The 54,017-nt window shown below is 47.0% G+C and overlaps 1 protein-coding gene across 2 annotated transcripts; it reads left to right on the top strand.

Moving 5' to 3' along the window:
- The first annotated feature begins 14,954 nt into the window (after positions 1 to 14,954).
- Positions 14,955 to 47,902, top strand: ARRB2 (arrestin beta 2). Of its 2 annotated transcripts, none has more exons than XM_056552916.1 (15): positions 14,955 to 15,091; positions 25,895 to 25,925; positions 26,323 to 26,383; positions 27,156 to 27,200; positions 27,513 to 27,709; positions 27,999 to 28,058; positions 29,446 to 29,513; positions 33,611 to 33,746; positions 37,253 to 37,337; positions 42,940 to 43,012; positions 43,102 to 43,239; positions 43,322 to 43,405; positions 43,480 to 43,553; positions 44,928 to 44,982; positions 47,256 to 47,902. In XM_056552916.1, the coding sequence occupies exons 1-15, from the start codon at positions 15,069 to 15,071 to the stop codon at positions 47,350 to 47,352; spliced, it is 1,227 nt and encodes a 408-aa protein (XP_056408891.1). In that variant the 5' UTR covers positions 14,955 to 15,068; the 3' UTR covers positions 47,353 to 47,902. The 2 variants fall into 2 exon arrangements, with proteins under 2 accessions (XP_056408891.1, XP_056408890.1); XM_056552915.1 differs by lacking the exon at positions 14,955 to 15,091 and adding an exon at positions 24,432 to 24,472.
- The last annotated feature ends 6,115 nt before the right edge of the window (positions 47,903 to 54,017 follow it).

Raw genomic sequence — 54,017 nt, 5'->3', positions numbered from 1 at the left:
GACGTGTCGGAAACCCACTGTCACGATTCGGCTTCCAGGTAGTGGATCCTCTGTGCCAGAGAGGGATTGGCGTGGACCGTGCTAGTGGACCGGTTCTAAGCCACTACTGGTTTTCACCAGAGCCCGCCGCAAAGCGGGATGGTCTTGCTGCGGCGGTAGTGACCAGGTCGTATCCACTAGCAACGGCTCACCTCTCTGGCTGCTGAAGATAGGCGCGGTACAAGGGAGTAGGCAGAAGCAAGGTCAGACGTAGCAGAAGGTCGGGGGCAGGCGGCAAGGTTCGTAGTCAGGATGGGTAGCAGAAGTTCAGGTACACAGGCTTTGGACACACTAAACGCTTTCACTGGCACAAGGCAACAAGATCCGGCAAGGGAGTGCAAGGGAGGAGACTAGATAAAGGCAGGGAGCAGGTGGGAGCCAATTAAGCTAATTGGGCCAGGCACCAATCATTGGTGCACTGGCCCTTTAAGTCTCAGAGAGCTGGCGCGCGCGCGCCCTAGAGAGCGGAGCCGCGCGCGCCAGCACATGACAGCAGGGGACCGGGACGGGTAAGTGACCTGGGATGCGACTCGCGAGCGGGCGCGTCCCGCTGTGCGAATCGCATCCCCAACGGCCAAAACAGTGCAGCGCTCCCGGTCAGCGGGACTGACCGGGGCGCTGCAGGGAGAAAGACGCCGTGAGCGCTCCGGGGAGGAGCGGGGACCCGGAGCGCTAGGCGTAACAGTACCCCCCCCCTTAGGTCTCCCCTTCTCTTTGTCCGGTAACTGCCTCCCCTGGGATGAGGACACCGGGAAAGAATGGAGGGTTTCCTCAACGGCAGGCAGTACAGCAGGAGTGGGAATGGGGAGGGAGGGCAGAGGGCGAGGCCTGGCACGGGGCAGTGTGACACCAGGACGGGGGCCATGGGGAGGCACAGAGGCTTGCCTGATGGGACTGGGAGGGGGGGAGAGGCACTTCCTGTGGCAGGCAGAGTCCCAGTTCCTGATCTCCCCGGTGGTCCAATCAATGGTGGGGGAATGAAGCCGGAGCCAAGGCAGACCGAGGAGGACCTCAGAGGTACAGTTGGGGAGAATGAAGAACTCAATCCTTTCGTGGTGGGGTCCGATAGACATCAGGAGGGGTTCTGTGCGGTAACGCACGGTGCAGTCCAATCTGGCTCCGTTGACCGCGGAAATGTAGAGCGGTTTGACGAGACGGGTCACCGGGATGCTGAATCTATTAACAAAGGACTCCAACATAAAATTCCCGGAGGCACCAGAGTCCAAGCAGGCCACGGCTGAGATGGAGGAGTTGGCTGTAGGGGAAATCCGCACGGGCACCGTGAGACGTGGAGAAGAAGACTTAGAAGCAAAAGATGCCACACCCACGTGAGCTGGGTGCGTGCGTGCGTTTCCCAGGCGTGGAGGACGGATAGGGCAATCCACCAAGAAATGCTCAGTACTGGCACAGTACAGACAGAGATTTTCTTCTCTACGGCGATTCCTCTCTTCCTGGGTCAGGCGAGACCGATCCACTTGCATGGCCTCCTCGGCGGGAGGCCCAGGCGAAGACTGCAAAGGATGCTGTGGGAGAGGTGCCCAGAGATCTAAGTCTTTTTCCTGGCGGAGCTCTTGGTGTCGCTCAGAAAAACGCATGTCAATGCGGGTAGCCAAATGGATGAGTTCTTGGAGGTTGGCAGGAATCTCTCGTGCGGCCAGCACATCCTTGATGCGACTGGATAGGCCTTTTTTAAAGGTCGCGCAGAGAGCCTCATTATTCCAGGATAGTTCAGAAGCAAAAGTACGGAATTGTATGGCGTACTCGCCAACGGAAGAATTACCCTGGACCAGGTTCAGCAAGGCAGTCTCAGCAGAAGAGGCTCGGGCAGGTTCCTCAAAGACACTTCGGACTTCAGCAAAGAAGGACTGGACTGTGGCTGTGGCAGGATCATTGCGGTCCCAGAGCGGTGTGGCCCAAGACAAGGCCTTTCCTGAAAGAAGACTTACTACGAACGCCACCTTAGACCGTTCTGTAGGAAACAAGTCTGACAACATCTCCATATGCAGGGAACACTGAGACAAAAATCCACGGCAGAGTCTGGAGTCCCCATCAAATTTGTCCGGCAGGGACAAGCGGAGGTTAGGAGCGGCCACTCGCTGCGGAGGAGGTGCAGGAGCTGGCGGAGGAGATGGTTGCTGCTGTAGCAGAGGCAGAATTTGCTGTAACATGGCGGTCAACTGCGACAGCTGCTGTCCTTGTTGGGCAATCTGCTGCGATTGCTGAGCGACCACCGTGGGAAGATCAGCGAGACTTGGCAGCGGCACCTCAGCGGGATCCATGGCCGGATCTACTGTCACGATTCGGCTTCCAGGTAGTGGATCCTCTGTGCCAGAGAGGGATTGGCGTGGACCGTGCTAGTGGACCGGTTCTAAGCCACTACTGGTTTTCACCAGAGCCCGCCGCAAAGCGGGATGGTCTTGCTGCGGCGGTAGTGACCAGGTCGTATCCACTAGCAACGGCTCACCTCTCTGGCTGCTGAAGATAGGCGCGGTACAAGGGAGTAGGCAGAAGCAAGGTCAGACGTAGCAGAAGGTCGGGGGCAGGCGGCAAGGTTCGTAGTCAGGATGGGTAGCAGAAGTTCAGGTACACAGGCTTTGGACACACTAAACGCTTTCACTGGCACAAGGCAACAAGATCCGGCAAGGGAGTGCAAGGGAGGAGACTAGATAAAGGCAGGGAGCAGGTGGGAGCCAATTAAGCTAATTGGGCCAGGCACCAATCATTGGTGCACTGGCCCTTTAAGTCTCAGAGAGCTGGCGCGCGCGCGCCCTAGAGAGCGGAGCCGCGCGCGCCAGCACATGACAGCAGGGGACCGGGACGGGTAAGTGACCTGGGATGCGACTCGCGAGCGGGCGCGTCCCGCTGTGCGAATCGCATCCCCAACGGCCAAAACAGTGCAGCGCTCCCGGTCAGCGGGACTGACCGGGGCGCTGCAGGGAGAAAGACGCCGTGAGCGCTCCGGGGAGGAGCGGGGACCCGGAGCGCTAGGCGTAACACCCACCCATATTTGTTCACTAATTAAACTAACATAATAAATAGTTTTTTCAATTATTCCTTCATTAATCCCTACTAATCTATTCAGTTATGTCTCTGTACACATTGTGTTGCGGTTTACATGCGTTTTCCGCAGTGTTGGGGAGGACGCAGAAGCTCATAGCGATGTGTGCATTGACATCGGCGAGAGTCTTATGTATGGTATTTAGACTACTAATTCTCGAAATCATCACCTCTAGAACCTTATTACTTTATATTAATACTCCGCACGATATACAACAGTATGTGCGCATGCGTCGAACCGGCTGGCTGAAGCCGGTGAAGCCCATGTGACGTGTGTGATCAGGTGATGATCACATGACTGCTGGATACCGATGCGGAAGTGAACAACGCCGTTATGGCATCTATGGGCATTCAGGAGTATGTGGATCTGTCTCAAGGTAGAATTCATGTTTTTAATTGTTTTTAATTCACTGCCGATTTGGCGCACCTGTGGACTTTGACCTAGGGATATCGATATACACTTATTTTATATATTTTGTATTTAATATATATTTATGTCATGATTGAATTGGTTTGTCACTCATATGTTTTATATTCTGTATACACTCTATCCTTATGATTGTATGTTTGATCACTTTTTATAACACTTTTTATACTTGATTGTTTGTTAATTACACACCTGATATAATGTGGATGTTGTAACCTGTGTATCATGCTTGAAAAAGATGGCGGGATGCCGTCGAAACGTCGCATTTGATATGGGTCAATAAATCCCAATTTTTGCACTTTACTACTGGGTGTGCTGCTACATTTTCTGCATCTTGTATAGATAAGTAGATAGATGTATAGATAGATGTATAGATAGATGTATAGATAGATAGGTAGATAGATGTATAGATGTATAGATAAGTAGATAGATGTATAGATGTATAGATAAGTAGATAGATGTATAGATAGGTAGTTAGATGTATAGATAGGTAGATAGATGTATAGATAGATGTATATATAGATAGACGTTCCCCTGTGACGGACCCCGCACTGACAGAGATTGTGGCTCTGGGTTCTGTTTCGGTGATTTTCTGCCATGTTATATATCATATAATCCGCAGAGGAAAAGTAAACATAAAACCACAGACCTGAACATCTCCATCCACTGCTGTCAGCTGAGCACTGAGCACCCCTCACACCCCCTGTATCTAAGCCTGTCCTGTGTGATACACCCTGCTCAGCTACCCAGTCCACTGCTGACAACAGCTCACACCTGCGGTATCTAAGCCTGTCCTGTGTGATACACTGGTGACCACACATCAGATCTGTAGTTTAGGGCCATATTTCATGGGCTGATCATGGGCAGTAATAAGAAGTGAATGGCGGCCATGATGGAAGTACGGGGCCACATGAAGGATTGTCAGGCCATAATATAGGATGACACTGTTATGGGGGCACTGTAGATGTCACTGTTATGGGGCACTGTGGATGTCACTGTTATGGGGGCACTGTAGATGTCACTGTTATGGGGCACTGTGGATGTCACTGTTATGGGGGCACTGTAGATGTCACTGTTATGAGGGCACTGTGGATGTCAGTGTTATGGGAGCACTGTGGATGTCACTGTTATGGGGCACTGTGGATGTCACTGTTATGGGGGCACTGTAGATGTCACTGTTATGGGGGCACTGTGGATGTCAGTGTTATGGGAGCACTGTGGATGTCACTGTTATGGGGCACTGTGGATGTCACTGTTATGGGGGCACTGTGGATGTCACTGTTATGAGGGCACTGTGGATGTCAGTGTTATGGGAGCACTGTGGATGTCACTGTTATGAGGGCACTGTGGATGTCAGTGTTATGGGAGCACTGTGGATGTCACTGTTATGGGGCACTGTGGATGTCACTGTTATGGGGGCACTGTGGATGTCATTGTTATGGGAGCACTGTGGATGTCACTGTTATGGGGCACTGTGGATGTCACTGTTATGGGGCACTGTGGATGTCACTGTTATGGGGCACTGTGGATGTCACTGTTATGGGGCACTGTGGATGTCACTGTTATGGGACACTGTGGATGTCACTGTTATGGGAGCACTGTGGATGTCACTGTTATGGGAGCACTGTGGATGTCATTGTTATGGGAGCACTGTGGATGTCACTGTTATGGGGGCACTGTGGATGTCACTGTTATGGGGGCACTGTGGATGTCACTGTTATGGGGCACTGTGGATGTCACTGTTATGGGAGCACTGTAGATGTCACTGTTATGGGAGCACTGTAGATGTCACTGTTATGGGGGCACTGTGGATGTCACTGTTATGGGGGCACTGTGGATGTCACTGTTATGGGGGCACTGTGGATGTCACTGTTATGGAGCAAGCACTGTGGATGTCACTGTTATGGGAGCACTGTGGATGTCACTGTTATGGGGGCACTGTGGATGTCACTGTTATGAGGGCACTGTGGATGTCACTGTTATGGGGGTACTGTGGATGTCACTGTTATGGGGGCACTGTAGATGTCACTGTTATGGGGCACTGTGGATGTCATTGTTATGGGAGCACTGTAGATGTCACTGATATGAGGGCACTGTGGATGTCAGTGTTATGGGAGCACTGTAGATGTCACTGTTATGAGGGCACTGTGGATGTCAGTGTTATGGGAGCACTGTAGATGTCACTGTTATGGGGGCACTGTAGATGTCACTGTTATGAGGGCACTGTGGATGTCAGTGTTATGGGAGCACTGTGGATGTCACTGTTATGGGGCACTGTGGATGTCACTGTTATGGGGCACTGTGGATGTCACTGTTATGGGGCACTGTGGATGTCACTGTTATGGGGCACTGTGGATGTCACTGTTATGGGGGTACTGTGGATGTCACTGTTATGGGGGCACTGTGGATGTCACTGTTATGGGAGCACTGTGGATGTCACTGTTATGGGGGCACTGTAGATGTCACTGTTATGGGGGCACTGTAGATGTCACTGTTATGGGAGCACTGTAGATGTCACTGTTATGGGGGCACTGTAGATGTCACTGTTATGGGGGCACTGTGGATGTCACTGTTATGGGAGCACTGTAGATGTCACTGTTATGGGGGCACTGTGGATGTCACTGTTATGGGAGCACTGTGGATGTCACTGTTATGGGGGCACTGTGGATGTCACTGTTATGGGAGCACTGTGGATGTCACTGTTATGGGGGTACTGTGGATGTCACTGTTATGGGGGTACTGTGGATGTCACTGTTATGGAGGCACTGTGGATGTCACTGTTATGGGGGCACTGTGGATGTCACTGTTATGGGGGTACTGTGGATGTCACTGTTATGGGGGCACTGTGGATGTCACTGTTATGGAGCAAGCACTGTGGATGTCACTGTTATGGGAGCACTGTGGATGTCACTGTTATGGGGGCACTGTGGATGTCACTGTTATGAGGGCACTGTGGATGTCACTGTTATGGGGGTACTGTGGATGTCACTGTTATGGGGCACTGTGGATGTCACTGTTATGGGAGCACTGTGGATGTCACTGTTATGGGAGCACTGTAGATGTCACTGTTATGGGGGCACTGTAGATGTCACTGTTATGGGGGCACTGTAGATGTCACTGTTATGGGAGCACTGTATATGTCACTGTTATGGGGGCACTGTAGATGTCACTGTTATGGGGGCACTGTGGATGTCACTGTTATGGGAGCACTGTAGATGTCACTGTTATGGGGGCACTGTGGATGTCACTGTTATGGGAGCACTGTGGATGTCACTGTTATGGGGGCACTGTGGATGTCACTGTTATGGGAGCACTGTGGATGTCACTTATGGGGGTACTGTGGATGTCACTGTTATGGGGGTACTGTGGATGTCACTATTATGGAGGCACTGTGGATGTCACTGTTATGGGGGCACTGTGGATGTCACTGTTATGGGGGTACTGTGGATGTCACTGTTATGGGGGCACTGTGGATGTCACTGTTATGGAGCAAGCACTGTGGATGTCACTGTTATGGGAGCACTGTGGATGTCACTGTTATGGGGGCACTGTGGATGTCACTGTTATGAGGGCACTGTGGATGTCACTGTTATGGGGGTACTGTGGATGTCACTGTTATGGGAGCACTGTGGATGTCACTGTTATGGGGGCACTGTGGATCTCACTGTTATGGGGGTACTGTGGATGTCACTGTTATGGGGGTACTGTGGATGTCACTGTTATGGGGGTACTGTGGATGTCACTGTTATGGGGGTACTGTGGATGTCACTGTTATGGGGGCACTGTGGATGTCACTGTTATGGGAGCACTGTGGATGTCACTGTTATGAGGGCACTGTGGATGTCACTGTTATGGGAGCACTGTGGATGTCACTGTTATGGGGCACTGTGGATGTCACTGTTATGGGGGTACTGTGGATGTCACTGTTATGGGGGCACTGTGGATGTCACTGTTATGGGAGCACTGTGGATGTCACTGTTATGGGAGCACTGTGGATGTCACTGTTATGGGGGCACTGTGGATGTCACTGTTATGGGAGCACTGTGGATGTCACTGTTATGGGGCACTGTGGATGTCACTGTTATGGGGGCACTGTGGAGCTCTTATTCGGCGGCACTGTGGATGTCACTGTTATGGGGGCACTGTGGATGTCACTGTTATGGGGGCACTGTGGATGTCACTGTTATGGGGCACTGTGGATGTCACTGTTATGGGGGCACTGTGGATGTCACTGTTATGGGGCACTGTGGATGTCACTGTTATGGGGGCACTGTGGATGTCACTGTTATGGGGGCACTGTGGATGTCACTGTTATGGGGGCACTGTGGATGTCACTGTTATGGGGGCACTGTGGATGTCACTGTTATGGGAGCACTGTGGAGCTCTTATTCGGCGGCACTGTGGATGTCACTGTTCTGGGAGCACTGTGGATGTCACTGTTATGGGGGCACTGTGGATGTCACTGTTATGGGGGCACTGTGGATGTCACTGTTATGGGGGCACTGTGGATGTCACTGTTATGGGAGCACTGTGGATGTCACTGTTATGGGGGCACTGTGGATGTCACTGTTATGGGGGCACTGTGGATGTCACTGTTATGGGGGCACTGTGGATGTCACTGTTATGGAAGCACTGTGGATGTCACTGTTATGGGGGTACTGTGGATGTCACTGTTATGGGGGTACTGTGGATGTCACTGTTATGGGGGTACTGTGGATGTCACTGTTATTGGGGCACTGTGGATGTCACTGTTATGGGGGCACTGTGGATGTCACTGTTATGGGGGCACTGTGGATGTCACTGTTATGGGAGCACTGTGGATGTCACTGTTATGAGGGCACTGTGGATGTCACTGTTATGGGGGCACTGTGGATGTCACTGTTATGGGGGCACTGTGGATGTCACTGTTATGGGGGCACTGTGGATGTCACTGTTATGGGGGTACTGTGGATGTCACTGTTATGAGGGCACTGTGGATGTCACTGTTATGGGAGCACTGTGGATGTCACTGTTATGGGGGTACTGTGGATGTCACTGTTATGGGGTACTGTGGATGTCACTGTTATGGGGGCACTGTGGATGTCACTGTTATGGGGGCACTGTGGATGTCACTGTTATGGGGGCACTGTGGATGTCACTGTTATGGGAGCACTGTGGATGTCACTGTTATGGGGGCACTGTGGATGTCACTGTTATGGGAGCACTGTGGAGCTCTTATTCGGCGGCACTGTGGATGTCACTGTTCTGGGAGCACTGTGGATGTCACTGTTATGGGGGCACTGTGGATGTCACTGTTATGGGGGCACTGTGGATGTCACTGTTATGGGGGCACTGTGGATGTCACTGTTATGGGAGCACTGTGGATGTCACTGTTATGGGGGCACTGTGGATGTCACTGTTATGGGGGCACTGTGGATGTCACTGTTATGGGGGCACTGTGGATGTCACTGTTATGGAAGCACTGTGGATGTCACTGTTATGGGGGTACTGTGGATGTCACTGTTATGGGGGTACTGTGGATGTCACTGTTAATGGGCACTGTGGATGTCACTGTTATGGGGGCACTGTGGATGTCACTGTTATGGGGGCACTGTGGATGTCACTGTTATGGGAGCACTGTGGATGTTACTGTTATGAGGGCACTGTGGATGTCACTGTTATGGGGGCACTGTGGATGTCACTGTTATGGGGGCACTGTGGATGTCACTGTTATGGGGGCACTGTGGATGTCACTGTTATGGGGGTACTGTGGATGTCACTGTTATGAGGGCACTGTGGATGTCACTGTTATGGGAGCACTGTGGATGTCACTGTTATGGGGGCACTGTGGATGTCACTGTTATGGGGGCACTGTGGATGTCACTGTTATGGGGGCACTGTGGATGTCACTGTTATGGGGGCACTGTGGATGTCACTGTTATGGGGGCTCTGTGGATGTCACTGTTATGGGAGCACTGTGGATGTCACTGTTATGGGGGCACTGTGGATGTCACTGTTATGGGGCACTGTGGATGTCACTGTTATGGGAGCACTGTGGATGTCACTGTTATGGGGGTACTGTGGATGTCACTGTTATGAGGGCACTGTGGATGTCACTGTTATGGGAGCACTGTGGATGTCACTGTTATGGGGGCACTGTGGATGTCACTGTTATGGGGGCACTGTGGATGTCACTGTTATGGGAGCACTGTGGATGTCACTTTTATGAGGGCACTGTGGATGTCACTGTTATGGGAGCACTGTGGATGTCACTGTTATGGGAGCACTGTGGATGTCACTGTTATGGGGGCACTGTGGATGTCACTGTTATGGGGGCACTGTGGATGTCACTGTTATGGGAGCACTGTGGATGTCACTTTTATGAGGGCACTGTGGATGTCACTGTTATGGGAGCACTGTGGATGTCACTTTTATGAGGGCACTGTGGATGTCACTGTTATGGGAGCACTGTGGATGTCACTGTTATGGGAGCACTGTGGATGTCACTGTTATGGAGGCACTGTGGATGTCAGTGTTATGGGGCACTGTGGATGTCACTGTTATGGGAGCACTGTAGATGTCACTGTTATGGGAGCACTGTAGATGTCACTGTTATGGGAGCACTGTAGATGTCACTGTTATGGGGGCACTGTGGATGTCACTGTTATGGGGCACTGTGGATGTCACTGTTATGAGGGCACTGTGGATGTCACTGTTATGGGAGCACTGTGGATGTCACTGTTATGGGAGCACTGTGGATGTCACTGTTATGGGGCACTGTGGATGTCACTGTTATGGGGGCACTGTGGATGTCACTGTTATGGGGCACTGTGGATGTCACTGTTATGGGAGCACTGTGGATGTCACTGTTATGGGGGCACTGTGGATGTCACTGTTATGGGGGCACTGTAGATGTCACTGTTATGGGGCACTGTGGATGTCACTGTTATGGGGGCACTGTGGAGCTCTTATTCGGCGGCACTGTGGATGTCACTGTTATGGGGGCACTGTGGATGTCACTGTTATGGGAGCACTGTGGATGCCACTGTTATGGGGCACTGTGGATGTCACTGTTATGGGGGCACTGTGGATGTCACTGTTATGAGGGCACTGTGGATGTCACTGTTATGGGGGTACTGTGGATGTCACTGTTATGGGAGCACTGTGGATGTCACTGTTATGGGGGCACTGTGGATCTCTGTGGATCGTCACTGTTATGGGGCTACTGTGGATCGTCACTGTTATGGGAGCGTACTGTGGATGTCACTGTTATGGGGGTCACTGTGGATGTCACTGTTATGGGGGTACTGTGGATGTCACTGTTATGGGGGACTGTGGATGTCACTGTTATGGGGCTACTGTGGATGTCACTGTTATGGGGGCACTGTGGATGTCACTGTTATGGGTGGTACTGTGGATGTCACTGTTATGGGAGGCACTGTGGATGTCACTGTTATGGGAGCACTGTGGATGTCACTGTTATGGAGGCACTGTGGATGTCACTGTTATGGGGGCACTGTGGAGCTCTTGATGGACTGTGGGCACTGTGGATGTCACTGTTATGGGGGCACTGTGGATGTCACTGTTATGGGGGCACTGTGGATGTCACTGTTATGGGGGCACTGTGGATGTCACTGTTATGGGGGCACTGTGGATGTCACTGTTATGGGGGCACTGTGGATGTCACTGTTATGGGGGGCACTGTGGATGTCACTGGTTATGGGGGCACTGTGGATGTCACTGTTATGGGGGCACTGTGGATGTCACTGTTATGGGAGCACTGTGGAGCTCTTATTCGGCGGCACTGTGGATGTCACTGTTCTGGGAGCACTGTGGATGTCACTGTTATGGGGGCACTGTGGATGTCACTGTTATGGGGGCACTGTGGATGTCACTGTTATGGGGGCACTGTGGATGTCACTGTTATGGGAGCACTGTGGATGTCACTGTTATGGGGGCACTGTGGATGTCACTGTTATGGGGGCACTGTGGATGTCACTGTTATGGGGGCACTGTGGATGTCACTGTTATGGAAGCACTGTGGATGTCACTGTTATGGGGGTCACTGTGGATGTCACTGTTATGGGGGTACTGTGGATGTCACTGTTATGGGGGCTACTGTGGATGTCACTGTTATGGGGCACTGTGGATGTCACTGTTATGGGGGCACTGTGGATGTCACTGTTATGGGGGCACTGTGGATGTCACTGTTATGGGAGCACTGTGGATGTCACTGTTATGAGGGCACTGTGGATGTCACTGTTATGGGGGCACTGTGGATGTCACTGTTATGGGGGCACTGTGGATGTCACTGTTATGGGGGCACTGTGGATGTCACTGTTATGGGGGTACTGTGGATGTCACTGTTATGAGGGCACTGTGGATGTCACTGTTATGGGAGCACTGTGGATGTCACTGTTATGGGGGTTACTGTGGATGTCACTGTTATGGGGTACTGTGGATGTCACTGTTATGGGGGCACTGTGATGTCACTGTTATGGGGGCACTGTGGATGTCACTGTTATGGGGGCACTGTGGATGTCACTGTTATGGGAGGCACTGTGGATGTCACTGTTATGGGGGGCACTGTGGATGTCACTGTTATGGGAGCACTGTGGAGCTCTTATTCGGCGGCACTGTGGATGTCACTGTTCTGGGAGCACTGTGGATGTCACTGTTATGGGGGCACTGTGGATGTCACTGTTATGGGGGCACTGTGGATGTCACTGTTATGGGGGCACTGTGGATGTCACTGTTATGGGAGCACTGTGGATGTCACTGTTATGGGGGCACTGTGGATGTCACTGTTATGGGGGCACTGTGGATGTCACTGTTATGGGGGCACTGTGGATGTCACTGTTATGGAAGCACTGTGGATGTCACTGTTATGGGGGTACTGTGGATGTCACTGTTATGGGGGTACTGTGGATGTCACTGTTAATGGGCACTGTGGATGTCACTGTTATGGGGGCACTGTGGATGTCACTGTTATGGGGGCACTGTGGATGTCACTGTTATGGGAGCACTGTGGATGTTACTGTTATGAGGGCACTGTGGATGTCACTGTTATGGGGCACTGTGGATGTCACTGTTATGGGGGCACTGTGGATGTCACTGTTATGGGGGCACTGTGGATGTCACTGTTATGGGGGTACTGTGGATGTCACTGTTATGAGGGCACTGTGGATGTCACTGTTATGGGAGCACTGTGGATGTCACTGTTATGGGGGCACTGTGGATGTCACTGTTATGGGGGCACTGTGGATGTCACTGTTATGGGGGCACTGTGGATGTCACTGTTATGGGGGCACTGTGGATGTCACTGTTATGGGGGCACTGTGGATGTCACTGTTATGGGAGCACTGTGGATGTCACTGTTATGGGGGCACTGTGGATGTCACTGTTATGGGGCACTGTGGATGTCACTGTTATGGGAGCACTGTGGATGTCACTGTTATGGGGGTACTGTGGATGTCACTGTTATGAGGGCACTGTGGATGTCACTGTTATGGAGCACTGTGGATGTCACTGTTATGGGGGCACTGTGGATGTCACTGTTATGGGGGCACTGTGGATGTCACTGTTATGGGAGCACTGTGGATGTCACTTTTATGAGGGCACTGTGGATGTCACTGTTATGGGAGCACTGTGGATGTCACTGTTATGGGAGCACTGTGGATGTCACTGTTATGGGGGCACTGTGGATGTCACTGTTATGGGGGCACTGTGGATGTCACTGTTATGGGAGCACTGTGGATGTCACTTTTATGAGGGCACTGTGGATGTCACTGTTATGGGAGCACTGTTGGATGTCACTTTTATGAGGGCACTGTGGATGTCACTGTTATGGGAGCACTGTGGATGTCACTGTTATGGAGGCACTGTGGATGTCAGTGTTATGGGGCACTGTGGATGTCACTGTTATGGGAGCACTGTAGATGTCACTGTTATGGGAGCACTGTAGATGTCACTGTTATGGGAGCACTGTAGATGTCACTGTTATGGGGGCACTGTGGATGTCACTGTTATGGGGCACTGTGGATGTCACTGTTATGAGGGCACTGTGGATGTCACTGTTATGGGAGCACTGTGGATGTCACTGTTATGGGAGCACTGTGGATGTCACTGTTATGGGGCACTGTGGATGTCACTGTTATGGGGGCACTGTGGATGTCACTGTTATGGGGCACTGTGGATGTCACTGTTATGGGAGCACTGTGGATGTCACTGTTATGGGGGCACTGTGGATGTCACTGTTATGGGGGCACTGTAGATGTCACTGTTATGGGGCACTGTGGATGTCACTGTTATGGGGGCACTGTGGAGCTCTTATTCGGCGGCACTGTGGATGTCACTGTTATGGGGGCACTGTGGATGTCACTGTTATGGGAGCACTGTGGATGCCACTGTTATGGGGCACTGTGGATGTCACTGTTATGGGAGCACTGTGGATCTCACTGTTATGTGGGCACTGTGGATGTCACTGTTATGGGGCACTGTGGATGTCATTGTTATGGGGGCACTGTGGATGTCACTGTTATGGGGTACTGTGGATGTCACTGTTATGGAGCACTGTGGATGTCACTGTTACGGGAGCACTGTGGATGTCACTGTTATGGGGGCACTGTGGATGTCACTGTTATGGGAGCACTGTGGATGTCACTGTTATGGGAGCACTGTGGATGTCACTGTTATGGGGGGCACTGTGGATGTCACTGTTATGGGAGCACTGTGGATGTCACTGTTATGGGAGCACTGTGGATGTCACTGTTATGGGGGCACTGTGGATGTCATTGCTATGGGGGTACTGTGGATGTCACTGTTATGGGGGGCACTGTGGATGTCACTGTTACGGGAGCACTGTGGATGTCACTGTTATGGGGGCACTGTGGATGTCACTGTTATGGGGGCACTGTGGATGTCACTGTTATGGGGCACTGTGGATGTCACTGTTATGGGGGCACTGTGGATGTCACTGTTATGGGGGCACTGCGGATGTCACTGTTATGGGAGCACTGTGGATGTCACTGTTATGGGGGCACTGTAGATGTCACTGTTATGGGGCACTGTAGATGTCACTGTTATGGGGGCACTGTGGAGCTCTTATTCGGCGGCACTGTGGATATCACTGTTCTGGAGGGACTCTGGAGGTCACTGTTACGGGGGATGTAGCTGTTCCCCGGTGTCCCCACAACTAGTACAATCAGTAGCTGTGCGGTTGGGTGAACGTGATTTGTAGATCTGTGTTTGTCTCAGCGTCCACCAATCAGAACAGGAGCTCAGTGACCTGATTTACATATCCGCACGCGCACCCTCATCAGCTAATCACATCGTCCCTCCCTTAATTCCCCTCCCACTGAGATGCCATTAGTCCTCGCACGCCATGACGTCACTACACACCTTCATGGGGCGGGGTCACTGCCGTATGAAACGCTCTGGTCCAATTAGAGTTCACGGCGCCCCTTGGACGTATTCGGGGTCCCGCCCTTTATTATACCGTGCGCGTCCATGTGTGGGAGGAGGGTGGAGAGCGCGCGCCCGTGTACTGGCGGAGGATCCGGGGACGATGGGGGAGAGAGCGGGAACACGGTGAGTGCTGCCCGGTGTGTGCGGAGACCTGTCATGGCAGCCAGGGGGTGTGTGACAGCGCCGCTGTGCGGTGTACAGAGGAGTGGTGTCTACTGCCCCCTGGGGGGTATATACACTGTACTGATGCCTACTGCCCTCCTGGGGGGGGGTATAAACACTGTACTGGTGTCTACTGCCCCCCTGGGGGGGTATATACACTGTACTGGTGTCTACTGCCTCCCTGGGGGGGGGGGGGGGGGGGGTATATACACTGTACTGGTGTCTACTGCCCCCCTGGGGGGGTATATACACTGTACTGGTGTCTACTGCCTCCCTGGGGGGGGGGGGGGGGGGGGGTATATACACTGTACTGGTGTCTACTGCCCCCTGCGGGGTATATACACTGTACTGGTGTCTACTGCCTCCCTGGGGGGGGTATATACACTGTACTGGTGTCTACTGCCTCCCTGGGGGGGGTATATACACTGTACTGGTGTCTACTGCCTCCCTGGGGGGGGGGGGGGGGGGGGTATATACACTGTACTGGTGTCTACTGCCCCCTGGGGGGTATATACACTGTACTGGTGTCTACTGCCCCCCTTGGGGGGGGTATATACACTGTACTGGTGTCTACTGCCCCCCCTGGGGGGGGTATATACACTGTACTGGTGTCTACTGCCTCCCCTGGGGGGGGGGGGGGGGTATATACAACTGTACTGGTGTCTACTGCCTCCCTGGGGGGGGTATATACACTGTACTGGTGTCTACTACTGCCCCCCCTGGGGGGGGTATATACACTGTACTGGTGTCTACTGCCTCCCTGGGGGGGGGTATATACACTGTACTGGTGTCTACTGCCCCCCTGGGGGGGGTATATACACTGTACTGGTTGTCTACTGCCCCCCCTGGGGGGGGTATATACACTGTACTGGTGTCTACTGCCTCCCTGGGGGGGGGGGTATATACACTGTACTGGTGTCTACTGCCCCCCTGGGGGGGGGGGGTAGGTATATACACTGTACTGGTGTCTACTGCCCCCCTGGGGGGGGGGGGGGGGTAGGTATATACACTGTACTGGTGTCTACTGCCCCCCTGGGGGGGGGGGGGGGTAGGTATATACACTGTACTGGTGTCTACTGCCCCCCTGGGGGGGGGGGGGGTAGGTATATACACTGTACTGGTGTCCTACTGCCCCCCTGGGGGGGTATTATACACTGTACTGGTGTCTACTGCCCCCCCTGGGGGGGTATATACACTGTACTGGTGTCTACTGCCCCCCTGGGGGGGGTATATACACTGTACTGGTGTCTACTGCCCCCCTGGGGGGGTATATACACTGTACTGGTGTCTACTGCCTCCCTGGGGGGGGTATATACACTGTACTGGTGTCTACTGCCTCCCTGGGGGGGTATATACACTGTACTGGTGTCTACTGCCTCCCTGGGGGGGGGTATATACACTGTACTGGTGTCTACTGCCTCCCTGGGGGGGTTATATACACTGTACTGGTGTCTACTGCCTCCCTGGGGGGGGTATATACACTGTACTGGTGTCTACTGCCTCCCTGGGGGGGTATATACACTGTACTGGTGTCTACCAGTGTCTGGACATTTCACAAGTAACAGGAGGATCAGGATGAGCAGAGGCATCATGTAATTTCAGGAGGAGAGCAGACTAAACTGAAAAATGTAGACTTGTCACCTAACCAACTGGCTGTCTGGCATGCTGGGAGTTGTAGTTCTGCAATACCTGGAGGTCCACAGTTTGTTGGCCGCTGATCTAGACGATGTTGCAGGGTATTTCACAAGAAGCAGGAGGATCTGGATGAGCAGAGAAATCAGGGCCATTATGAACAACAGCAAAATGAGCATGAGCAGAGATGTCGGGACACAGATCAATGTTTTGACTGCTCATCCTGATCCTCCTGTTTCTTGTGACATTTCCTGACTTCTCTGGTTCTCCATAGTAGTCTCCACAATCTATGCCAGTGTTTTCCAACCAGGGTGCCTCCAGCTGTGGCAAAACTGCAACTCCCAGCATGCCCGGACAGCCACCGTTATATACATGCTTCACATCATGTCTGACAATCTGGATTATAGGAAACGTGGTCTAGTGTCCTCCTATCTCCTCTCATCCCCAAGAATAGAAAAACAGCGCCACACCTGTCCTCAGGTAATGTGTGGTATTACAGCGTGACTCCATTCACTTCAGTGGAGCTGAGCTGCAATACTGCACCCAACCTGAGGACTGGGCTGGACCCCCCCCCCCCCTCCCCCCCTATCTTGGATAACCCCTGGGGATATATCCAGGATTAGAAAAAAAACAGATTTATTTATTTTTTAACCTGCCACCTCTGTCCTCAGGTTGTGTGTGGTATTGCAGCTTTTTCACTGAAGTAAAGAGAGCAGAGGTGTAATTCCACACATAACCTGAGGACAAGTGTGGCACTGTTTGTTTTATTTTTTTAAATATTTTTCTTTTGTGTTTGTTTTTTGGGGAGAAGAAATTGGCTCTGTTTTTCGTAAAAAAAAAATATATATTTTTTTTTCTTTTTTAAATGGCCTCTAAGCTGGAGGGAAGACATTACACGCACCAGACCCCTCCTATAAAGCCATAAATCCAGACTACCATTGGTAAAGTGCCAAACTAATCAACTTGAGTGATAGATAGGTGTATGTATGTGTGTGTATATATATATATATATATATATATATATATTATATATAAAATTTTTTTTTTTACACACTCTCTCTCCTATCTATCACTTAAGTTGATTGATTTATATGTGACCCCCCGATCCCGCTGCGGCGTCTCTTGGGTAACAACTGCCCCAACCACTTGTCCATCAGTTTCCCCTTTCTCTTCCTTCCTCCTTCGTTTCTCCACCGCGTCGCTCTCCACTTCTGTTCTCGCGTCCTATTCGCCGATTAACTTCCCGTGTTTTGCTTGCAGTTCCTTTTTTCGCGTAGACATAAGCAAATCTATAGCGTAGTTGGAGTTCCCCTTTTTAATGGAGTTCTCCGGTGGAAAACATTTTATAGATTTTTTTTTTTTTTTTTTTGAAATAAACTGGTGCCAGAAAGTAACAGATTTGTAAATTACTTCTATTTAAAAAAAAATCTTAATCCTTCCAGTACTTATTAGCAGCTGTATGCTACAGAGGAAATTCTTTTCTTCTTGCATTTCATTTTCTGTCCGTGTCAGGAACTGTCCAGAGCAGGAGAAAATCCCCTTAGCAAACCTCTCCTGCTCTGGACAGTTCCTGACACGGGCAGAGAGCTCTGTGGACAAGACAAAAAAAGAAATTCAAAAAGAAAAGAATTTTCTCTGTAGCATACCGCTGCTTATAAGTACTGGAAGGATTAAGATTTTTTATTTTTTTTTAAATAGAAGTAATTTACAAATCTGTTTAACTTTCTGGCACCAGTTCGTTTAAAAAAGTTAGTTTTCCACCAGTGTACCCCTTTTTAAGGGACCCTTTTTTTCCCCTCTCTCCCGAAAAGACAAAGCGTTATTATTATTATTATTATTATAAAATCATTAGAGAGAACTGTGCTCGTGATGTCATCCGAGAACATTCCAAAAAGAAAAGAATTTCCTCTGTAGTATTCAGCAGCTAATAAGTACTGGAAGGATTAAGATTTTTTAATAGAAGTAATTTACAAATATGTTTAACGTTCTGCCACCAGTTGATTTAAAAGAAAAAAAGGTTTTCACCGGAGTACCCCTTTAATGTGATGGTGGATATGTACACACATATTTACCTGTGTACGCGATACGGGTGGGGGGGTGGGGAGGCGGTGGTTGGTCAACCTGTGACATTTACAAGGCAAATTAGTATTGGATTTGCACATGGATACAAAGCAGTGGTCTCCAAATGGCGGGCCTCCAGCCGTTGCAAAACTACAACTCCTAGCATGCCCGGACAGCCGTTGGCTGTCCGGGCAATGCTGGGAGTTGTAGTTTTGCAACAGCTGGAGGCCCGCCATTTGGAGACCACTGCCATAAAGCGTTGCCTCTCCTGCTGTGCAGTTATGCAAGCGACTTCTCTCTGTTATCAGTCTGCGACCACATGCTCCCAGCTCACCCCCCCCCCCCCCCCCCCCCCCCCCCCCCCCCCCCCCGATCTCTACTCTGCCCCTTATCTCCTGAGCAGTTTCCATCCATATGTGTGTGACTGATATCAGCTAGTGCTCTTATAACGGTGATAATGGCGCCAGATAACATGACGGGGCGGTCAGCACGTCCAGCAGCTGACGTACGGTTTAGCATCATGGAAACCTGTGCCGAAGGGGGTTGTCTGGGATTGGAAAAACTAAGCTAACTTCTTACGTTAAAAAAGAATTTTTTTTAAAAAAAAAAACAGCGCCACGTCTGTCCTCAGGTCGCATGTGGTATTGCAGTACTGACTTCTGCTGCCCCACTGAAGGTATGTACACTGTACACACCTGCCCTGAGAGTGTGTGGTATTTCAGCTCGGTTCCATTGAAGTGAATGGCACTAAGGGTGTCTGTCCCCGTTTTTATTTTTGTTTTTTGTTCCAGTTTTGGTTCCATTGTTGCTGCTTGTAAATAGAGCACAAACAGTTGTAAAATCCCATTGATGTCAATGGGATTTTTTTTAAAATTTTTATACAATCCTTTCACATCCATCAGCGCTCATTTCCGTTTTTGTTTTTACGGGAGAAAAGACGGTGCATGCAGTATTTTTTTTTTCTTTTCTTCCGTCAAAAAAACGGATACAATAAAGAAAAAACGGATGAGCCTTTAAAGGGGTATTCCAGGAAAAAAACCTTTTTCTATATATGAACTGGCTCCAGAAAGTGAAACAGATTTGTAAATTACTTGTATTAAAAAAAATCTTAATCCTTTCAGTACTTATGAGCTGCTGAAGTTGAGTTGTTCTTTTCTAAGTGCTCTCAGATGACACCTGTCTCGGGAACTGTCCAGAGTAGAAGCAAATCCCCATAGAAAACGTCTGCTCTCTGCTGACATCTCTGCTTGTCTCGGGAACTGCACAGAGTAGATGAGGTTTGCTATGGGGATTTGCTTCTACTCTGGACAGTTCCCGAGACAGGTGTCATCAGAGAGCACTTAGACAGAAAAGAACAACTCAACTTCAGCAGCTGATAATTATTGGAAGAATTAAGATTTTGTAATAGAAGTAATTTAAAAATCTGTTTAAAGGAGTACTCTGGTGCAAAGTATTCCTGCTCCGTCCTCAATGCAAGCCTACGGGAGGGGGCGTGATAGCTGTGGTCGCCGGTAATCGGACCCGGAGCGAATACTCCCCAGGGACTGATTACAAACGGGGAGCCGCGTGCAAGATCCTGGGGGTCCCCAGTGGTGGGACTCCCGTGATCGGGCATCTTATGGACTGGAGTACCCCTTTAAAAGGAGTACTCTGCTCCGTCCTGCCCGGGCTGCAAAACAAAATGAAAATGAGCAATCTCTCACCTTCCTGGGTTCCCGCGGAGCGCCACTACAGCTGATCGGTCCTCCGGTCCATCTCCTTCATACTTTTGGGTGTAACGAAGCGTCACATGGCGCTCAGCCTATCGCCGGCAGCCGCGATGTTCTGCCTCGGCCCATAATAGGCTGAGCGCCATGTGACGCTTTTACACCCAGAAGTATGAAGAGGATGGACCGATCAGCTGTAGTGGTGCTCCGCCGGAACCCAGGAAGGTGAGAAATGGTTTATTTTCTTTTTTTTTTTTTTTTTTTCTTTTTACAGCCCGGGTAGGACTGAGCAGGAATACTCTGCACCAGAGTACTCCTTTTTAAAGGGGTACTCCGGTGCTTAGACATCTTATCCCCTATAAGATGCCTGATCGCGGGAGTCCCGCCGCTGGGGACCCCCGGGATCATGCACGCGGCACCCCGTTTGTAATCAGTCCCCGGAGTGTGTTCGCTCCGGGTCTGATTACCGGCAACCACAGCTATCACGCCCCCTCCCATAGACTTGCATTGAGGGGCGGAGGCGTGACGTCACACGCCATCGGCCCTGTGGTCGCCGGTAATCAGACCCGGAGTGAACACGCTCCGGGGACTGATTACAAACGGGGTGCCGCGTGCAAGATCCCGGGGGTCCCCAGTGGCGGGACTCCAGCGATCAGGCATCTTATCCCCTATCCTTTGGATAGTGGATAAGATGTGTAAGCACCGGAGAACCCCTTTAAATTTCTGGAGCCAGTTGATATAATTGTTTCCCTGTAATACGCCTCTAATGTCATCCATTTGCATCCTTTTATTTTATATTTTTTTCAATCCATTTTTTGATCCGTTTTTACCTCTGCGCATGCTTGGAACAAGAAAAATGTTTTTCTGGATTTATTAACTGAACAATAACGGATACAAACGGATGGCATCCATTGTTGTTGTGTTTTTATTTTATTTTTGAAGGGAGAACAGGACGGGTCTAGACGGCCGTGTGACCGCAGCTTAAGGGTGCATCACATCACGATTTCACCATCCTACTTCTTGCGATTTTATTTATTTTATTTATTTATTTTTTATTTTTTTTACTTTGAAATTGTACAAATCTGCACGCCAAGTCGTATCCATTGACTTGCGTTCATTAATGATGGACAACAAATGCATCGGTTTTGATCCGTGCACGATTTAAGATCGGAGGTAAAATCGTGGTTGACGATGATTTTTCGTCCAGATTCCAAATTGGATCGAAATTGTGTCCTATTTATTTCTTGTCGATATAAATCACATGGAGTCATGTGACTGTGCGATTCTATCAGATTAATCGCGCACTATTTTTTTTTTGTATGCATGCGCAGTAGACTTCAAAACAAATGCACTTCAAATATATAAAACTTTATTGCCATTGTCATACATATTAAGGTTTAAAAACCAGGATCAGATTTTCATTGAAAATCGGATGGAATTTTCATGTATAAGATTTTAAATCGGATGGCAAAGAAAATTTTACATACGACTGTATACGATTTTTTGCAATCCTATTTTACGGTCCGATAAATGGTTAAATTTTGATGTGAACCTAGCCTAAGTTTAAATAAATAAATATATGTGTGTATGTATATGTGTGTGTATGTATATATATATATATATATATATATATATATATATATATATATATATATATATATATATATATATATATATATATATATATATATATATATATATATATATAATTTTTTTTTTTTTTTTTAAACAAATTAGCTTGGTTTTTCAATCACTGTAAATATAGTTAAAGGAGTACTCCAGTACAGGAACGCTTATCCCCTATCAACTGGCTCCAGAAAGTTAAACAGATTTGTAAATGACTTCTATTAAAAAAATCTTAATCCTTTCAGTACTTATGAGCTTCTGAAGTTAAGGTTGTTCTTTTCTGATGCTCTCTGATGACACGTGTCTCGGGAAATACGGTGCAGCAGCCTGCCAATGTTCTCAATAGGATTCTGCTGCAACGTTCACACTACGGAATTTCCGCGGCGGCTATTGCGCCAAAGACTCCAACAAAAGAGTGACCGCGTTTTAGGGCGCATATCTGAGCCGCCCTAGTGCCAGCCCTTAGGCTCTGTTGCCCGTAGCAACCTGTCACAGCATGGTTTCTAGAGCAGAGCTCTGGTTGCTAGGGGCAACAGTCTTAGCGTTACGTAACAACAAAGGCCCGATGGGAAAGACCTTTGTGTAACATCTGCAACCAATCACAGCTCGACTTTCGTTTTGTGTTTTGAAAATGAAAGCAGAGTTTTAACTGGTTGCCATGGGCAACAAGGCCAGTATTACTATTATCCAACGATTAGAGAGGCCCATTATGGGGAAAACTGGAAAACTACGAAACAGTTGTTGCCCGTAGCAACCACAGCGCAACTCTTTTGTTTCTTATTTAAATGTACAGATTTTCTTACGCTTTAGGTTTGCCGTAGAAAATCTGCAGCAGATTCTGTATGTGTGAATATAGCCTTAAAGATTAAAAGCCTCAACGTGATTGGTTTCTATAGGTAACAATGACTAAAAGGGGAGACATGTTTAAAACTGTACCGTCTAATGCGGGATTCCTCAACCAGCGTTGCACCAGCTGTTGCAAAACTACAACTCCCAGCATGCCCGGACAGCCGTTGGCTGTCCGGGCATGCTGGGAGTTGTAGTTTTGCAACAGCTGCAGGCGCTCTGGTCTAACATATTGTTTAAAAAAAAAAGATGGCCAAAAAACGTATTCTATAATATTATAAATGATATAATATATTATAATATATAAATAATATATTATAATATTTATATATACTCAAAACTTTCAAACGGCTAAAGATATTAACATGAAACTTGGCCACATGTTACTTATATGTCACCAACAAACATAGGATAGGTGATTTAACCCTTACTCACCCCCATTTTCCAGGGTCGGGGGTTTTGTTTAAAGTCCCATACAAGTCTATGGGAAATATATGTTACTGCATAACTTCCAAACGGCTGGAGATATTTCCATAATACTTGGTCACATGTTACTTATATGGCCACTTAAAATATAGGATAGTTAATTTAACCCTTAACTACCCCCATTTGTGAGGGTCGGGGTTTTTGTTTAAAGTCCCATGCAAATCAATGGGAAATGTATGTTCTCTCATAACTTCTGGGTGGGAGGTCGGGGATATGAAGCTTCCACCTTTGTTTGTTTTCCTCCCCAACAAGGATTGGGAAGGAAAAACCGGGTACTCGGCTAGTAAATATAAATAATAGAATTTTTATTTATTTATTTTTCTCGTACCCTTAGACCGCACAGTCAGGAGTCTGGGAAAGCCAGTTATCCGCCTCGGTGTGGGAGCACATAATGTATCATGTTGATGATCATTAAGCTTTCCCTGGTTACTGATAGGGGCAGCTCTGTCTAGTGATATTGTCTGTGGGGTTGTTGATTTTTTTTTTTCCATACAGGGAAAGCTGGGTGACAGTATTTGCCGTCTTAGTACCTACCTAACTTTTCCAGGCCCTTGCCTGATATATCTATATATGCAAATTCCTCAGGGTCAGTCAGGACTCTAGGAACAGGAAGTGGCCACCCAGCTTTCCTAGTCAGGAGAGAAGGGGTTATGACTAGGAAAGCTGGGTAGAAACCAATGAAATGGCCTCTCGCATACATTTTATGTTGCTAAGTGGTCAGACTTGTCATTCAGGGTTGTAGGGCAGCTGGGTAGTGGATGTAGCGGGCACCATGTGAGGGAGCAGTGATCTGTGGGCAGTATCTGACAGCTGCACCGCTCTGGTTTCCCTTTTTCGATACAGCAGTTGCCCTCGTGCGCGGACCTCCTGCAGCGGGCGGTCAGGAAGGAAGCGGGTGACGGGCTGTCATTACACACGTGTGCCAACTCTACAGCTGTTACAAAACTACATCTCCCAGCATGCCTGGACCGCCGCTGGCTGTTGGGTAACCCTTGTGTAATGTTTTACCTGCCTCTAGTTACTCCATGGATTGTTCTTCTGTATCAGCCAGTTGCAAAACTACAACTCTCATCATGCCTCGACAGCCTTCATGTCTTTTGGATGTACATTCTATACCAATAGAACTTACACACCCAGCTGTTACAAAACCACAGTTCCCATGATGGGAGTTGTAGTTGTGCCACAGGCTGGGAGTTGTAGTCTTGTATTAGCCTGGAGGAATAAGGAAGCAATTGACGGGAGACTGTTAGGGCCAAATGGGAGTTGTAGTATAGGGACAGGTGGAGGAAATGCTGACGCTAGACAAAAGCTTTGCTCTGGATTGTCTACGTGACGCTTAGGGGGGTTACCAAAAACATGTATACAGGGGGGGGGGGGTGACACAATTATACAGTGTCACCCCCCCCCCCCCGTCCATAAGTTGTGGCTGATATTACAACTGAATGCAATACCACACACAACAGCCTGGGGGGGTTATTTTTATTTATTTTTTTATCCCGTAATACTCGAGTATGTATATATATATATATATATGTATGTATATATATATATATATATATATATATATATATATATATATATATATATATATATATATATATATATATATATATATATATATATTCTCTTATTTATTTTTTATTTTTTTCTTCTAATATACTTTTTGTGCAAAGGTTGCAATTAGAGATGAGCGAACTTACAGTAAATTCGATTTGTCACGAACTTCTCGGCTCGGCAGTTGATGACTTATCCTGCATAAATTAGTTCAGCTTTCAGGTGCTCCCGTGGGCTGGAAAAGGTGGATACAGTCCTAGGAGACTCTTTCCTAGAATTGTATCCACCTTTTCCAGCCCATCGGAGCACCTGAAAGCTGAACTAATTTATGCAGGATAAGTCATCAACTGCTGAGCCGAGAAGTTCGTGACGAATCGAATTTACTGTAAGTTCGCTCATCTCTAGCTGCAATTTGTCACTGAAATGCCATTTATATTTTTTTTAACTATTTTCTTCAGTCTAGGCAATTTAGACTAATATATTTGGAGCAGTCTGACATTTTTACCTGCGCTGATACATTGTAACAAAAAGCGAAAGGAAAGACTGGTGGCTTTCAATGTGTTACTTAGACTGAATGCAATTGTAGCAAACTTTCAGCTGTAAAGGTTTCTATTCATTGGGGGATTTATTTATTTTTTTTCTTCCATCTGAGGTGCCACCAGCTGTTGCAAAACTACCACTCCCAGTATGCCCGGACAGCCATTGGCATGATGGGAGTTGAAGTTTTGCAACAGCTGGAGGCACCCTGGTTGGAAAACACTTATGTATGACACCTGGGATCATATCTTCTAAATATTTATATTGGATCATTTATTGTGATTTTTAATATTATTATTTTTTTTCCTATTTGCAGCGTCTTCAAGAAATCCAGCCCGAATTGTAAGGTGAGTACCCCTCGTGCTGCCCACTAGTAAGGAAGGGGTTAACCATCACCATAGCGTCCCTCCGGTCCCTTTGTACTCTGCCAATGGGCTTGTGGCGTGTCCTCTCCGGAGGCCCGCAGCTTGTCCCTCGGGGTAGGCCGGGTGCAGGGAGATGTAAACAGGAGGAGGCAGAGATATAGAGCTGTGCAGGCTGCAGATAAGGAGGCTGCCGGGATGGACCTGTCAGATCTGGAGAGGATCCGATGTATCGTACCCCGAGGCCTCACCGTCTACAAGAAACAGCTGCGGGATGTGGTAATGCCACTGGGGGGCTGTAGGGGGAGCTCTACTCAATAGCCTGCTGTACTAAGGGGCAACAAGGCCTCTTCCTTATATAACTTTGTCATGTGTTTTGCAGCTAACAGTCTACCTGGGGAAGAGAGACTTTGTGGATCACCTTGATCGAGTAGATCCTGTTGGTGAGGACCTGTCTATATTATCTTTCTGTGTACCTGCCCCTTTAGAATCAAAAAGTGACAGTGAACTCTGCTCAGCCGTGTAGCGGTTATTGTGAGATGTTACATAGTTAACAGGTGCTGGAGACATGGTTGGGTACCCAGCTGCACTCACTATTCTGCTGGTGGGGTCACTGTGTATATACATTACATTATTTATCCTGTACTGATCCTGAGTTATATCCTGTATTATACTCCAGAGCTGCACTCACTATTCTGCTGGTTAGGTCACTGTGTACATACATTACATTACTTATCCTGTACTGATCCTGAGTTATATCCTGTATTATACTCCAGAGCTGTACTCACTATTCTGCTGGTGAGGTCACTGTGTACATACATTACATTACTTATCCTGTACTGATCCTGAGTTATATCCTATATTATACTCCGGAGCTGTACTCACTATTCTGCTGGTGAGGTCACTGTGTACATACATTACATTACTTATCCTGTACTGATCCTGAGTTATATCCTGTATTATACTCCAGAGCTGTACTCACTATTCTGCTGGTGAGGTCACTGTGTACATACATTACATTACTTATCCTGTACTGATCCTGAGTTATATCCTGTATTATACTCCAGAGCTGTACTCACTATTCTGCTGGTGAGGTCACTGTGTACATACATTACATTACTTATCCTGTACTGATCCTGAGTTATATCCTGTATTATACATTGTATGTGGATGTATAACATAACACTGGTCACCTTCCTGTGTCTTGTTTTGTAGACGGAGTGGTTCTGGTTGATACCGATTACCTGAAGGACCGTAAAGGTAATACTTTCCCCCTATTGGGTAACACGTAATGTGGGGTTCTCCTCTTCTTGTATCTGTATCCACAGGATAATGCGGTTTTTCCCAACCAATGGTGCCTCCAGCTGTTGCAAAACTACAACTCCCTGCATGCCCGGACAGCCGAAGGCTGTCCGTGCATGCTGGGAGTTGTAGTTTCGCAACAGCTGGAGGCACCGTTTGGGGGGGGGGGGGGTACTGGGATAGAGGATGTGCCTGAATATCCCTTGTATAGAGGAACGACAGCTTTATAAGTGGGGCAGGTTCCTAATACCCCGTTCTGTTCTCCTTCAGTCTACGTCACCTTGACCTGTGCTTTCCGCTATGGCCGGGAGGATCTTGATGTCTTGGGCCTGTCCTTCCGGAAGGACCTCTTCATCTCCACGTTCCAGGCTTACCCCCCACTACCAGAAGAGAGGAAACCCCTCACCCGGCTGCAGGAACGACTGGTCAAGAAGCTGGGGGAGCAGGCACACCCCTTCTACTTCACTGTTAGTTTTAAGACTGATAAGAAAAAAAATAAAATAAAAAAAATTGTAGAATAAATTTAAGAAAATAAGTTATATATGTATTTGTGTATATAAAAAATGTGTGTGTATATATAATATATATAATTTATTTATTTATTTTTTTAAATTTTTTTTTTTTTTCAAATAAAACATTTAAATTTAAATAATTTTATATATAATTTTTTTTATTTTATTCTGCTCTTTTTAATCTTTCTCTACCAGGTGCATTTCAATCAACTTTTTTTTCTCTTTCCTTCCCTTTTGGACCCAGGTACCACAGAATTTGCCATGTTCAGTGACGCTCCAGCCAGGACCAGAGGACACTGGAAAGGTGAGTGATGGGGCAGGTACCGTATCACAATGCAGTCAATAGTACAAACGTCTTAAAGGGGTACTCCAGTGCAGAAATGAACAGCTGGTGCCAGAAAGTTAGATTTGTAAATTACTTCTATATAAAAAAAAAAATCTTAATCCTTCCAGTACTTATCAGCTGCTGTATACGAAGCGGTGTAGTTCTTTACTGTCTGACCCTAGTGCTCTCTGATGACACCTCTGTCCATGTCAGGAATTGTCCAGAGTAGAAGCAAATTTTCATAGCAAACCTCTTGACATGGACAGAGGTGGCAGCAGAGAGCACTGTGGTCAGACAGAAAAGAACTACAAAACTTCCTCTGTGTAGTATACAGCAGCTGGTAAGTACTGGAAGGGTTAAGATTTTTAATAGAAGTAATTTACAAATCTGTTCAACTGGCACCAGTTGATTTTAAAAACTTTTTTTTTATTTCTTTTTCACCGTGGTAACCCTTTAATGACTGTTGGGAACAGGTTTGTTACTTTTTTTTATTCATTTTTTTTCTTTTTTTTTTTTTTTTCTTTTATAGCCTTGTTAACCAACCTATGCGTCTGTGGCTTGTGTAAAACTAGTATGCCATGACCACTAAACTAAAAGCTGCCCAGACATTCTGGAAATTATAGTCATGCAAGATCTTGACTCTCAAAACATGCTGGGAGTTGTAGTTTTGCAACAGTTGGAGGATAATTCTTTTGTCGAAACTACTGAGGAAGTTTTTCCACAGAAATTCTCACCGAAGTCTGCAAGAAACTCTGCATGCATCTGCACCAGATCATATTTTGGTGCCGATTTCTATCTAGAATCGAGGACCTTTTTGGTGGTTAAAAAAAATAAGTAAAAAATAAAGTTTATATTTGACACCCATCCACCCCGGACTTCCACGAAACATTAATTTCAGATTAACTAGTGATAATGTTGGTGAGCACCATAGCAGTCGGTTAGTCATGTTAAAACAGATGTATAAATGAGAAATCCTCAGCTGTCCCAACGCATTTCTTCCAACAAAAATCCTCAGGGGACCCACAGGCAAATCCATAGCACACAATAGGATGGTATATCCCTACTGTGTTTCATAGGGCTTGTTTAGTGGGGAGGACGACCCTCTCTGATCTCCTTACAGAACAGCCTGTTATGTGGTTTAGGATTATAGACTATGGTTGCTGCAGGGGATTAACTTCTAGCCACTTTATGTCTATAGTTGTGTTTTTTAACGTGTTTCTTATATGGTGACTTAGATATATTAAGCTGGGGGTATATGTATATACACAGAGCTGTGTGTGTATATAATAGAATACATACAAATGCATCCCTCTGCTGTGGTGTTGTACATACTGATTCTCACTCGTGTGGTTTTTATTTTTTTTAGGCCTGTGGTGTCGATTATGAAATCCGTGCCTTCTGCGCCAAATCCATGGAGGAAAAGATGCACAAAAGGTGGGGCAGTAAATTGGTCTGTATGCGATTAAATGTCAGATGTGTCCCTCCAGAACAACTCAGGCTTTTGCCATTTGTGGTTCAGGATAATCTTGTTGTTTCTGTGCAGTAATTACAGGGTTATTATCTATTACTGCTGCAAGCAAGGAAACGGTGTGAGCAGCGCCCCCCTGTGCATTGAGTGATGACTCCAGCCTCCTGTGGGAGAAGGTCATGTGATGTTTCCCCCTATGGGGATCCCTACGGGGCCAGGACGCTATTGCAATGTTTATTCCAGGTCTCCAAGCAACTACAGTGCGGCCTCCTATAGAGAACACAGGATCTGTACATGACCACATAGGTGGTTTGTCTAGTAGACAGAGAAATTTAAAAAATAATTATTGACAGGTCAAGTTTTTTGGGTTTGTCAGGGTCTTACACTACATTTATCCATAGGACAGTTTTTTCCTCCATTTTTGTGATCAATAGGGTCAACATTCATCTTGTAATCACTTATTCTGTGGATAGGGAATATTATGAGATGATATCGATATTTCAGTGCTACTTGTAAATATTTGGCGTGTGCCAGCGTCCCAACGCTCCGAAATTGGTAAAGTGAGAAAATTAATTTATTCAATCCATGTTCCGGCTGCTGAAACCTGGATTAAAGTCTTTCACCAATTTTGGAGTGCTGCGTGGCTGTTTTTGTGTGTATGTAAAATATATATGTGTGTGTGTGTGTGTGTGTGTGTATGTATGTATATATATGTGTGTATATATGTTTTTCTATCCTTGAGTACTCATTTAAAGTGAAAAAAATAAATAATATAAGGCAGGGATTGTCCAGCGCAGATCTCATGCAAAAGGTTTTCTTTTATTGAAGATTTCAAGCCATAACAGAACTAAAATGTAACGCGTTTCAGGTGCGGCTAACACACCTGAAACGAGTTGCGTTATACTCCTGGGGTGTGTTTTTATTTTTTTCGCTCTCTCTTAAGCTTTTTACTTTAAAGGAGTACTCAAGGATAGAAAAACCCATCCCCTATCCTAAGGCTTGGGGATAGTTGTCAGATTGCGATGCCCCTCTGGCATGGCGGCCCGGCTCTCCTCAATTGAGCGTATTGCACAAAGCTGTGGCTGGCATGCAACTAAATAGATGAGCGAACTTACAGTAAATTCGATTCGTCACGAACTTCTTGGCTCGGCAGTTGACGACTTGGGGTGCGTTCACACGCTCTTTTTTTGTTTTTGCGGCTTTTCCGCAGCATATTAGAAAGGGGCGGGCTCTTCTGGGCTGTCCATAGCAGATTGTCCGCGGTAGATTTTCCGCAGCGTAAATTCCGCCACGGACAATCTGCTATGGACAGCCCAGAAGAGCCCGCCCCTTTCTAATACGCTGCGGAAAACCCGCAAAAAGAGAGCGTGTGAACGCACCCATATCCTGCATAAATTAGTTCAGCCTTCAGGTGCTCCCATGGGCTGGAAAAGGTGGATACATTCCTAGGAGACTCTTTCCTAGGACTGTATCCACCTTTTCCAGCCCACCGGAGCACCGGAAAGCTGAACTAATTTATGCAGGAAAAGTCATCAACTGCCGAGCCGAGAAGTTTGTGACGAATCGAATTTACTGTAAGTTCACTCATCTCTACAACTAAATATTCTCTCTCTCTCTCTCCTTCCTGTCTCGTCTTGGGCCATGGTGGTTAGCCGCCTCCTTCATTGAGAGACTTCCTCCGCAGCCGCTCAGGACACAGGAAGAGGAGTAGTTGGTGCCGCTGTGGGTTTTGCTTGCACCTGTCGCCTTTTTAAAGGGGAAGTTCAATAAATTCTTAAAGGGCTATATTCCCCCCCCTTTCCTCCTCATCTGATACTTTTAGATTGTAAGCTCTTCAGTCAGCTCTCCTAATATCACTTCCACAGAGGTTGCAGAATGGTCATGGAGGGACAGGAAGGCTCCTGGGATCTATTGCCGTCAGCCTTTCCTCGGCCTGATAACAGAGAGCAGTAGAACGTAGTATTTACTTGCTCAGTTTACCTCTTGTTGGTTGGTACATTCAGGTCATGCTTGTTGCAAAAAATAACCTGGTGCCATCACAAAGGGACCTGCTCGGCCCAGAGGGATATAATACACCAGGGTACTACTACTTATAACTTGTATATCAAGAACCGAGAACAGGTGTGTAAGAATAGACAACGGCGTGAGAGGCTCATGGGAAGTGCCGCACGGTGTTATACAGGACCTAGGGAACATCTGTACTAAATATACAGCTGCTGGGTGACGGCATATCAGTGTTTCCCAACCAGGGTGCCTCCAGCTGTTGCAAGATTACAACTCCCAGCGTGCCCGGACTGCCGTTGGCAGCAACAGCTGGATGCACAGTGATTGGGAAAAATAGACCTATATGGCTGTTCTTCACTGATCACCCAGCTCTTCCAGACACCAGTGTGTGGCCATAGGGCAATGGCTTATGCAGCTGCTATGAAGGTCTTGTCCATCACTGTTTACTCTCACTGTTTGTTTAAAAAAATAGCCGATATGAGTGGCGCACATGTCCTGGGGGTCGTACTTGTTCCCCTACTGTCTCTTCTATACGTATACAGGCCGTACGTTGCTAGGCCTGGTGTCTTTCAGTCCCATTGTTGTTCAGAGTAGGGGGCAGATGAGAAGCTACACTTAGGGGGCAGAATACTATAATACTACATATAACGTTAATTTACTGCAGTTGGACGAACAGTTATGTCATTTGGATGGCATGGGTACAGTTTTCGGTCTGAGCCCCTATACAGTTGCGCTACCGATCTGGTATGTAGGTGGTTACACTTGGCTATTGGGGTCACTAACCTGCATAGTGGCCTACTAGCTTCCTAACATCAATGTACAGTCACAAAGGCTATTGCTTTGAGGCAGTGAATGGAAGCCTGTGTTTAGGGTGCGTTAACACGTACGTTATTCGCAAGCGTATTTTCTGCAGACACCAAAGTCAATGAGTAGCAACACGGTCCGATAGAGAGAGGTGTGTGTGTGTGTATATGTGTGTGTATATATATGTGTGTATGTGTGTATATGTGTATATATATATATATATATATATATATATATATATATATATATATATATGTGTGTATGTATAGATTTATTAATTTTTATTTATTTTTTTTTATATATTTTTTTAATAAGCAGTCTTGTCACACATCAGTGTGTAAAAATTCTACATGGGAAAGGTTTCTGAGCATTCTCTGTGACCTGTGTGAAGGTTATTGTATAGGGTAAGGGAGGCTGAGCTCCTATTGTCTTGTCTACTGGTGTCACCCTTTACTGTAAGGTCATGTTCAGAAATTGGACCGAACTGTACTGCCCATAGACTTGGGATTCTGCTGTCCCATTCAGCATTCCTGCAAAATTTAAAGACCAGTTTTTTTTTACATTTGCTGGATCCCACTGAAGTCAATGGGGTTTTGAGTCAGAGGTGCTGGTCTTCAGGCTCTGTTCACATCTCGCCGCTACATGGACACATAAGTCTGGTGTATGTAGTACGAGGCCCTACACCAGTGTTTCCCAACCCGTGTGCCTCCAGCTGTTGCAAAACTGCAACTCCCAGCATGCCCGGACAGCCAAAGGCTGTCCGGGCATGCTGGGAGTTGTAGTTTTGTAACAGCTGGAGGCACACGGGTTGGGAAACACTGCTCTTTGCATTCCCAGCGTGTTCAGATGAGATGTGACCTGAGCCCATGAGCCTTTAACTGTGCGTTCAGGACAGAGCGTGCTGAAGCTTTCTGACACAAAGGATGAAGTGGACTGATACATTGTAACAAGCCCTGCAGCTGTGTGAGCTGGACTACTTTACTGGCTGTTAATAAACTTCTCTGGAACACTGAATGCTGCACTGTGGTTGCTATGGGCAACAAGGACCATTATTCTGGTAAAGGAAATATAATGTATGAATGTTACCGATTTTTAAATGTTTTTTTTTTTCCCCCCGTGTCAACCAATCACAGTGCAGCTCTTATTTCTTATATTGGTTTCTGAACAGTTAAAGCTGAGCTGTGATTGGTTGTTATAGGCAGTAGTTAGTGTGATGTACTGATCCTTTATACTGTCCTGTCACTTCTGGTCGTAGGAACTCCGTACGTCTGATCATCAGGAAGGTGCAGTTTGCCCCGGAGAAGGCGGGACCCCAGCCTGTAGCGGAGACCACCCGGCATTTCCTGATGTCTGACCGCTCCCTTCACCTGGAGGCTTCTCTGGACAAGGAGGTATTGGGGATGGAGACCATGTGCAGACAATAGTCTGTGTAGGACAGAGCAGTCAAAACTTCTCATAGTTTGGTGACGCACTTCTCACCATACCGCCAATTTATGTTGCGCGTTCTATGATAACATACACACACACACACACCCCCCCCACCCCTCCCCCTTACCTGTGCCATTTTATACCCCCATTCCATATCATTCCCTCCCTTCATTCTCCTTTGAATATAAAAGAGAGGGCTCCGTAGCGTAAAACCGACTGGGTAGGTATTGGTAGAAGGATTCTTTTTAAAGCCTCTTACCCCAGGTGGTTGTGTGAACTCACACACAACAATGGACAGTGTGTAAGGGTTGTTAGAGCCCGGTCTGCAGCCTCCCAACCAAGTAGAGACAAATGGACTTCAAAGGTGCGGTGGGTCTTTTGCGGCGCTGACTCTGAACAGGCACATCAGGTGAGTATAAAAGGTTTATTAAAATGCAACACGTTTCACCGCACATGCGCGGCTTCATCAGGCATCTGATTAAGCCGCGCATGTGCGGTGAAACACGTCGCATTTTAATAAACCATTTATACTCTCCTGATTTGCCTGTTCAGAGTCAGCGCCGCAAAAGACCCACCGCACCTTTTTTTTTTTTTTTTTTTTTTTTTTTTTTTTTTTTAAAGTCCATTTGTTTCATTCTCCCTTGTGCCATTTCATCCCCCTTATGTTCACTACCTGTGCCACATAATTGCCTTCCCCTTTACCACTGAATTTCTCACCTGACCCGTGTCATCCGGTGCGATCCAGCAAGCACAGGTGCAGGCCTTGCGTCTTTGTGCGTCTGACCATTGTCCATGGTCATCAGCTTCACCCGTCAGTCCCATCAGCCGCTGATTTAAAAGGGACAAGCGCATCTGGGTCTGCTAGAGCCCGGCAGCTCTGCTGCACTGTGGGTCTCTCAGCGATCAGTTGATGGCCAGGTTCCATACAGCCAGTTACTTAAAGGGGAACTCAGTACATTTTATCTTATCCCGTTTCCTGTGGATAGCGGACAAGTGTCTGATCAATGGGGGGGTCTAAACCCTGGGACCCTTCACAATCTTCTATCCGGCTCTCCTCAAGCACGGAACAACCACCGTTCCATGGGTAAGTCGACAGTAATCTGACATTTAGTGAAGGTCGTAACTCCCCTTCAATGTATCTCTATGGGAGAACCAGAGATACATGAGCGCTGGATCTCCGGCTCTTGTATAGATACACGAGCGCTGTATCTCCGGCTCGTATAGATACATGAGCGCTGTATCTCCAGCTCATCTAGGTACATGAGCGCTGTATCTCCAGCTCATCTAGGTACATGAGCGCTGTATCTCCAGCTCATCTAGGTACATGAGCGCTGTATCTCCAGCTCTTATAGATACACGAGCGTTGTATCTCCGGCTCATATAGATACACGAGCGCTGTATCTCCGGCTCATATAGATACACGAGCGCTGTATCTCCGGCTCATATAGATACACGAGCGCTGTATCTCCGGCTCATATAGATACATGAGCGCTGTATCTCCGGCTCATATAGATACATGAGCGCTGTATCTCCGGCTCATATAGATACATGAGCGCTGTATCTCCGGCTCATCTAGGTACATGAGCGCTGTATCTCCAGCTCATCTAGGTACATGAGCGCTGTATCTCCGGCTCGTATAGGTACATGAGCGCTGTATCTCCAGCTCTTATAGATACACGAGCGTTGTATCTCCGGCTCATATAGATACACGAGCGCTGTATCTCCGGCTCATATAGATACACGAGCGCTGTATCTCCAGCTCTTATAGATACACGAGCGCTGTATCTCCAGCTCTTATAGATACACGAGCGTTGTATCTCCGGCTCATATAGATACACGAGCGTTGTATCTCCGGCTCATATAGATACACGAGCGTTGTATCTCCGGCTCATATAGATACACGAGCGTTGTATCTCCGGCTCATATAGATACACGAGCGCTGTATCTCCAGCTCTTATAGATACACGAGCGTTGTATCTCCGGCTCATATAGATACACGAGCGTTGTATCTCCGGCTCATATAGATACACGAGCGCTGTATCTCCGGCTCATATAGATACATGAGCGCTGTATCTCCGGCTCATATAGATACATGAGCGCTGTATCTCCGGCTCATATAGATACACGAGCGCTGTATCTCCGGCTCGTATAGATACACGAGCGCTGTATCTCCGGCTCTTGCATAGATACATGGAGGAGTGTCGGCCACTCCAAGCGAGAGGAGAGCCTGTGTTCTGAAAGCAAAGCTTCAGAGCACTGGGGTACGGGGCAGGAGATCATTGAGGGTCCCCGCATTTGGACTTACTGTAGATAGATGTCATGTATCAGAGTTCACCTTTAAAGGGGTACTCCACTGGAAAAAACGATTGATGGATGGATGGATTATTTTTTATTTTTTTTTAAATCAACTGGTGCCAGAAAGTTAGATTTGTAAATTACTTCTATTAAAAATAAAAAAAAAAAAAAAAAATAAAAAAAATCTTAATCCTTCCAGTACTTAGCTGCTGTACAATCCACAGGAAGTTCCTAAGTACTGGAAGGATTAAGATTTTTTTATTTTTTTTTTTATTTTATTTTTTAATAGAAGTAATTTACAAATCTAACTTTCTGGCACCAGTTGATTTAAAAAAATTAAATAAATTTTTTTTTTTTTTTCCAGTGGAGTACCCCCTTTTAACCCTTGGCTTAGACCTCCTATGTAATGAAAGACAGAAGTGGTTACAGACGGCTTTTCTATTCTCATGGCCTACCTGTCTAAGGGTCAGGTAACATGTACTACGTGTAAACTGACTCTAAGGGTTTACACAAGGGGATTTCGCTGCAGATTTTTCGCAGTTGATTCTGCCACCCAATGACTTCAATAGGTCGCAAAATCGGCAGCAAAATACACAGGTGTGAAATGTCCCCTTATAGCTGAATCTCAGATCAAACTTGAGCTACATTTTCTGACTGATTTATCAAGCTTAGGACCACCCCATGTAAATGTCCATATTACCTGACTCTCCTTTACATGGGACTGCAGCCTCTGGAGGTGGTCAGGAAAGCCGGAAGCCACCGTAAGTGGGGAAGATAAGCAATTTGCGTAACTCCTGTTGACCTTAATGAGACTTGCGCAATCATGCGGGCTATGCTTTTTACACCTGTAGTTACGTGAACAGAGCAGACTGTTTATACAACTTCCATTGAAGTCGATGGCAACTACGCCATTTGCTTTTCTGGCCACCTCTTGTGGGTCTTAGTCTCCATATAGATGAGTGTTTCCTAAACAGGGTGCCTCCAGCTGTTGCAAAACTACAACCCCCCAGCATGCCTGGACAGCCAACGGCTGTCCAGGCATGCTGGGAGTTGTAGTTTTGCAACAGCTGGATGTACCCTAGTTGGGGGAAACATAGATTTTGGACCGGTGGTGTGGAGGTTATTTGGGTATTACCAGATGTAAATCTGTGTCTAAAGTCATGTCTCTTTCCAGCTCTATTACCATGGAGAGCCCATCAATGTGAACGTGCACGTAACCAATAACTCCAGCAAGACGGTCAAGAGGGTGAAGGTGTCCGGTACGTGAGTAACTCTCGTCATGTTTCACCGCCCTGCAAATATCAGTGGCGTCTACATTACATCACAACCTACTTCTCTATTCACACCCAAAGGAAACAGCTGGTTCCTCCTAAGATCCCATGACTGCCCTGAGTGCACTAAACCCTATACAGCTGAGCTCCCACAATGCACTGCTCTGTTTACAGGATGTTTTTTTATTTTTGTATTTTTTTTTTTTTTTAAAGAATTTTTATCTGAAATTTCTATCTAAACAAAACAATGGAATTAAAATTGGGTTAAAGGGGTATTCCAGGAAAAAACTTTATATCAACTGGCTCCAGAAAGTTAAACAGATTTGTAAATTACTTCTATAAAAAAAATCTTAATCCTTTCAGTACTTATGAGCTTCTGAAGTTAAGGTTGTTCTTTTCTGTCTAACTGCTCTCTGATGACACGTGCCTCGGGGAAACGCCCAGTTTAGAAGAGGTTTGCTATGGGGATTTGCTTCTAAACTGGGCGGTTCCCGAGACAGGTGTCATCAGAGAGCACTTAGACAGAAAAGTAGAACCTTAACTTCAGAAGCTCATAAGTACTGAAAGGATTAAGATTTTTTAATAGAAGTAATTTACAAATCTGTTTAACTTTCTGGAGCCAGTTGATATACAAAAAACTTTTCTTTTCTTTTTTTTTCCCCTGGAATACCCCTTTAACCCCTTAACGACGCAGGACGTATATTTACGTCCTGCGCCGGCTCCCGCGATATGAAGCGGGATCACGCCGCGATCCCGCATCATATCGCGTCGGTCCCGGCGCTAATCAACGGCCGGGACCCGCGGCTAATACCACACATCGCCGATCGCGGCGATGTGCGGTATTAACCCTTTAGAAGCGGCGGTCAAAGCTGACCGCCGCTTCTAAAGTGAAAGTGAAAGTGACCCAGCTGCTCAGTCGGGCTGTTCGGGACCGCCGCGGTGAAATCGCGGCGTCCCGAACAGCTGATCGGACACCGGGAGGGCTCTTACCTGCCTCCCCGGTGTCCGATCGACGAATGACTGCTCCGTGCCTGAGATCCAGGCAGGAGCAGTCAAGCGCCGATAATGCTGAACAGTCGTGTTAATACACGCCAGTGATCAGCATAGGAGATCAGTGTGTGCAGTGATATAGGTCCCTATGGGACCTATAACACTGCAAAAAAAATGTAAAAAAGTGTTAATAAAGGTCATTTAACCCCTTCCCTAATAAAAGTTTGAATCACCCCCCTTTTCCCATAAAAAAAATAAGTGTAAAAAAAAAAAAAAAAAAATAAACAGATGTGGTATCGCCGCGTGCGTAAATGTCCGAACTATAAAAATATATCATTAATTAAGCTGTACGGTCAATGGCGTACGCGCAAAAAAATTCCAAAGTCCAAAAAAGCGTATTTTGGTCACTTTTTATATCATTAAAAAATGAATAAAAAGTGATCAAAAAGTCCGATCAAAACAAAAATCATACCGATAAAAACTTCAGATCACGGCGCAAAAAATTAGTCCTCATACCGCCCCGTACGTGGAAAAATAAAAGTTATAGGGGTCAGAAGATGACATTTTTAAACGTATAAATTTTCCTGCATGTAGTTATGATTTTTTCCAGAAGTGCGACAAAATCAAACCTATATAAGTAGGGTATCATTTTAACCATATGGACCTACAGAATAATGATAAGGTGTCATTTTTACCGAAATATGCACTGCGTAGAAACGGAAGCCCCCAAAAGTAACAAAATGGCGTTTTTTTTTCCGATTTTGTCGCACAATGATTTTTTTTTCCGTTTCGCCGTGCATTTTTTGGGTAAAATGACTAATGTCACTGCAAAGTAGAATTGGCGACGCAAAAAATAAGCCATAATATGGATTTTTAGGTGGAAAATTGAAAGGGTTATGATTTTTAAAAGGTAAGGAGGAAAAAACGAAAGTGCAAAAACGGAAAAACCCTGAGTCCTTAAGGGGTTAACCCCTTAAGGACGCAGGACGTAAATGTACGTCCTGGTGAGGTGGTACTTAACGCACCAGGACGTACATTTACGTCCTAAGCATAACCGCGGGCATCGGAGCGATGCCCGTGTCATGCGCGGCTGATCCCGGCTGCTGATCGCAGCCAGGGACCCGCCGGCAATGGCCGACGCCCGCGATCTCGCGGGCGTCCGCCATTAACCCCTCAGGTGCCGGGATCAATACAGATCCCGGCATCTGCGGCAGTTCGCGATTAAAATGAACGATCGGATCGCCCGCAGCGCTGCTGCGGGGATCCGATCATTCATAACGCCGCACGGAGGTCCCCTCACCTTCCTCCGTGCGGCTCCCGGCGTCTCCTGCTCTGGTCTGTGATCGAGCAGACCAGAGCAGAAGATGACCGATAATACTGATCTGTTCTATGTCCTATACATAGAACAGATCAGTATTAGCAATCATGGTATTGCTATGAATAGTCCCATATGGGGACTATTAAAGTGTAAAAAAAAAAATGTAAAAAAAATGTAAAAGTAAAAGTAAAAAAAGTGAAAAATCCCCTCCCCCAATAAAAAAGGAAAACGTCCGTTTTTTCCTATTTTACCCCCAAAAAGCGTAAAAAACATTTTTTATAGACATATTTGGTATCGCCGCGTGCGTAAATGTCCGAACTATTAAAATAAAATGTTAATGATCCCGTACGGTGAACGGCGTGAACGAAAAAAAATTAAAGTCCAAAATTCCTACTTTTTTAATACATTTTATAAAAAAAAAAATTATAAAAAATGTATTAAAAGTTTTTTATATACAAATGTGGTATCAAAAAAAAGTACAGATCATGGCGCAAAAAATGAGCCCCCATCCCGCCGCTTATACGGAAAAATAAAAGTTATAGGTCATCAAAATAAAGGGATTATAAACGTACTAATTTGGTTAAAAAGTTTGTGATTTTTTTTAAGCGCAACAATAATATAAAAGTATATAATAATGGGTATCATTTTAATTGTATTGACCCTCAGAATAAAGAACACACGTCATTTTTACCATAAATTGTACGGCATGAAAACAAAACCTTCCAAAATTAGCAAAATTGCGTTTTTCGTTTTAATTTCCCCACAAAAATAGTGTTTTTTGGTTGCGCCATACATTTTATGATATAATGAGTGATGTCATTACAAAGGACAACTGGTCGCGCAAAAAACAAGCCCTCATACTAGTCTGTGGATGAAAATATAAAAGAGTTATGATTTTTAGAAGGCGAGGAGGAAAAAATGAAAACGTAAAAATTAAATTGTCTGAGTCCTTAAGGCCAAAATGGGCTGAGTCCTTAAGGGGTTAAGTCTGCCTGGGCGCAAAAAAAAATAAAAAAATGAAAAAAAAATTTTAGATTTTTTTTCTCTCTAAATCCTTGGTGCTTACAAAAACAGAAAATGAAGGAACCGTGCAATATTTGTTGAAAATGTCCTTTGAATTAAAATTGATGTCACCGGGTCTCACTTCTGAGACCCGATGCGATTAGAAGTTATTAAACAGGGGAGCGGGCGGCATGCTGTGCAACCCTGCTATGTACAGTGTATTTTACTTTCATTTTTTTAAATTCCAGCTTCCCGGCCAGATGCGCTGCTGTTAGAATACTTTCATTCATAGCGCTGCAAAGGCATATGATTATAGAAGCGCTGTGGGGGCCAGACATATGGATATATGTTTGACCCCTGCAGCGCATCTATATACAGATGCCGCCGCAGCGCTATGAATGACAAGTGGTTTTTTCAGCAGCACATCGAGATGGCTGGTTTCCCGGCCCAATGCGCTGCTAATGGAATACTTTTTCATTCATAGCGCTGGGCAAGGGGGGAAAGAGTGTGCGTGTATATAATATATGCATATATGCGGTGTGGGGGACAATACCTAATATAAATACGCTGTGAGGTGCCCCCCCCCAGGCGATTCTGTATATCTTTCCCCAACGCAGCGCTTCTATTTTAAAAGCCCTGCTGGGAGCCCTGAATGGCTCCTCAGTACCAACCATTCAGGGCTCCCAGTGGGGAATTTACAAATGAAGTAAAATACATTGTACATCGCAGGGAGTAGACCATGCCGCCCACTCCCCTGCTTAATAACTTCTGATTGCATCGGGTCCCAGAAGTGAGACCCAGTGTGATCAATCCCTCAGCCCCTGTACTACAACCCCCATCATGGAACAGTCTGTTCCATGATGGGGGTAGTAGTACACACACTACCCCATCAAAAAAAAAATTATATTTAATATTATAATTTTTTTTTTTTGTAATAACATTTCTGTAAATTGAACAAGCAAACTAATATAGTTGGCCCTACAAAAACAAGCCCTCATGTTGCACCATAGGTGTAAAATTACATGCATAATGGCTACTAGGAGGAGAGGAGTAAAAATGAGAAATCGCTTTGTCCAGTACCGTTAAACCCATAGCCCATCCTTTCCCTCTCACCAACCTGTTTGCTTTATAAAAGGTAATGAATGATAGTTTCCCCCTTCTTTGGTTGTCACTTGCATGCACGAAGTGAGGGAATAACATCCAGCCATCCACTCGGTCTCTGTCAAAGTCCTCTCTAAAAGCAGCCCCCACCCTCCTTAGACAGACCATGTGGTTTCTGCCCTGCACTGATGAGTCATGCTCTCGTTAGTGCTGAGAACTGGGAGGTGTGTGCAGCCTCTGCCAATCAGACACTGAACCTCTCTGCTGCTCAGAGTGGGTGGGGGTTGGCAGAGCTGCAATAATTGCTGGGAGATGATGGCAAAGAATATCAAGCAGCAAAAGACAGAGGCCGCAGGAATCATGCATATCAGGCAGGATAGTTTACGGGGAACATCCAGGAAGTGTGGTGGCTTTGGAGTGTTTTTTTTTATTTTTTAGTTTAGTTTAGTTTAGTATAACCTCTTAAAGGGGTACTCCGGTACTTCTCAGTTATACCATCTGATTATGGGAACAAATGGAGTGAGAAGCGCACTGCCTCTGTGTCTGAGAATAGGACAGTCTCATAGACTTGCATTAGGAGTCTGTCCTGGTCACGTGATGCAGAGCTGGAAGAGAAGCTGCCTGGCGCACACATCTACAGATATCGTGCTCTGTCAGGGTCTGAACATTTAGAACCCCCCCCCCCCCCCCCCACAAACAAACCCGATACATCGGGTTATAGTGCAGGTGAACAGGAGACCGATGCGGGGTCTCGGACTGCTATACCTACCTGCAGTCCGGAGCCCCACTCCTCCGAAGGTCCCCCTCTTCCAGCGCTTTGAAGCCGGCCCGCCGGCTGGATTTAAATATTTATAAGCGCAGGTAGGTATAGCAGTCAGAGACCCCGCATCTGTCTCCTGTTCCCCCACACTATAACTCTGTGTATCGGGTTATAGTGCGGGTGACAGTTTTCCTTAAAGTTTCTACAGCAGCATTTCCTGACCAGGGTGCCTCAAAGCTTTACAAAACAACTCCCAGCATGCTCGGACATGCTACCTACTATATCCCTACAATCTTCTTCCCAGGATTCATAGGGCCTCACATGTAGTGTTGGGTTCCATTTAGTTCGGACATGGCTGTGCAGATATTGTTTTAGGGTAGTCTGTTCCTCTCTAACAAAATCTTTTCTGTCCCCTTCAGTCCGACAATACGCCGACATCTGTCTGTTCAGCACCGCCCAGTACAAGTGCCCGGTGGCTCAGATTGAACAGGAGTAAGTCCCTTCCCCCACCAAATACCCCCCCCCAGCAATCTTTACCAGCTCCCCTATTTCTCTGACCGCTGCTCCCCTCTCCCTTCCAGTGACCAGGTGGCCGCCAGTTCCACGTTCTGTAAAGTTTACACGCTCACCCCTCTGCTGTCCAACAACCGGGAGAAGAGGGGCCTGGCCCTAGATGGGAAGCTGAAGCACGAGGACACCAACCTGGCATCGAGTACCATGTGAGTGCTGCCGCTTTATGCCGGGTCCCAGGTACCATAAGGAAGCGGGGGTCTTATAACTTCTACTTAATTTTGGTTCTAGAGTCAAGGAGGGCTCCAGTAAAGAGGTGCTGGGGATACTGGTTTCCTACAAAGTGAAGGTGAAACTCGTAGTGTCACGAGGAGGGTGAGTGTTGGTCGCTGGCTGTTGTCATGTGATAGATCTGGTGATAACGGTACTGACTGTTCTGCGTCTCCTAGTGATGTCGCTGTGGAGCTGCCTTTTGTCCTAATGCATCCAAAGCCCCCAGAGCCGCTGACACGTCAACTGTCCGGTGAGTGTTCCATCTAAGCTGTCACTCTGTAGAGCTTGGGCTCCTTTCACACTCTGGGGGAGATTTATCGAAACCCGTCCAGATGAAAAGTTGCCCATAGCAACCAATCAGATCGCTGCTTTCATTTTGCAGAGGCCTTGTTAAAAATGTAAGAAGCGATCTGACTGGTTGCTATGGGCAATTGGGCAACTTTTCCGCTGGTCCGGATTTGATAACTCTCCCCCCTATGTTACTCAGTTTTTTTAAAGACCCGTTAAAATGTCCCATTAAGAAAACCCTTAAAAACGGCCGTTAAAAAATCCCATTCAATGACTAACGGACGTTATTTTTGATGGCGCAAAAGACTGTGCATGAACTCATTTTTGTCCCGCCAAAAATGACTGGAATAGCGGCCGTTTAAAATTTTAACATTGAAGTCTATGGCAAACAGATGAGCCTTTAATGACATCAGTTTGCCCCCAGTTATTACTCCTGAGCATGCTCAGAAGAGGGGACATCAGCAGACTCCTGCAGTGCTGAGAGACTACTATTACTACTACTCCCATCATGGAACAGACTTGTTTCCACGATATGATTAGTAGTTCCCCGGCTGCGGGAGTCTGCCAGTGACTGGGGAGGCAACATTACTGTTTGTACTACAACCCCCATTATGGAACACTCTGCTCCATGATGGGGGCTGAGGGATTGATCGCACCGGTTCTCACTTCTGATACCCGATGCAATCAGATGTTTTTAAACTGGGCGGCATGCTCCACTCCCCCTAACAATGTGTTTTTTTACTTTCACTTTAAAAAAAAAAAAAACTCCGGGAGCCCTGAATGGCTCCTCAGTACCGGCCATTCAGGGCTCCCAGCTGGGAATTTAAAAGTGGAAGTAAAAATACACCGTACATCACAGGGGAGCGGAGCATGCCGCCTACTCCCCTGTTTTATAACTTGTGATCGCAACCGGTCTAAGAAGTGAGATCTGATCAATGATGGGGGTTGTAGTACAGGGGCTGAGTCTGTCATGATTGTGGGGGGTAGTGGTAGTACAAACACTGATATAGCCTCCCCAGCAGACTCCCCAAGCCAGGGAACTACTACTCCATCATGGAAGCATTTATCACCAATCCTGTTTATAGGGGGATGAGTTTTAAAAAGCTGGAAAACCCCTTAGAATGTGGTAACTTGGCTTTGGACAACCTATCCTCACAATAACAGGGGCAGCTGGGTACAATACATAATCGGATAGGCTGCACAGATTATCCCAGTAGGGGGCGCCAGAATGGTTTCCTAAGAGCTGTTTTAACATACCGGATCAGTGTTGTGTGCCCCCTCCTCTTCACCCTCTGGTTGCTCCATAATCTCAAGCCTTTTGTTTTCTGCTTTTCAGAATTCCCTCAGACGGACATCCCGGTTGACACAAATCTCATAGAATTTGATACAAAGTAAGTGATTGAACCTTTCTGTAGTTCTAAGGTGCATAGATAATAATAAAGGAAGGGGGGGAGGTTGGACACAGCCCTGCTCAGAAATTAGGGTACCCTTTATTGGGGCCGATTTTCAGGCGACTGGTCGTTCATAGGAATGATCATTACTGTTATGTAAGGATAAATGTCACATGCTCTGTCTATGGGAACACCGAAATGCAGCACTCGGGTATCCCCAGCGCTCCATAGACATATTGGAGCACATGCCATCTACCGCTCCATGCAGCAGCAAAAGCCAGGGCACTGTAATCACAAGGGGTCCCATCTGGTCCTGACCCAAATAATTAATATATATTTTTATTTTATTTTTTTTGTCCCCCTTACTTACCCCCCTCCCTCCCCTCTTTACGTTCTTAAAGGGGTTTTCTTCCCAAATATAAAAGCCACCTCTGTCCTCAGGTTGTCTGTGGTATTAAGTCTGAGTTATTCACTTTAATGGAACTGAGCTGCAATACCACACACAAGGAAAGAGTGGCGCTTTTTCTGTAAGAAAGCAGCTGTTTGCCTTTTTTATTTATTTAATTTTTTACTTTTATTTTTTTTATTTTTTTTTTTTATCATGGATAAACCATTTAACAACTTATGTGTGTTCTAAGCCATCATGGTGCTTCAAAAATGTATGAAATGGGCTCTACCAATAGTCCCCTATGGAAACTAATTCAGTGGTTTTTAATAAAAATAAAAAATAAAAAAAAAATCCAAAAATAAACTCAACTTTTTTTTTTATGGACAGGGTTCATAATATTGGTGTTAAAAAAAAATATTTATTTATATTATATTTCACATATATTTCATACATAAATAAATTTTCATATATATTATACTAGCTTTTGCCCGCATTAAATTTGGGGGTAACATAGATCTACTTTTTACGATCCTATAGTAATGAGGCCGCTCTGGGTAAAGTCTTTGGGCATACAAACAACCCGAATTCTTTCAACTTTTATCGCCATGTCTAAAGAGTTAATGCCGGACATCTGCCAGAACGGCGATGTCCGGCATTAGCCACGGGTCCTGACTGCTGATAGCAGCCGGGACCATGCGAATATGATGCGAGCTCAGATCCTGAGCTCTCTTCATAACCCTCCCGTGCCACAGTGCCGGGTATACTCAGCGTTCTGCAGCAAGGGGTTAATTCATACAAACTTTGAACCCCCCCCCCTTCAGGGGTGGAATTTTAGAATACATTAAAACACGTGTTTCGTTATCTCGAATTGTTAGCCTAAAAACCAAAGTTTCATGTTCTAGCTTGAAAAGTGACAACTTCCATACAAACTTTCAACCCCTATTTACCCCCTTAAGGGTTGAATTTCGAAAAATCCTTTCTTATTCCTCGTCTACGTCTTAAACACCTGTGAAAAAATTCAGCTTTCTAGACCCATCCAGTGAGTCAGTCCTGCCCTTTCTCTCGCGCGCCCTTTCTCTCGCACCCGTGTAAATGTCAGAACTATTTAAAATATCAAAACCACACAGCAAATGGCTTAACCATTTGTTTTTGTCTTCACCTCCCAGTGTGTGTGTGTATATATGTATATATGTATGTATATGTGTGTGTGTGTGTGTATATATATGTATGTATATGTATATATGTGTGTGTGTATATATATGTGTATATATATATGTATGTGTGTGTGTGTGTGTGTATATATATGTGTGTATATATATATATGTGTATGTATATGTGTATATATTGTATGTATGGCTATATGGATATATAATATTAATATAGCTATAGCCAGGGTGCTTCCAAGCGGTTGCAAAACTACAACTCCCAGCATGCCCGGACAGCCTCTGGCTGTCCGGGCATGCTGGGAGTTGTAGTTTTTGAACAGCATGGAAGCACCTTGGTTGGGGAAACTCTGGATTAGTGCTGTGTGTCCTTCCCGCCTGCGAATACTAGAAAGGATTTCCAGCACAGGATACAATGCAACAGGTACTTTGAGGATCACATGGGAAAACACAGAACACCAATGCGTTTCTAGTCCAGCTGGACCCTTAGTCATGGCCATGACTAAGGGTCCAACATGACCCGAAACACGTCGGTGTTCTGTGTTTTCCATGTGATCCTCAATAAAGTACCTGTTGCATTGTATCCTGCGCTGGAAATACTTTCTTCTATTGCTATATGGACCGGGAGCTCTGCCGGTCAATCCGGGCGCAATTCAGCAGAGGAGAACCGTCATTTCTGCCCTGTCTTACGCCTTCTAATCCTCACCTCCTTGCTTCTTCAGCTTCCTCCAGGACGATGACATTGTATTTGAAGACTTCGCCCGACTGCGGCTCAAGGGACTAAAAGACGACAAGGACGACGACGAAGCCTACTGCTAGCCCGAATTGTGAAAGCTCCACCCCCCTGCCACTGGTGACTCCGCCCCTTGCCACAAGTGGAGTTTGCACCCCCCCCCCCCCCCCCCTCATTCCTGGAATGGAGAACTCTCACAGATATACACACACACGTGCAAGCTCACACACACACATTGTGTAGCAGAGGGCAGGCAGCATAAGGGTGTGTGTGTACGTTGTATATAGTAACGCACAGGCGGCGGTGGTGGGGGAGGGGGCTGTATTGTCTATACATATACACAGACCCTCTACTGCCGAGCATCGAGACATAGGTAGAGTCCACCCGTACGCATGTCGGATTAACCGGAACGGTGAGTAGGTGCGGGTGCGACGTAACAAGCTTTGTACATAGGACCGGAGGGGGGGTTAATGCTGCCGATCACACACTGTACACACAGCCTTGTATATAGACGGCGATCAAACAGCGTTTAATGTGATTTACCGCAATCTCTATAGTCTCATTTTTACCGATCAAACGTTTCTACAAAGCTTACAAGTGTATCAGTCTGGTGTTTGTGGTTTTTATTTATTTTTTTTTAAAAATTTAATTTTTTTTGTAACTTTTACTCCCCAAGCCAAGGTTGCGGTCAGCCCGGTACGCACACGGCACAGGTAATACTGCACTGCCTTCTCGCACCTTCCTGCAAATTCCTCCGCAGGGTTTTTTCTTTCATTTTTATTTTAATTTTTTTAATATAATTTTTTTGTTTTTGTTTTTCAACAGCTGTGAAATAAATAAATCTGGGGGGCGCATTTTTCCACACAGGGGATACAGGATTTGGCAGCGCCCACCCTAAAGGGCCAGTTTTATGTCGCTGTCAAATGTTTTTACCAAATATATATAATTATAATTTTTTTTTTATTTTTTTTTGCGTGACTGAGGGAGACGAGGGTTTGACGCATTTCGAGTCCTGCTGATACATGGAGGGGGGCTGCACAGGGGAATTACATGGTCTCAGGGAGCTTCAGAACCGCAGTCGTCCTGTTCGGCCTCATAAGCAGGGCAAGTCTGGATCTGCTCTCAAATAACTCCCCCGGGGTTAACTAGGGGCGGTGGGGGCAGGGATGACACGCGCACACACAAATATATAGAACACACACTGAAGCAGTGTCTTGCAAAAAGTGTGTCTCCAGCTGTTGCAAAACTACAACTCCCAGCATGCAAAACTACAACCCCCAGCCTTTGGCTGTCCGGACATGCTGGGAGTTGTAGTTTTGCAACAGCTGGAGACACACTGTTTAGGAAAGCACTGCCCTGAAGGAAACAAAACACAATTTGTGAGCCTCTTCTGTAATTCACTTTGCACAAATGGCTGGTGCCATCGCCCCCTTAACCTGACCCCTCATTTTTAACTTTTTTAATTTTTTTTTTCGTCTTGATTCGTAATATATTTTGTCTTCTGATGTAAATTGATCTTTCTGTGTTGTCGACTTAAAGCTCCACAGGTTTAAACATAAAAATAAAAGCTTATTTTTTTTTGTTTTTAAAATATTTTTATTTTTTTTTTTTTTGCTACAAATATTTTGGTGAGGAGCAATAAAATTCTGGTGAATGATGGCGGCCTACCGTGTCTGCTTATTCTGGGTCCACGGTTTAGGGAATGGAATGTGACAAATGGCTAACTTTTTTTATAATTTGGTCATTTGTATCATGGTAGCCATTAGACTTTGCTTTCCCGGCCTCCTGAAAGGCAATTTCCCGGTGATGCATAATAGGTTATTGGAGAATGATTTAGAGCTTTTTGTGTATGACTTGTGTTTACCTTCCCATGAATCCTCTGGCTCTGCAGAGATTCATGGGAAGGTAAACACAAGTCTTACACAAAAAGAGAGGGGTGGAGTTCTTATCACTACACCTGGTCATCAAATTGGGCTGCTGCTGGAGTTCACCCGGGTGAAGTGATTACTTATAAGTGGGCTGGGGTCAGTTCACAGAATGTGCAGTTTTAATGCATTTGTTAATTTTAAAATGTATCTTTCTTAATTTTATATCCATCCCGCTCTAGCTCAAAAAAATTTAGTCAACCTTAACTGGGAGATATAAAATCACATTGTCTAATTTTTAAAGAATTTATTTGCAAATTATGGTGGAAAATAAGTATTTGGTCAAAAAACTCAAAATGCAATGTATAAGCACAACCTAGGGGGAGGTGAATAGCTGCTATATATCCTGGTCCCATAGAGATAATAGCCAGCAGCAGTATACAGGTAGAGGTGTATAACTACTATATATCCTGTGGAGAGAGCAGTATAAAGATAGAGTTGGCGGGAGCATTTACAGTCAATCCTCTCCCCAATATATGTTGGTGGTTAGAACAAATAGGAGAGGGGTGGATATGCACGTTACACTCCGACTCTCTGCCATCTCCATTCACTTTAACTGGATGGGCTCCATTATAGGTCTGTGAAGGTCGTCTGAGACCCCAACTGGTCAGAATTTTTTTTTTTTTTTTTTTGCCGTGTCGAAGGCTTTTCCAAATGACAGGAAAATGTTAAGTGTATTCCAGTAATAAAACAATTTTCTCTATCAGCTCCATTGGGGGGGGGGACACAGACCAAGGGTGTATGCTGCTGTCTCTAGGAGGTATGACTCTATGGCAACAAAGTCGGCTCCTCCCAGCAAGGATATACCCGCCTCCTGGCCCTGAGCTAATCAGTTTTAGCTTAGTGACTGAAGGAGGTGGACATGGTCTGAAATTCTCCAGACCAGGTCTTATGTTTTATTATTTTCCTAGTTAGGGATGTGTTTTTTAAAATTTTTTTTTATTCCTTTTTTCTTTCATGTTTTCAGGTGGGGACTTGGGAACTGCGGCTCACTGTTTCCCCATTGCGATTGAGGGGGCACAGACATTGCGTGTATGTGCTGTTCACCCAACCCCCCGCCGCCAACGGTCAGCACCTGGGGTTGTACCTCATGGGTCTGGGTCCCCCTATTCCCTGCTCGCCTCGCTCGCACATGGTAGCTCGGCGTGATGCAGGTGACAGAAAGCTGACTGAAGACCTCACAGAAGACTTCATTAGGTAAGTTCTTCTGACTGAGGTGATGTGGCTGACAGCCGCAGCGCTTACTATGCGGCTGACAGCCGCGGCGCTTATACTGTTCGGGCGCTTTCGGCAGGAGTCTGCTGCCGGCGAATGTGTCTCGCACGCTCACTTCCCCACGAGCGCATATGCGGCTGACGTGCACTCGGGGCAAGGAGCAGGCGCCATTACTATCTTCTTCGGCATTCGGCGGCCTGGGCGCTATAGCTCCACCCACAGGGCCGCCGGAGCATACTGGAGACGCGAATCTCTCTCCAATCAGCGCTGTGCGCGCGATTAGGTGAAGGGCCAATCAGACAGTGCCTCTGCTCCAAGCACGCCCCTCTCTGGCTATTGGCTGTTTTATTTTTTTTTTCCTCCCTCTCTATCTACACAGAGCGGAGTTCTCCTCACAGCAGCTGCCCTGGGGACACAGACTCGGAGAGTGTTATTTTTTCATTTTGTCTGTACCCAGAACTGTTCCTCCCTCTAAACAGACAACTGGAGCGTTAGTTTGTCATTTTGTCTGGAAAAGCTGGAATTCCAAAATGCCTGGTTCTGTTGAACCCACTTGCTCTGCCAGCTCCCCCTGGATGCTCTAGCAGTCCCGATGGATTTGGCTGCCCCACCAGCCTGGGTTCATCCCTATTCCAGTATTTGAATGACTTGACTCAAGTCTCCCATTTGGTGGCTGAGGCCTCCCGTGACGTGGTGTCTGCCCTGCGCCGGCCCTCTATAGGATCCCGCTCCTCTTCTCCATATGCCTTTCACTCTCACAAGCGTACTAGGTGTTTCTTTCTTCCATTGAGTCTTCAAGTAGACGTGGGTCTCGCGCCATTCCCCCCCCCCCAGTGTGTCATCTGGTCACAAACGTCGCTCCTCCAGAGGACGTTCCCGGAGTTGCCGCTTTGCCTCGCCAGAGCTGCGCACCCGATCAGGGTCTCACCCCCCCCCCCCCCCCCCCCCCCTCCTCCTCTCCAAGGCTGCATCCACTTGTTCACATTCTCTGGTGAACTGGCAGATGAGGCTTCTGACTCGGAGGACCGCTCGGATACAGTTGAAACGGTGAACTCATTGGTTGCAGCCATAAGAGACACCTTTCACTTAGAGGACCCAGGATCTTCGAACGTGTCTCCTGAAGTATCCTTTCATCGTGCTGAACCAGCACCTCAAATGTTCAGCTCTCACGCTGAATTTGACACCCTTCTGGAATCTGCATGGAAACATCCGGACAAGAGGTTCCCGGGAAAGAAGGTTCAAGAGGACCTTGTCTCTAAAGTCTCTTCTCTGCTTCCAACCCTCGCCTCTGCATAGGTGTCCAAGGCCCTGTCGGTGGGGTACTCAAAACTCGGTCAGGGTATCCTAGCGGGATCTCCCCACCCCCAGAGGATCTGTCTGTTTTGGTTCTCCAATACTCTAATGCTGGGGACTTTGGGGGAGATTTATCAAAACCTGTCCAGAGAAAAAGTTGCCCATAGCAACCAATCAGATTGCTTCTTTCATTTTTAACAAGGCCTCTGAAAAATGAAAGAAGCGATCTGATTGGTTGCTATTGGCAACTCAGCAACTTTTCCTCTGCACAGGTTTTGATAAATCTCCCCCTTTCTGTGCACGGCTTCCATGCAGTCAGCCCTTTGTACTGCCCTTGTTGTGGGTCACCTAGCGGCCCTCCGCCGTTCCATGTGGCTTAAGGCGTGGGATGTGGAAGCCGCCTCCAAAAGGTCTCTCACAGAGCTTCCTTTACTGGTACCCGTCTTTTTGGCAAGAGCCTTGACTACTTCCCAAAGGAAGTTCTCTTCCTTCCGGTCCTTTCAGACTTTTGGCCCCAATAAGGGGTCTGGGCAGGCGCCTTCGCGGGACAAGAAGGCTCCCTCGTTCCGGGCGTGCCCGTCTTGGAAGTCAGACACCAACCACTCCGGCCGCTTTGCGGCCAAATCGGGCAACCGCAAACCCACTTCCGTTTGAAGTGAAGCCCCCACCCGCAGACTTTTCTTGGGTGGGAGGTCCTCTCTTACTTTTTCGAGACATCTGGACCACACACATTCAGGATTCTTGGGTCAGGGATGTGGTGTCCAACGGATACCGAATCGTTTTGTTTTTTTCAGTCCCGAGCCCCCCGGTCATCTTCTCTGGCAAAGCAGTTTCAGGAGGCCCTCCAGTCCCTGCTTCTCCAGGGAGTTATTGTCCCTGTTCCTCCAGGGGAACGTTCTCTGGGGTTTCTATTCCAATCTTTCTGTGGTGCCCCAAGAAGGGCGGTTCTGTTCAGCCAATCCTGGACCTCCAAGCGTCTCAACCGTCATCTTCTCATCCGCCACTTCCGAATGGAATCTCTCCGTTCAGTAGTGGCATCCATGGAACAAGGGGAGTTTCTTTCTTCGGTGGACATCAAAGATGCCTACCTCCATGTTCCAATATTCCCGGCTATCATCGGTACCTCTGCTTTGGAGGGGGCATTTTCAATTCGTAGCCCTCCCCTTTGGTCTGGCCACTGCTCCTCGGCTCTTTACCAAGATCCTTGCACCTGTGATAGCACTGTTGCGGTCGAGAGGAGTCTCAGTGATCCCTTATCTGGACGACCTCATCAAGGCTCCCACCAGAGTCCAGACGCTGGAGAATATGGTTCTCACTCTCCTGACCCTGGATCACTTCGGGTGGATGGTCAATGGGACTTCAATTCAACATGGCCTCTGCCCGGATTTCCCTTCCGCCGGACCAACGTCTGACTCTCTCTCCTGTCAGGAGTCCGCTCCCTTTGGACCCAGGTCCCAGTTTCCATCCGCATTTGCATGGAAGTCTTGGGTTGGATGGTAGTGGCCTTGGAGGCCGTACCCTTTGCCCATTTTCTTTACCGTCCCCTTCAACTGGCGATTCTCTCTCGATGGGACAGATATCTGGTCTCTCAATCGCAAGATTGCTCTCCCTCATCGAATCTGTCAGTCTCTGCTCTGGTGGCTTCGCTCCCCCCCTTCTTCAGGGGGCGATCATATCTTCCCCTCCACTGGCAGGTAGTTACAACAGATGCCAGTCTGTCAGGCTGGGGCGGTGTGTTCAGGGATTGGACGGTTCAAGGCCTCTGCTCTCTCCGGGAAGCCCTTCATCCGATAAACATCTTGGAACTGAGGGCGATTTGTTCTTTGTCTTCTTCATTGGGAGTCCCTGCTTCAGTCCCGCTCTGTCTACGTCCAGTCGGACAACGCCACGGCCGTAGCTTACATCAATCGGTAAGGCGGCACTCGCAGCCATGGCCAAGGTGACAAAGATTCTCCTCTGGGCGGAAAACAAGGTTCCGGCCATTTCGGCGATTCACATTCCGGGTGTGCTCAACTGGGATGTGGACTTCCTCAGCAGGTCCTCAGCCGACCCCGGCGAGTGGTCTCTACATCCAGAGGTCTTCGCAGATCTGCGACCTCTGGGGCATTCTAGACGTGGATTGTTCCATTTGTGTCAGTTCCGGGACCCCTGGCTCTAGCCGTGGATGCCCTAGTGATTCCTTGGGCGGGGTTTACCGTGCCTTATCTGTTCCCTCCCCTTCCCCTCCTTCCCAGGGTTCTGAGGAAGCTCAAGGCGGAAGACGTTCCTGCCATTCTGGTAGCTCCAGCTTGGTCCCGTAGGATGTGGTACGCCGACTT

This window comes from Hyla sarda, unplaced genomic scaffold (assembly GCF_029499605.1).
Source record: "Hyla sarda isolate aHylSar1 unplaced genomic scaffold, aHylSar1.hap1 scaffold_2098, whole genome shotgun sequence".
Lineage (NCBI taxonomy): Eukaryota > Metazoa > Chordata > Amphibia > Anura > Hylidae > Hyla > Hyla sarda.
Note: the sequence above shows the minus strand (reverse complement) of the source record. Positions and strands in the feature narration are given on the sequence as shown.

Coding starts and splice junctions, on each gene's coding strand:
- ARRB2 (XM_056552915.1), top strand. CDS start 24,447: ATGCCTGGACCGCCGCTGGCTGTTGG. Junction 27,710..27,998: donor CACACCCCTTCTACTTCACT/GTTAGTTTTAAG, acceptor TTTTGGACCCAG/GTACCACAGAATTTGCCATG. Junction 33,747..37,252: donor AGGCTTCTCTGGACAAGGAG/GTATTGGGGATG, acceptor GTCTCTTTCCAG/CTCTATTACCATGGAGAGCC.